Below are 72,089 nucleotides of genomic sequence, written 5' to 3' on the forward strand. Positions count from 1 at the left end.
AACTTTTTTCTTATTTTTCTAAAATATGAAATAATGGCTGTATTAAAAATTTGCAGATTTTATTACAGTTAGAATTTCTAACCATAGTATCAATTGTTGTGGAAACTATTTTAAATGAGAAGGAAGAAATCATAAGACTTCTGATCATTCTGAATCATTTGTTTTCCCCCTTCATGTTTATTTAGCTGTTGAAAGATTTGCTCAAGGTGTATGTGCATCAAGGCTACTTAATACGTTTGTTATGCTGTAAATGAGCAAACCATTTCTTTCCTTAAGGAAGATGAAGCAGAGAATAAACTATGCACCTCCAGAAGACAATGAGAATTTAGACAAAAGTTAATGAAACCTGAGAAAGGAGTGAGGAATCACAGAAGTCTAGGTCATGGGGGAGAACTGTGTAAATCATTGATTTTTTCAGTTTACTGTCAATTCTGAAAAGTGAGGAGAAAAGATAAACAATACCTCAAATGTATTGCCTATCAGGAGATAAAAAAAGAAGAAAAAACATTTTTTGCAGTTAGAAATATGAACACAAAAGCCTTGTATTCATTCTGAACCTAGAGGGTTCATTTTTAATTTGAATATTAGTGTTGTATATCTTTCCATTTTTAAAAAATTGAAAGAAATCTTAGAAATAAACACTTATTTATAATTGAATTTTCATTTTGTATGCCAATGGATATGTATCTGTTTTCCCCAGTCTGTCAGATGTTGTTTAGAGGAAATGACTGAGGCTAAGTTCTGCCATTTTTTGTTTATTTAGAAAGAGACAACAGGACAGTAGCCATAATGACCTATACAGTAGTCCTTTTATAGATATGTAGGCCAGCATTTAACTAGGCAGCATTATACTCCACAATTTTCAGGTGTTTTGTGATGACCATAAAAGCTGACTGCATTTTGCAAAACTGCCTTATCAGTTTATAGTGCTGCTATATGAGAATTTAACCTTGTAAAGAGAAGTTAGACAAAGTGGGCTGTGTTCCCTCTGGAGCAGTCACAGAGCTAAGAAAACAGTCTGTAACTTCCCTTCAAGAGAGTGAGCTAAAATCTGGGCTGTGCTGTCTCACTGTCTTTAAAGCATTATTCCTTCAGCCAGCTGGATCATGACCCAGTCAGTGCTTGCTGTATTAAATGGAAATATTCACACAGACATCAGTGGTCTTGGGACAAGTCTGGGAGAGGCACCATAGGTGTCCATTCAAAGAAATGCTACCTGAGCCCTGCAAACTGAGAGACAGAAAGTCTCTGTCCAGGGGCCTAACAATTTGGGGTCTCCTTACCAGCTTTTTGAGAGAATTTAATTTTTCTAAATATTAGATATAATGTGAAATTAGATATATGTGAAACAAAAGCAAAATATATGCATATTAATTTCATATTACATATAATAATCTGTTAGAAGTCTATGTATTACAGCTAAACCATCATCTGGAGATTTTACAATCGGCAATAGATATTTGCATGTTAGAAGAAATTCTGGAATGAAGACAATCAACCATAAGGAAAAAAAGGAAGAAAAGAAAGTCACTGCCCTTAAAAGTCAAATCAAAATTTTCTTCCTGTCAAAGTAATGAATATAGCGAAAAGGTTGTCATAGTGTTAATATAAAAAGCACTAATAAATTTGAAAAAGTATGCGAATTAAAGAAGTTGGAAAAGCTGACTGCCAGTGCAAGGCATCCCACCCATGCCTTTTCAAGGAGACTGTATGAAGTCTGAGGTTACTTGTTAAAGACAGTAATTAACTGGACTGTCTGGGAGAGACATACTTGAAAATGTGCTCTTTCCTGTTACATTTGTCTCCCTCAAATAACTTAATGACTTGATGCTAAATTGTACTTTCTTATTAACATAGAGCTAGCTAACCACACATCAAATCAGGACACTATTTGAACTCACCCTCTGAGAGATCAAATACTTCACTCATCCAGAAACAGCTTCCAGAAACTGAAGCGGGATCCTGGGGTCCAATGTCTTGCCACGGCGCCTTCCATTAAACAGTATGACAAATTAACACTGTGGCAATCTCTGTAATACAAGGGAAATCTATATCCCAGACCCTATTTGAAAAGACTCCAATGAGATATTGAATGAGGAATTCCCTTGCTGAAAGGCAACTAATTAACTGCCATTAAGAGGTGACCTAACATTTGAGACTGAAATTTTATGTATTACTTATGTTAATGGTATTTTGGCCTTTAGATAAAAGGCTGTGTCACCAAAGACAAACTAGTCCTGTCCTGCAAATTTGTTCTATAATTGTGCACAATAGACACGACAAAAAATGGCTGAACACATTTGCTAGATTCAAGTTACATAATACTGGGTTTTGTTGTAGGCATATCTTTTTTTTGCTAAAAGAAAGGTGGTTTTCCTAGGTCCTGTATATCAGTGTGTAGCTTGCCATCAGTTTGGAGGAGATTCATTAAAATCAACCTCTTCTTGAGCCCATCCTTTATACCTTCCATGTACTTATCTATGCATTTTGGTTCTGGCATGTTTTCCTAGAGTTACGTAGACAGCAAGAGTGGTAGTCGAATTCCTATCTTTTTTATTTCTGAGGGAACACAGAAGAGATACAGCCACTAAGGACTGAGTCACTTGTCCTTTTGAGAAATGTCTTACTATTTCTTCTCAACTGGAACTTGGTATATATGCTGAAGGATAAGGGTAATATGCCTCCTATACTTTTCTAGGCCATATATCAATATAAAGGTCAATTGCCTTTTATAAACACTGCTAAGTTTATTCTGAAAATTATTTTGTGTCAGTGTGCTCTGTGCCTCAGCCATAAACTATGTAAAGCATATTTCTATTGATCAGCTTCAGCTTGTATCTTGTTTTATTGAACTGCTTCTCCTTCTTCTTCTTGAGGTATGAGGGCAGTAGGTGCTGGATATCTGATTTACATTCTCTGTATGTTCACTAGGAACTTTTTCTGGCTTCCTGAAATGCCCACTTTCAGTCATGTCTTCACTAAATGAACAGACCCAATCTTTTAAATCTCTCCTGTGGAAATCACTGTGTTTCCATCATGTATTACACATAATTTTTTGTAAATCCTCTCTCCACCCTTCACCTTGACTGATATCTTTTCTGAGATAGGATGATGAAACTGAATGAAAAATGTCAAGGGATATCTCACAAGCAGTTTACACAGTGATGTTATGAACTCCGCAGTATTCATTTCCTATTCACTCTTTATGCATAGTAACAATGTCTTTTATGTATTTATTTGCCACTTATGCTGTACACTGAGTAACAGTTTCGCTAAGCCATCTAAAGTGGTATTACAGTAGTTTTCTGTTTGTTTGTTTGGTTTTTTTTTTTTTTTTTTTTTTTCCCCAGAACAGTTACAGCTAATTTTAAATCCAAGAATGTGTGATTAGTTCAGATTATTTCAATGCACATTATCAAGCATTTGTAAACAATAAATTTCATAGCCAGAGTATTTCCTGTGAATAAATTATTTGATGAAGTTCTTTCTATGACTTACTCATTGAACTTTTTTTCATTTTGATAAAGAGTTTGCCATTGGTAATTGTTCAGCTAACAGTTTATGTAAACACATTTCAACTTTCAATTGCTCACCTATTGTTTACTTTGACTAGTCGTTATTCATTACTTATTATTTGCACTTCCTGATTGGCTATTTAAGTCAAAAAGTATTGTTGCCATTTTCAGCTACACTAATAACATTTTTAGGCAGGAACACAGTGCATAATGAACATAGTGAATAGTAGAAAACAGGGAAAGATCTTCTTCTTCCATAGAAACATGTATCTACATAACAACAAGGAGGTTCACATAAAGATCAACCATATCCCATACAGTTACGCAAATAAAAACTTATTTTCACAATATTCACTGATAGCAAAGCATGAAGTTATATTTGTGATCAACATGAAAACAAATAGCTGAGAATGTCATAATGTGCCAGGTGCTCAGTTTTCTTCTGGGCAGATTAATTACCTAAATTTTCTCTAAAGAAAGTCTAGCAATGTATTTCTATGAATAGAAGAGGTAGCATGCTTTTTGTGGTTGGAAGCATTTGTTTAATGAGTGAAGACATACAAGTTGTTGAAGAGTGTTGTCAGGTGTGTCAGAAGCTGTTTGTAGGTGTAATGCTAGAGAAGTCTAATACTGGCGAAGGCGAAGGTGGCACCAGTAAAATAACAATGAATCTTAGAATATGCATGGGAATATTTTAGTTTGACAAAACTAGAGAGCTGACCACAAATCAAAGAACTGGGTTCACTGGAAGATTTCCTGATGAATATGTTTTTCACACTAGGATTTAAGCAGAGGACAGAATCTGATAGAAAGATTGCTATTCAGTCAGAACAAGGCAGGGAGAAAGAAATTAAATGAACTGGAAAATTTAGAACTGATTGAACCAGTAGAGAGAGGAATGCTTTGACAAGTTTAAGCTTTAGTCTCTGTTTTAAATCCAATTTTAAAATTAGTTTCCATGTAGTCAAGCAACTTGCAAATGAAATAACTTAGTATAGAGAGGAGGGTAATCGTTATTTAATGAACAAGTAGATAGAGAAACTGATGCCAGCAAATACAGCCAAATTACTTTCTTAGCAATTTATGGCATGATATTCAATGAAAATTCAAGGCAAATTGGCCAATCTCACTTCTGATGGACACCAGGGACAAACAGTTCTTGCAGTCCCTGTCTAACTCCAAAGTACATGCAGTCTGTGCACACCTTATCCTTTGACACTACCATATCCTGGTTGCCTAAAGTTTTGCATTGGGCTTGAGTGCAACCGTGTAAGTCACCAGCTCTTGAAGTCATCACTCGTGAAGTCACCAACTACCTGGGCATTGAAAAGTAAAAAAATAATGCAATTTGTTGTTCTGTAGTGCATTCTTCATTTCGCCTGCTGCTTCAGGAGCAAAAATAAGTCTAATATGGGTAGTCACCACCTAAACATCTTAAGTCAGCTCTCCTGTCTTGATCCATGGTCCCAGGAATGAGTTGACAATATTAAGGACTTAACAGGCACTCTTGAGAAAGTCATGTTGCAGTGGGCTGTGTCTCTTTAGAAGTGCTTTTTTTTCTGTGCCCCTGCCAATTGCTGATTTGGTGCTCCTGAAGCAGCAGCTGCCTTGACAGAACCACACAATAAACACAGTATGTCTGGATTCAAGCTTCAAAATTTTACCTGGAGACAGAAGAAAACGTGGAAAAAAAATGATATGAGTAACTTCTTGAAGATTTCTGCAGAAAGCAGGTCTCATTTCCTAAAGATCCATACCAATCCAGCACTTCCTTATAAAAATTAAATTACTTTTCAAGGGTGCTTTTCTCTATAGCTCTTATTGGCAAAGTTTTCCAGCAGGATAAGGTCATATTATGTTACTTCTCTGACTTCCACTTTGCAGAGAGTTAAGCTAAACTGCCTGACAATAGGATGTTGAAGTTAAGATAAATTTCAGGTCTTCAGAAGAGGGGTGTATCCTACTCAATTTTAGGTAGATATCTCCATAGATGTTTCCAGTTTAGAGAATTACAAATAACACTTCTTAAATTTCAGATGCAATAGTCACAAACACAAATCTATTGGAGAAGAAAGCCCAGCTCTAGAGTAAGTAGAAAACCTCTGAAGTATATTGGGTTCCTTCCTATTATCAGCAACAGTAATATTAAAAGATCTTGTGGGAACATCTGAATTACCCAAACAAAATATTTTCTTTTATACTTCAACACTGGCAAATCTTCCAATTCATGTTTATGGAGTGTCCATTAGCAAATGATCAGTGGGGATTCAAGGGCTTCAGAAGTGATTTTTTCCATTATCAGTGAAGCACAGCGACAGTAGGAAGAGCAATATGAATTGCTATTTGTTTATCGCAGTACTCAGATTTGCACAACAGGAATAATTCCACCTGAACTGCTAAACAGAAGACTGAGAATACACATCCTAACTACCTGATCAAAAACAGGGAGCAAAGCAGGAAGGAAAACAAACTTGATAAATCAGAAAGAGAAAATCAAAGTTGCAACTTACACAGGTAGAAAAAAATAGAAAATATAAGTGACTTAAAAGCAGGAGATGGATTTTGTGATAAAGTTAAGAAGAAGCATGAGATAATTACATAAAATGCTCCTGTAATTTGATAAAAACAACCAGACTTTGAAAAAGGAAGGAGATGTCTGTTTAGCTTTTGGTCAGTGCCCCATTATCTCTCAGTGTCTCCAGAAATCCTTGTGCTAGAGTTAGACTTCCAAAGAGTAGTAGGAGTGAAAAAAATTTTGGTAAATCTGTACTGAATTTGGGGGTGGGGGGAAGGAGAATAACTGCAAAAAAATGTTTTAAATATTTATTCTAAAAGGATTGAATGATTTTTTTTTTTTTAAATGGGGACTTCAGGTGACTATTTTGTAGTGCTAAACATATATTCTTGGAATATTAATTTCTGATAGATATATATATATGAGCACTGCAGATGTTGAGCTGTATGGCAAGTTGGACTGGTATAAAGATACTGACATCCAATGGGAAAGAGTGTGTAGAAGTCCTTAAAAAGTTATGAAAAAGTCTGTGAAAATAGTAATGGCAATATTCAAACATACAAGAAGTATTTACATTTTAATTGCTGAAATACTGGAGCTTATACTTTCACAGGCTTTTAAAACTAATTTCTCCACTTTGGTACATTGGCTCTTGGAGGCTGACAAAATGTTGTAAAGTGGCATTGCAGATGTCCTTTCAGGGAAATGTTTTCTTGCCAAGCAATATGAGCATTGTGAAACTTCCTATAATCTACTTCAATGACCCAGTCTGAAAAATACAAGTGAAATTACATGATAACAAAAATAAAAACGGCTTTTAAGGATGTTATATTTTTTAAGGAGCCATACAATTCTGTGAATATCAGAATATTTTACTCTTGCTCTAGAAACTAACCTTACTTGCTAAATAATAATTTACATGGTGTCACCCACAATTCTTTGCAGTAAGTTACTCCTTGCAGTAACTTTGAGAAACTTTTGATTCTGATTATATCTGAGGTAATACTCAAGCCGGTCATTCCCATATATCTTGAAAAATTCTCAGCAAGAAAAATAAATGATCAGAGGTCCATCTTAGAGTGATGGTCCCTACAATTATTAACTATGATTTAGGATTTGCCAAAATTAGAATGAGTAATATTGGATCAATTTTCCTCTCATCTTTCGAACTGACAGAACCCATACAGGAAATATCCATAGAAATATGTCCTTTTTTTTCCCCCATCTTTGCTGACTTTTAAGGCAGGTCTACTGAAGATCATTTATTTCTCTGGAACTGTATCTTTAAAAGTAAGTTTGGAGAACTAACTCTGTCATTGTGAAATTAAACATCTGAACAAATACAAAGTGGAAACAACATCATGCCAAACTTTTTGTTTACATTTATTGGCTCTTTTGAATTTACAATCTGTTTCTGAATAGACTTTGATTTAAATAAATATGTTAATTCAAAATTACTCAATCGTTCCATGCAGGTAAATTTCTCCCTATCAGCAGCTCATAAAATGTGCTCACTATAGTGTCACAGGTCATATATATTGAAGAACAGTGAATCTGTGTTGGGTGCTGCAAAACTCCTGGTTTATGTACAGCAGGTTGGTGTTAGGCAGTGAGATAAAGCAGGTCTCTTGCAATTACATTGAATGCTGAAATCACATTTCTCCTCCCTGGAGTTAAGATACCCAACTGAGACACCTGAATTAGGAGCCGCAACATAGGAATAGTGTGAGATTGTGTGAAGGGCTGTGCATCTTCATTCTTTAAGAGGGGGAGGTCCACTCTGCAAATGAGAATAATGAGATAACTGGTACCTCACGATCCAACTCTCTCCCTTCAGAATACAGCCTTGAAACATAATCAGTACAAGAGTTGTCAATGTTTATTGATTTAGCAACAAGCTGCTAAGAAACTAAAAAATCAAAAAGTCAATAACCTAATTAACTAATGGACACACTGCTGTTATCAATTTACAGTTATACAATTTTGCACATTATTATACACAGTTATGAAGCTGCTATTTATCACTCTTAAATCTTGTTAATTGCACACAGCTGCTATTAAAATACAATTCTGTCACCCGTTCTTCCCCAGTCCACTCAGAATTAGGATGCAATTCTATCCATCTTTGCTCCACCCTCCCACACCAACTTTCCAGACATAGAACTGATGGAGAGTCCAGGGGGTTGTCCATTGGGTTTCCCTCTGTCATCCTCATGGGCTTGGGTCTGCAGGTCCACAGCACTGTTGGCTGTAGATGTTTGCACCCCTACCATCAGAAAGTTCACCCTCCTTTGTTGTCTGGTTGATTCTACACCTTATTCCCCACTTCCCCCCATATCCACACACACCTTTCCATTGCTCTTCTTCCCTTCTTCTGTCCAGTCTCCTCAGAAATAAACAATATGCTTCTAGTCAGTTTTTCCCCACCAATTCAAATTTTGTTGCATCTGTAACCAAATCTGGCATTTTGGCTACCCTTAGCTGGGCAATCTGCCTTTTATATGACTAAAAGACTCCCTAACTCCCATTCAGCTATCCATTTTGTACTGTCTACACATGGTTTACCTTACACATTTGACTGCAGCCTTAATTCTGCTGCTTAATTCCTAATAAGTTTGAACACTTTCTCATCTTGTATGCAGACAGTCCATGCATCAGGGCAACACGTTTTTCTAACTCTGTGTTTGAGAATACACTACCTCCTGCTCTTGTGTAGCTGCTTAATTACAAATCATTGGCCTTGATATGTTCACCAGATAATCTCCTAGTTTCCTGCAGAGAACTCTGTTGTTTATGGGGTGCAATATTCTAGTGGGATTTCTTGCTCACAGCAATAAAGTAAAGCAAAAAATAACCTGCTCTCAACTTAGTGATTCATGTCTGTCATATATGTTGTTTTGTTTACTTTCAAAGTACATTATGGTTTTACTGCATTTGTTATAGAGCTCCTCTCCTTTTCTTTAGTTGTATTTTTCATTTATTTGATTTTACAAATCTAGGTTTCAGGATCTCCTCACTCAGTCAGTGACATAAATCAGATCTTAAAAGCTGAAACATCTTCCTGATACCTCTGACATACCCACTGAGACTCCTCCACTGTTGACAGCTGCCTGAGAATCAAGCACATGAGAGTGTGCAAGCTTGTTTCATGGATGCAAATGCAGCTCTGGCACCCTTGATTAAATTTAAATGAAAAATAATTCTTAGAAGTGGCAGCAATCCAAGGGAGGAATCTTGGCAGAGTACAGCCATTTTGAGACAGAGAAAGGTAGTGATTCTCTAAAGGATGAGGATCAGTCCTACTCAGCAGACCTTGTACTGCAGCAAATGTAGAGACCTGTCTCTATGCACACTCTGCTAAGGGGAGTAAATAATTTAATATAAAGAAGATGAAAATGTGGGACAATCTGAGCAATATGAGTAGATGGAGCTGGATGTTTGTCACTTGTAGACCCCAGAGGTGCAGTCCCTGCTCCTATTTATCTGAGTTTTTCGCAGCTTTATCTGTTCTTTAACAAGTTCTAGTGCAGGCATGCCACAATCTATGCCTATGAGATCCATGTAATAGCGTGCAGCTCCTACTACCTGTAGCCAACCCTGTACAGTGTCAGGAGAAAGCAGTACAGGTGAAATGGAGTCATGTTTTCCTCTATTACTTCTGAAGCCATGTTTCAGTATTTTATGCCTCTGTGATCATGCAAGGCATTGAACTAGAGAATAGCTTTATCCTCTACTAATGTCCTTTGTTACTGACTTTACATCTTTAAGAGGCTGTAAACTTTAATTGACAGAAAAAAGAAACACCTCATTAAAAGAAACCTTTCTCCAGATAAAAGAGCACACAGTTCCTTTGGTGTGGTTAATAGGGCTATGTATTGCCATATCTGGTTGTTTTACTGCAGCTGACAAGAATGAAGAACAGAAACGATGAAACATTTTTTCTAAAGCAAAGGGGATTCCTTGTGTCATTTAGTATTTAGGATTGTTTTTCTTTAAATTTCCTAACGTATGTAAAACACATGAATATCTTCTGAGTGTAATTACCATCCCATGTAGCTAACCTACTGTGAAAACTCTGTCTTTCCTGGATCCATATTTCTTTTGCTTTTTCATTATTCATCAATGTGTCTCACACTGGAGTATTACTCTGTGTTCTTTTTTAATCAAGTACTGTGTTGCTGTTAGGAGCAGATTTCTTCTTCTTTGTACTGATAAACATAGATGTGCTTCATTTAAAATCTGAATCAAAGCGCTTGAATTCTTTGTCTCTTGAGAGCTGCTGAATGTTACTGAAGGCAAATATTTTTCACGGAAAACTTCAAGGAAGTTCAAAAAAGAGAAAGAACAATGGTTCCTCAGCAATTTTCTTTTTTTCTTTTTTTTCTTTTTCTTTTTCTTTTTCTTTTTCTTTTTCTTTTTCTTTTTCTTTTTCTTTTTCTTTTTCTTTTTCTTTTTCTTTTTCTTTTTCTTTTTCTTTTTCTTTTTCTTTTTCTTTTTCTTTTTCTTTTTCTTTGGATTCCAGAAAAGATAAACTAGCGGATGGTTTGGGAATTTTATTACTACTATGTGATATCAGAAATCTAAACCTCACTCTCTTTCAAAGATATTTGGGCAACTTTTGGGATGCTCAAAGGCTACTCAGGGGGATGCATAGTTGAATTCAAAGAGTTAAACATCATAAATACGTTTCAAAAACATGTGAACATATTGGAGGTCTGTTCCTGAAACCTCACATTGCCTTTTTCTTCATAACAGTATTTCACATAGAGTCTCCAATTCATTGTGTAGGAATAACAGCAATTCCTTATCTTGGGGGGCAGGGGCTGGATATAAATTCCCCTCCTCTGTTTCTGACACATTCTCAACACTGTGGTCATATGTTAAATTTTCAAGACATTGCAAGGGTCTTTCTGTAGTCCACAACAGGCCTTAAATGCATGACTTCTGTGCTAGTTACAACTAGTGACAGATGCAACCTATTCCCAAAGATGCCAACCATTTTTGAAGGCTTTGTGTTTGCTTTGAGGAATATGTGCCTTTTTCACCAGTTTCTTTTGGGAAGCTTCAAACAAAAATTGAATGTTTACAGGATTTCATTTCTAACCAAAAACTACTTTCTCTGTGTTAGTCATAATGCTGGTTTTTGAAAGTTGTAATGATTCCTGAGAAACTGTACTGCAGCTTGGAAATAACAGTAGTGCAGATGATTAAGTCAAATGCAAATATCATAATTATGGGGTCTCAAATGAGCTTACAAGGCTAAGCAGTGACTCCTTGTGTCATAGCACATATGACGCAATGCGTATGCATAACTTGATATACATATACGTTTTCTCACTCAACGCACAGTATCAATGTTGGTAAACTAGCCGATATATTTTATCTTCCTTAATCAATGGTTATTTAATGCATACCATACAGAACTCCAACTCTGCAACAAACACAGGCCTGAGGCTCAAAATTGATAAAGTGTACATGACAGAATCATTATGTAAGGCATGGAAAAAATGCCTGATGATTGATTAAAAATACTCCAGTACAGCAATATTGCCAGTATCCTGCTGACCTGAAAACTGATAAGGAGTCCTTAGTTCTGATACATATTTTCTAACAAAAGATCTATAACATATAAACTGATTATATCACTATTATCAAGTAATACTATGACTTTAAAAGTGAGTAAGTTTTAATACATGAACTAAAGTATTAAATATTTCTTCATGTATATGTGGAAGATGTAATATTAGCAAAATGTGCCTGGGGTACTGGGAAGAATAAACTTTTTATCTGCTTGCACTTGCATTATTTTTTCTAAAGTCTTTCTTTTCTGGAAGACACTGCTTAACAGCCAGCTAGCTGAGTGATAATCAGATCTAGTCAGACTGCTATATGACTCTCATTTGCCCCTTGCAAAGTCTTCTTTTCATTTATCACCTGTGAAGAATTTTGTTGAGAAGTTGCTTTGTGCTGCTGTAGTGTATGGTAGATGCTTAAGTCACCATGACAGAGAAAACACAAACATCTCTAGCAAAGAGTTGGCAACATGCATAAACTGTAATCCAGATCAAACTAACAAACTAATCTGTGTGTGACAGAGCTATAAATAAGATAGCCTGGGCTTTTTTTCCCCCAGGAAGAATTATATTTTGAATGAGGCAGTACAAAATAATAAAGAAAACCCTATATGGAACTTGAAGCATGTCTATTTACTTTCTGATGTCCAGAATAAACTTCTGCTCATATTAAGCTTCATGAAGGAGAACTTTTCTTTCATGTACTTGTGGTATAATCTCATTCTCACAAATGCTGAGCTTTTTTTCCCCTTGGTAGAAATAAAACATGAGAATTATGTGGTAGAATAAATTATTTTCTTTACATGATATCTGGTCTTGAACTGGATTCGAATCAGAACAAAATCCTGGTGAAGAGCATTTTATGACAGAAGTGTCTTTCATTGTGACAGGTTAAATTAAGTAACAAGTTATGGTAGTGACTATAAAAAAATCAAACCCATCTTGAAGGCTGGTTTCTATATATATTCTAGATATATTCTATATTTCTAGATATATTCTAATCCAAAACCAGTTGAAAATGCTAGAGAGCCTCCTTATGCCTTAGTAGGCTTTAACTCAGTCTCTGAGTTAAGCACTAAATTCCTCTTAGGATATAGACTAGACTAGACTAAACTAGACTAGGCTAGACTGAGTATTCCAATTGTAAGGTACCTATAACAATCATCTAGTCCAATTGCTTGACCACTTCAGGGCTGACCAAAAGTTAAAGCATATTATTAAGGGCATTGTCCAAATGCCTCAAACACTGACAGGCATGATGCGCTCTGACACCCCAGGATACGGTTTGCCCTCTTGACTGCCAGGGCATGCTGCTAACTCATATTAAACTTACCATCAACCAACACCCCCAGATCCTTTGCTGCAGGGATGCTCTCCAGCCACTCCTCTACCAATTTATATTTGTGTCTGGTATTAGTCCATCCCAGGTGCAGGATCCGGCATTTGCTTTTGTTAAATTTCATATAGGATGATCAGATTTCATCTGTGGAAATTGGTGAGAAACGCAGAGATGAGAACCATAGGAATTTAAGACTGATACCAAAACATTTAATTTTTCACCTATATCAGGGAAAAGATAAGCACAGCAACAAAAGTAGATTTCAGCTACAAAACAAATTTACATCTCCCAGTCAGTGGGAAATCCTGGTAAATTTCAGGGATTGCTTCTTTTTTCTTTCTCCTGTCAATCAGCTCAGAAGTGAAAATAAGAGCTAGTAGAGCTGTTCAATACACTCCGTTTCTTCAGTTTTGGCTAGCTGATTTGAGTACATCGTGGTGCTAGGTCATCCCCAAAGTAAACACAGGACAATTCCAAATCTGCTCCCTTGTGCAGACTAGCCCAAATAACTCAGCCTGGTTGAATAGACTATATGTTCACCTTACGCTAAGTTCTGAAATGGACACTTCAAAAAAGATCAAAGGGGTCTAAGTCTAGCTATCCTGTTTACAAATTGTTTTGGTTACAAAATGGCTTGTAATTCACATAATAGAAATGAATGTTCTGTTTTAATAACTTGTTCCCCTTACTTGATGTTCAAGATCTAAAATATAACAGCACAATTTAAATTAATATAACATTAATGAGAATATAGAACTAAAATAATTAACAATAACAATAATGATAATAAAGCTGTCCTGGGAGAATTCTAATTTACTCCACTGGAGTATGTCATTCAAGTTCATTGACTTCTAGGTAAGATTTCAGAAAGAAATATCATGAAAGCATAAAAAGTTATATCAAAGTGTTTGGGTTAACATTGCCCATAGAAAATCATATTTAGTGGGAGAAAATAATAGTAACTTCTATATAAATGAGAAGCAGAAGCTAAACTATAAGTCAAGTCTAAATGGGTTTCCTTTTCCATCCATTGAAACAACAGAGAACTCAGTCTAAAACTGGGAAACTTTTGAAATATTACATGATGTAACTGCTGTGGCCAGCAAATCTCAGATGGGAAGCCAAATCTTTTTGCTACTTAATCCCCTCCCACAGCCAGCCTCTGGGCAGCAGGTGGAAGGAGCCAAAAGCTGGTCTGTCATTCTGTGGGGATGCCTATCCCGGTTGTGAACCCAAGGGTGATAGGAACTCCTGCTGCTGGTGACCTGGAGGCTCTATGCATCAAGTGAGAGAGTGCTGTGGTCAGGTAGGCATCAAAAGCAGAGCTGAAGAGAGATGCAGAAAGCTTTCTGCCCAGGAGTGAATTTCATTCTCCACCTGCATGAGCAGGTAAGCTTCGCAGATATATCTGATGTGAATTTGTGTGAGCAAATCTCAATTATTGGGGATGCTGTGGATGGAAACCATAAAATCAACCAACCAACCAAAACAGACTATGATAGGGTGTATATATGATCAAAATAAATCCAAATTAAAATAAAGACAATATACCTATATACATATTTTAAAAGATTATTTGCCTGTTTCTAGTCAGTTTCTCATGTCTACACGTGCAATGAGTAGGCAACAGCCTACAGATTATTTAGACTTTCCTTCCTTGTACCCATTGCACCACTAAAATGACAGCTGAATGGTGCCAATATCAACCTTGTAATGCAGTATATAAATTACCCAAATCAAAAGAAATCCTACAGTGGTTTTGAACAGAAAAGACCGGTTCGCCAAGGAGAATGGTGCCATATGTCTCCTAGTCCCACAGCACAGGCAATGCTTCCTAGTGGTAATGGCTGCAAAGTAGAAAATAAAGTAGACCCAACCAGGATTCCAGCTGCTTCGTAATAATTATGTTGCCTATTTCTTCTCAGTTATTTAATGAAAAACTACACACTCAGTCATATTTCTTTTGCCACACTTCTCATTCCTAATTGTACTCTCTGGAGCTGGTTATTAATTTGAGCAAGATACAAATTATCCGGCAATGCAGGGGTTCTGCAATTTCTTAAAATTCAATTTTATTAGAAAACAATAAAGTTAAACTGATGATCCTGAGTGGAAAAGAAAAAAACAAAACCACCAAAAACCAAGCAGAGATAATTATTGCCAGCAGTGGTATATATGTGTCATTTCAATAGTTTGTATCAGCTAAGAGAGGACATGGAGCGACATAAAAATAATGACAGGATAGACCTGGAGTCAGACTTTAACTGAACAGCAACAGCAATTGGCAAAGTGGTTAAAATGTCTCCTCACGGTAACACAGTAAAGAAGCAGCAACATGGCCTTTCTGTCGAACAGATGGTAGGTTTACATCCAGGAACAAGCAGATAAAATCACCCATCTCAAATACGTGGATTGCACCTTTTCTGTCCTCACTGAGATGTGTGACTGCTTGGAACAAGTTTCCGTATTAGACAACAGAGCTGTCCCCCACAGGGCATGCCTTCTGCAGGATTTTCCTGGCTGTTTACAAAGGCTGCTATAAGCTGTGTCATCTACATATTTGCTTTTAATCCATCAAAAGTCAGTATTTAATTCTGACTCTACGATGCTGTGTTGTTGTAGAAGCAGAGAGCCTGCCTGTAGTAGAGAACAAAACAGAAGCTTAACAAAGGACAGTTGAGGAGGCTCAGTGATGCATAGGAAGCCGCATGGACTTTTTTCAAAGCAAACATTGGTATTGCTAAGTTAGCAGCATCTTCCATGCACGTGGCACACTGCTGGTGTAGTGTTATTCACACAGTTAAAAAGAAAGTCAACAATTCTGAAAACTAATTTCTTCTCTGACTAGTAATTTTCCTTCAGTGACTCATCCATATCAGATCCTTATCTGTGTATCCCAGAGGCTTTTGAGGGTTGAATAATATTACAAGAATAATCAGTCTAGTGCCAGTCTCCTCCTTTAACAACCAGTTATCACTTGGAATATGTCCAGGTTCAACCCTCAGGAAATTCAGACACACGACTGTCTTCAAATTCATAAAACTCTGCAGGTAGGTCAGAATTTAGTCCCCTGACTCCTGTATATTCTTTTGAAACTCTTTTCCCCATCTAAATGTACATACATGTTACACAAAATTCCATATGCTTTCTGAAACCACCCTTTGGTGTCCATCTCTGAGGGCTCTCATCTGATATTTATGAGGCTAGATTGTACACATAGACACAAGCCTGATCCTCTCTCTGGGATGGCTTCACAGGCATCACAGCAGATAACATCCATAATTTCCTTTTGTTCCTCAGAGTGGTAATTAACACTGTTCTGATAGGAGAAGAAAACAACACTCTTCTGGGTTGCCCTGATACTCTTGCTGAGAAAAGGTAAATTTGTTTACTGCCTCAGTCTGCCTGGCCACTGTGGCCAAGGAAGGGACAAAGACATGAGCAGAAACCATCCCTCATTTTCAGATCCCATGTCCAGATAACTCACACAAGGTTTGATGGCTTTTATACTTTTCTGTGGAAAAATAGTCCAAGCCACCAGCTGTTCATTATTGATTTTGACTTATAGTACTATAAAAAAGTGATAAAAAAGTACCAGTGGTATAATTTAAAAATATATTTACTGACACAGCATAGAAACATATCAGGAGCTACATCTCTTCTCATGCCCACAGCCATGGCTAAAGATGAATACAAGCAACAATCTCTGTCTCTCTCTGCTTTAAACACCCACGAGAATGGAAGAGATTTGCTTCTTGCTCTTAAAGTCAACAATTCTGGTTATTTTCAGATCACATTGGCAAGAATTCAAAAACAGGCCCTCACAGAGAATAGGTTTTGCAAAATAAAGTTCAGCAAGGTGCAGGGTGAAATTTAACTTCAGCTTTTTAATTGTCATAATCAAATAATAGTTATGCTCTTGGGCTTTCTCCTTGTAACTGTATGCGCATACAGTACCAGCTAATTTTTTGCAGCTCCTGAATTGTCAAACGTCTACTAATTGCTTGATTTTTACAGAGGATCTGTGTACACTGTTCAGGTAGACTTGTGGGTATTCATCACCTTTGCAAATTCAGCCAGATGTTTCAAAGGATCAGACTAGCCGTGTCTAATGAAGAGTACCCCCAATCAAATTCCTCCCATCAAGTTGTTATACCTCAACCATTCAACTGAAACCTTCTCAAATCAAGGGAATATTTGTGTCTAAAAGTGAACATTACATATTGTACAAGAGAGAACAAATATAGCTGAGGCACTGACATACTCAAACTGAGAGTATGTATTTATTTTTCATAACTATTGGCTTGGGGGACATATCTAGAAAAATAGTGCCATCCAGTTTGAAGGGAAACATACATTTCATTTCTTTATCATTAATAAAAAAAGTAATTTTAAAAATGTTCAAATATTGATTTAAGCAATTCTAGTGCCAAAGCTAGGGGACTTTGTTTTAATTTACAGACAGGTCCATTTTCATCACTCTGGCCCTGTCAGGTGGGTGTGAATTATACTTATGTACTCTTTAAAGCTGACATGACATGCTAGAGCTCTGCACCGTGGATGCATAAGAGGCCTCAGCGGGTCAAAGCAGCTAATCTTTTGGAGAGAAAGTCCCTTTGAATATTCAAGAGAAAGTGGGCTCAGATTTGGATGATTTAGAAGAGCCTGATTGTAACAGCTTAGTTCATCTGCTGTGATGTTAGCCATCTTGACCTTGCCAGTGAAGGGGATTAAGAGTCTGTTTACACATTTTCCAAATGACACAGAAAGAGGTGAGGCTCCAATAAGGCCTCTAATCTTGGGTGGCAACATACTATGAAGGAAAAAAAGAAACTTATTTTTGCAGCGCTTTGAAGTTGATAGGTTTCAAACACTAGAGGGTAAAGATGGGTCAGTGGGCAGGATTGAGAAAAGGTGATCAGTGGTGGAAATTAAAGCACTTCATCATGCAATTCTAAAATTTATTATATTAATATCACCATACTGTAGCTCCCAGCTGCAATGCAACTGAAGCTGGCAAAGGACAGCAGTAAATATCATGTGTGAACCTAGAGTAGTGTGGAGAGGAGGGAATTTTGTCTAAGTTAACAGGCATGGCTTATTGTAGAAATGTTCAGAGATGTTCATCAGACAGAGAAAATGGACCTCAGTTACTGCAGACTTGTCTGAGAGTATCTGTGTATTCAGTTTATCTGATCTAGGAGGGAAAGTGTCTAAGACAAGCCTGACAACATTTCAAACTGTGGTGAAGGAGCCTAGTTTGGCAAACTTGCATTCATACTTCCAGTTTGTGTGTTTTTGTTTATCAGTCTGATTTTTAGTTTTATGAGAGATGTTCTAGAAAGAAGTATTACTTCATAACCTGTGTTAAGCCACAGCTGAGCAACATTGATACTTTTGTCTTCAGCTGATGAATTTTGAGAATGCTTGAGAATGAGCACGCAAAGCTGGTTAGGCTGGTGGTCAAACACTGGGCTGATGCCCCATACAGTCAGTGGAAGTGGAGTAAGTCTTGAGTCTCAAATGCCTGGGAACCTCTCTCTGATACATAGGCATCATTAACCTTGTGAGCTACTAGAGCATTTTTCACTGTGATGTTCCACTTTCACATACATTTTGCTTGTTCTTCCATGAGATTGAATTTGAACATGCTATCATGCTACATCCAAACATTTCAAGTTCCCGAAGAGAATATTACCTCACAATGCACAGACCATAGTAGGAATACCGTCATTTGTGCTATTAAGATAGGTTTTTTCCTGCTATTTTTCATGTTGTGGTAATTGTGGTAGTGTCCAAGATAGTAAGGCAATCCAAAAGTTTTTCTTCCGTTTCATCTTGTCAAGAAATCATGTGATCAGGACACAACAATTTTTAAACTCATATTAAATGTTACTAGACTGTCAAAAGTGCCACTAAAGTACTAGGTTAATTTATATGAAAATTATATCTTCTACACTTAAGTGAGCCTCTGGTCAACAGTGTAATGGTTAAGGAGTGGGTGAGAGCCAGTGAGGGAGATTAAGATTTCCAGAAGGCTGGACTAATTGAGGCAGCACTGAAGTAAATGAAGGACCAGGTCACTTGCAAAGCAGAATACACAGGGAAGGAAAATAATTCTTCGCTGTCATTCCAAGAAGGCTAACAAGTCATGCCAGTCAGAAAGAGAGCTTCTCCTAGTGAGAGAGTCATCATGAGAAGGCCAGCGAGGGGAATTTATTCATAGAACAGTGAGCAGATTCAAAGATGCTATTTAATTGTCTTTTTATGACCCATGGGGTCATGAGGACAGGTAGTTTTGTTGCACTAGAAATTCATACTCATTAGTTATCCACTTAATATGGAAACAAACAGTGATTTTTCTATTTCATTCAGAATGCAAACAAAATATATTTAATATATTAAAAATATTAAATAATTTTCAATATTCAACATTGTTAATGTTTAACTGAGGTTACAGATTCTTTTTTTGTAACTCTGTGCTTTGGAGGATACCTCTAGCAAAATAAGAAAATCCAGATTTAATTTAAAAATAAAGCCTGTATTATTTGAAGATTCAACACTGGTTCTTAAGAATGTTTTCCAGTCTTAACCTGGTGCATATTCACAGTGAGAAACATGCAAAATTAATGGCATGAAAATAAGAAGAAAACATTTCAGCCAATCGGACTAGAAAGTCTCAAAAATTGAAAACATCAATAACATTAATCTGTGCTCTGCATGACACTCACCTTAGGGAAGTTATTAATACATTTAGTGTAGGTGGTGTGTTGAAAATGACTTGCAGAGTTACAGGGTAATATATTATATCCCTTACCATAGTTTCTCTTAAAATAAAGGGAAAATATTTTTAATGTATTCATTTCCATAGCAGTTTGAAATATATACAAGCTTTCTCTCTTTTTTAAAGTATTATTTTGCAAGAATTCACATTAATTAATGACTGTGTTATCATTTCCCAATAAAGAAATAAAACATATCAAAAGTTAAGCTTGTACTGCACAAAGTGATCACATGAAGTAGTTTATTTTTTATCACATCTGCCTCTTAGATGTAAAAAGAAATGGAAAACATAAACATACCCTTTCAGTGGTGATTGGTGTTAGTGAGGTCTTTTCATGGTCATCTCCTGACAAGTTGTTTCTTTGTTGTTGTTGTTGTGTTTATGATTTGCATCATAAGCCTGTCTTTTCTCCCTATTCTTCACCATGTGTCCTGTAACTGTATGCTAAAATGGCAGAAGTCAGAGCTGAAACAAGGTTCTTTGTCCAGAGAACTGATCATTGCTAGAAGTAGTACAATTTTCTCCATCTATGTCCCTGAACACCACCTTGGACAGATTTACTGGAGGAGTGAATGCCAGAGGCAAGGTCTGTTAAGAAAATGAAGTCTTTTCTGCTGGTTGCAGTCGGTTTCCTTAAGCCAGAAGAAAATAAATGCTGCAGGCTCTGAGTGCATTCCTTCCTTGATGCTGTTCAGAAGTCACTCAGTGTTGCGGCTGCCAATGTTAGTGACATAGACACATCTGTCTGCTTTCGGCTTCCATTTTAACAGTTAATAGGAAACACAGGGGCCAAATCTACAACAGAGCCACAGTGACAGTAGTACCCTGCTCTTGTCTGAGAGTGTCTTCCACAACCACTGGGTCTTCTGTACCCTGCAGTCATGGACTGAGAAGCACCAGATAGGTCCTGTAGAAGTCACCCAGGTTGCAACTGCAGAAGCACTTCAGAGATTTGGAGGTTGAGGTTGTGAAGAGTGGTAACAGCTGATTTACATTGAACAATAGTGAATTAGCCTCAGTCTTCTTTTCTCAGAATAAAAAAGGCAAAAAAAATACATTTCTCTTTTTCTCCCATAGGTTAAATATATATGATCCATGAAAACTGAAATATTTTAATGAAACATTTCAAAAGATCAACCATTCTATAACAAGCTTTTAGCATCAGCTGAAAGTGGAGCTTACTCAGGGAGACAATTGGAAATCCCTAGATATATCTTATTAATTAACAAGAGAACATCATTGCCAGTGTCTTCTCTGAATAATTTATCCACTCTATTAACTATTTTGATCCTAAAATTTTTGTAGATATTCATCCTCTGTGAGTGATTGCAGGAAGAATCTTGATGCTTTAATAGTTATATCGATCACTTTTATAGCACTCAACAGTGATTCTTAGTGCCAACTCATAAAACTGGTGGAACAGAGTGATGAATAAGAACTTGCAAATTCAGAGAGCTACACAGATATTAACTAATCACTGCAACATCATGGTGGATCACTGAGCCAATATGTTATTATGCTGATGGGAATATTAACATAGAGTGACTTTTCATATCTTGAAAATCAGAGCTCATGACTTCCCATTTCATTCTCATTCTTTTCTCTACCACACTGCCTCTACTTGACATGCACTAATATTCGGTGATAACAACCTACAACTGCTGAATACATGCAGTAATTTAAGGAATGTCCACCGTCTCTCCCACAGACCTTGCAGAGTGTTTAAGCTCTCAGATGCTAGCAGTCATGCCCAACTGAGAAACTGAAGCAATGGACAGCAGATTGTGTTGAAGCCCCCAGACACACTCACACACATGTGCATCACTTTGTTGCTCTCTCCCATACCCAAATCACCTTACATCTGATACAGAGGGAGGAGATGAGCATTGCAGTGAAGCTGGAAGGATGGGCATCGAGAGAGGAGGCAGCAGCATGTCTCCTTATGGAGGTCTAGGAAAGTTCCTCCTTCTTGTGCCACTGTCCCTAGCATGTGTGAAGGAGTGGTAGGGTGCTGAGGGTTTGACCAACGATCTGCCAAGCACTCTGGGCACTGCAGGGCATGGACCCCCATAGCTGTTGCAGACTGCTTTTATTTAAATGAGTGCTCTGCCAATTTGTCCCTGCAGAGCCAACAACCAAAAATCAGACTAAAAATAGCATTAGGAAAATATTCTCACTCATGAAAGTGACTTCTTAGTCACTGCTTATATTTTTATCTTTTACCTTCATTTTATGTTTTCTTCTCTTTCATGTACCACTAATTTTTTGTGATGAAAGAGATTCTGCCTTCACTGGTCCTCCCCAGCTGGGACTGGATGTAGCAAAACTGAACCTATCATGAATACCACTGCAATCTGAAGTAAACAGAGCTGTCCTGGAAGGAACTGGCCTACGTAGCAGGGCTGGTAGAAAACTTTATTTTCAAACAAAAATTTATTTTGTTTTTCTAACACAGACATTAAAAAAGAATTCACAAGATTAGAGTGTTAGAGATTCAAAGTATCAACATTTGCTGAAAAATATAAGGTCCTTCAATGTCCTATGTCTGGATTCCCTTCACAACAATGCCCAGGACATTGATCACTTTCTTGCTTTACCACAAGAGGTACTGCAGGTTTCCTCCAGTGAGAAATCAGGGCACTAACTGTGTGATAGTTTGTCACTGAAATGCATCTACCTGTAGAAAAGACTTATATTCAAAATAAAGGCCTGAACCATTGCCTCCTTAGGTGACTAGGAACCTTTACTCTGCCTTTAGTAGACATTAAATCAGGTACTGTGGGACCAGGCTATATGGATAAATCTGTATTGCTCTGGGCTGTAGCAGCTCTTGATTCCACAATCTTTCTTTGAAGAAGATTATAACTCAAGGTGTTGTAACTCTAATGTTAAAAGATTGTGTGAGTGGATGATCGAATTAGCCATTAAGTCACTGATGTCTCAAAAGGAAGTGACATTTGTAAAGATGTTATTTATACCCATCTTCTGATGGCAGATACTTCTGTCCTGTGAAAGTTTTCCACTTGAATAAGGGACCAGTTTATCTGTAACCACTAATCATTAGTTATTATGTTGGTGCTTCAGTTTTCCAAAACACGCTTCAGAGCTAATTTAAGCCAGAGGAGGGGAATAGGGCCTCCTATTTTAAAACAGGGGAGCAATGCCCAAAACTGGCAGTGAAATGAAATGCAGTGAGAGGTTTTCTCAATGGCCTGCTGCATTATACCTCATTCTAGCTCAGGAGTTCTCAGCTGAAGTTCTTTTTTAAGAGCCCAGGTCTGATAAAGATGGGAGAAGAGCTACCGCTCTGCAGTGAGCTAGACTGAGCTGTAGAAACCCTACAGGCATAATATTTGCATATAAAACATACAGTCCTGTAGTGCACAATACAGATTTTGATAGCGTGAGGTTTTAAAATAATAGAAGATTGGTTAGGGAGGTCATCTAATCCATCTCTTGCCTCACATTCAAGCTAGCTTATTATTAATAAGTGGAACCGCTATGCACGAATAACTCAGATCACAGAATCTTAATGCAACTCTCATGTATTTTCTTTGTGATTCTCATATTTTTGCAGCCACAGCCACACTTGGGGAACTGCAAAGCCAAAGTCAAGTGCTATACATTCTTTTAAAAAGATAGGAAACATTTCTCTCCAACAATTTAATATTTCCTTTATTGTAACTATAAAATAAGATACAAATTTAAATATGCCCATTGTGCACATTATACCACCCTACATGTACAAATGCAGTATGTAAAAGCACATCAGAAGAGTTTCACTGAAGTGGCAAATTCACTACTCAAAATGTAATGCAGGTTATCTTAACCCAGTCCATTTGTCCCTATGTTTTATGGTAGAACCTTCACTGCCTGATAACATCCAATTTCTTTCTACATGATGCTTGACTCATTGCTACGCAGAACAGCATTTTGTTTCCATTCAGCAGTTAAGTTTTCATTAAAGAAGGGTTATAATAGGAAGTGTTAAGCAACTTTTACAGTAATGATCACTGCCACTCAGCCTATAGGAAGGGGTGGCAGTTTGAACAAGCCTGGAGGTGGTCATTGTAAAAGTCAGTGCTGGGAGGAAAAATCAGGAAGCAGACTGCAGGGGATGTGGGTTAAGCAACATGAAAGGTGCACAGTTACAGCAGGCTTCCTAACTGTCCTGCATCGCTATCATCATTACACATAGCTGTCATTCCCTTAATTGCCATGGCAGTTATACTAAGTATTGGTTACATAAAAAAAGACTGGTTAGAGCATAAACAATACACTCACACTGCTTCACTAACACTTTCTCACATCTTTAAAAATGTATGATTTGTTTTAAAGGCTCAGTGCATCTATTTACGTGTTTTATCAGCGAGTGGAAATGGAGGTTTAATACCTGTCATGCCTCCCAGGATTCTTATACACAACAAAATAAGTCTCTGCTGCTATTCTTATTCACTTCCTTTTGTCTTTCAGATAACTTTGCTCTTTGCAGTAGATATAAAATGAACCTGATAGGTGGACCACAGAAAATGGGATGACATTGTTCAGTGCCCCTCTACATAGTGATACTCATGACCAAGATGTTATCTTGTCAGCTGCCAGCTTGCTAACATATGCTAAGCATACACAAGCTATATTGCAAATCCTCAGGGAGGATCAGGGAAAGAAAACAAAACAGAAAAAAAAAAAAAAGGAAGAAAGAAAAGAAGAGGCATAGAAAAGAGAAAAAAAAAACTAATAAAGTCAAGCATCGTGCAATAGATAGTAATGTCCTTTACTGTGAAATAGTGTGTCAGTTCCTACTCTCATGGTCCACCAAATAATACTATTCTAATAATCTGTCAGATCTAATCAGAAGGAGCCAGTCAGCCTACAAAAATGTTTTGTGCAGCTGGGAGCTTCATGTCAGGACCAATCAGGCACTACTGTCTCTGTCACTTTATCATATATGTTTTAAATAAAGCAAAATAAACTCTGTGCCTAAGGGATTTTTTGAAGATTCTTTTCCGGCTCTTTTTTTTTTTTTTTTTTTTTTCAATAATTTGGATTTGATAGTCAAAAGTTCAGCTTTTCTTCAACAACCTGAGCAGTTTTAGTGAAGTAAAAAAGCAAATGAGAATGAAAGGAATGATGAGACTGCTTCTCAAAAAGTTTTTGTTTGTTTTTGTTTTTTCCCCAGGGTGGTACAACTGATTTGCACAGATCTCTTTCCCTGCACTGTTTAAAAAAACACTACACAGTAAATATAAATCAGATGTAAATTTTTTTAAATGTATGGTCCAAAATTTGTACTTCTTATAAGGCTATGAAAGATACCCTGATTTATGCTAAGGATAAACTCAATATGTTGACCATTTTTGTAAAAAACACATATAAGAGTGAAAACCAAAGTTCTGGGCAGAATGATAGTGTTTTCCTTCAGTGAATAAGCATCTTAGGGCCAGGATGGATGTAGACTTTTTAGGAGGGCATACTGAAGGGCATTTGCTGATGCAATCACTGCATTACCGGTACCCTACACAGGTTCTTGGCTCTGAAAGAAGCTAGCCAAAGTTTAAGATCAATTCAGCTTTCTCTGAACATCCTAGATATTCAAAGGACTTGATGTTAATAACTTTACTGATAACCTGTCAAAAAAGCATAACTTAAAATAATGACTGGATAAAATAGGGCACAAAGCAGGGGCAGGGGAAAGTATAAGTAGCAGAAAATTTAATTTCACTCTGTTCTTGTTTGCAGATTTATCCTACTTATCTTGAAGAACAGTTTCTGTAGTATTACAAGTTACATCGTGTCTGCTCTTTCGTATTCTTTCTTCCATTTTAGAAGGTTGAGGCCTGAAGTTTCTCCAAGAAATATTCTTTTGTCTGGAGCATGCCTTCCTTATAGTCTTGAGACATAGTATGAAGATTTGACTTAAAAACTGTTAATGGAGAACCTGTCCATTGCCAAGAGAAGAAGAAATAATTTATAACACTTAATGAAATTAGTTTCTTCCAACTTTTTCTTCCACCTATAGATTACTAAGTACTCAAACACATAATTGTTTTTATTTTTTCACAGATTTTGACAAACAGTTTCTAGTGAAAAGTTCATTTAGGAATAGTTCACTTTAAATATCTGAACAGAAAAACAAAACCGCACCCACTCCAGATTAGTTATTTAACCACAGAAATGTCATGGCATTATTCACATCCCTGAGCATCAAATTGTCCTTTTTTAAAAACACTCCAGCACAGTAGCTGTCCTCTAAGTACTCTGTGAAGATTGTAAGCAGATTAAACTGATAACAGTCTGATGAATATTTATAGTCAGACATTTTTTCTTTCCTCCAACAACTGTCTCTGGAAGGATCAGGAGAAATGTCCAGTATAAAAGTCAGTCTGGAAAAACATATTAAATAGCCCTGTCTCCTGTTGATAAAACATCACTTACTTTCTGAAGCTGTTTCCTAAAGACTCTAGAAAATATCAAGAGCAGTTCTATATGACTATTTAGGTTCCAGGCCTTTGTCCACAGTCTGAACCCTGTACCACCATCCTTTCTCATCCTTTCATGGGCCATGATCCAGGCTGGGATTTTTTTTTTTTTTTTTATTTGTTTAGGCACACTAGGAAGCTCTTGTTCCCTGGTGGGCCAAAGGTCTCCTTGGTTAGATAGTGAATTCTCTTTCTATAAAAGCTGTCTGAATGGACTGGTACTGGGTTTCAATGGAGACTGAGGCAGAAAATCAGATGTTCCCCTACAAAATACCTGCAGGAGTTTAAGTGGGTACCTCAGCTATTCTGTTGCTATTTCGCTAAACCAACCTTACAGAAACCCAGTGTCTTTTTCCTTGGAGTAGTGCTGAGGCATTAATTATTATCCCCTCACGAGACAGAAAGGCATTTCTCCATGCCATCACCTTCCCCTCAGCCCCTTGATAATCCTACTTCAGGTGACAGTGAGCAGATATTATAGACAAGAAGTGTGTTGCAGGAACTCTGATCTGCAAAGACTTCTGTACCTGTCACGTGAGTGAACTGAGCCATACGTGAACTCAGGAAAATAACTCTTTTGGAGCAGTTGTGTCACCAAGGGTTCCTCAGACCTATCCCACTTCAGAGAACCTTTGTTCAGCTACATTATGAAAATGGAAGTATTTTATCCTCAATAAATGTGGAAAATTTCCCCATTTTTGTAGGATGCTGACCTTCAAATCTTGCATAAGATAAGCCTACTTCCTGCTTGAAAATTGTGCCTTCTATCTGGCTCTGACTACACAAGAAATCTCTCCTAATATTTTATCTAAGGGACCCTTAACCTCTCCTCTTTAAATGTTACAGGTGTTTCTGTTTATCAGCTTTCTGTCTTTGTGCAAGGCAAAGATCCTTTGAGTGCTTTCTCTGATCACTTGGGGGAGATCAGATTTTATCTTTCTACTCTTACACAGATCCTTTTATATTATGTTTCCCATATATCTCCAGTATCTTTCTCTAAATCAACACAAAAAACCTTGTCAACCCAAAGCCTACAGAGGCTACAATTCACCATCTCTCCCCGTAGCTCATCTGAATTCTGGGTTGCAGGATTCCCTCTAATAGAACAGCAGAAAGCAACGGTTAGCTGCCTTCAGAATCATAGATGCTCTGTTTCCATGACAGTCTAGTAAACAGAAAACATCAATCACAAAGGGAAAAAACCTAAATTACCATTTAACACTGCATAGCATTTCCATTCAGAAAGTACTGATATGCTTGAAAAACATCAACTTAACACTATCCGATAAATTTTCAGAATTCCTATGCAGCCTCGGAGCTTAACCCTTGATAGCCTTATTTTCTTTGCAGTTTAGATGCCTTTGGAAATTTTTCTGGCTCTTGGATGAATATAAGAATTATTTCTCCTTTTTTGTCTATGAATAAATTCAGACAAAGCAAGGTGAAAGACGGTTTTCTCCTTAAATTCAGGCAGAACATGAAAGATTGCAAATTTCAGAGGATTTTCAAAGATGATTCTTAGTCTCGCACCATTTCAAATGATACTGATCTTTTGGAGGTTTGTGATCTATCTTGAAACAGTTGATGTTAGTATCGTGAGGTGTGAGCAGTCTGACAGTAGAGAACACATAGATCTTCTCTTCTGCCTGAGTCCCTTCCTCACAAACATATGTTAATTACATTGAGGAGGCTCAGAAAAAGTAATTATGAAGTCTCATTAAGGATTCTTGGTGGGTCATGAGACTGAACACTGATATGCCCATGAGCTACAAGCTAGAGTATTGACATGGGGAAAATGTTTAAAAATCTTTCCTTGCCAGATTGACCCAGGCAAATGCTCAAAAATGAGTTATTCCAGGACAGGATAATGGAGAGAGTCAGAGTGGGTGCTTCCATCCCAGCCTCATGCTGAGTCCTCTATAGCTGAGCTTCCTTAAGACAAAGTTACATATGCTGTTGGAGGATTGCAGCTTATGGTGATCCTGCCTGTCAGGCTCATGTAGTTAACTTGTCATCTTTAATAGTCCCAGTGTGGGGATTCCTGAAATAATTACACCAATCTAATTATCTGAAGTCTGAATCACTGCAGATGACGCTTGACTGGTTGGAGTGCAGCACAAACTCTTCTCTCCAGCAGCCCATTTATCTGAGATGAGTCAGGAAAGCAGTGATCTCATTACTCTTAGAAGCACTATTCTGGGATATGGTTTAGTCACAGAGATTATATATTTATTTTTTTTTCAGAAGGGTTAACAAGAACAACAAAGTCATCATAGCAATAAATGTGATTTAATTCAGGTCCATGCCATCTGAAGAAAAGTCTTAGGGTAAACTTGTCAAAAAGAGGTGGATAAAACTAAACTTCTGAGTCATGCCCACGGTTTTGGATTCAGGAGCTTATCTTCACATACATTCTTCACGATATTAGGCATGGGTAACGTTCTACACCTGATTAGAAACATGTGAATTATTGATTTTTCAGTTCAGTGAATGAACCACACACACATATAAAGGCCAAAAAAAATCAAAACCACTGAAAGACTACCCAGTTTCAAAAAATAAGTATATCCACCAGGAAGCATTCATGTGGAAAACTGTGAAGTATTGTGACACTTGGCTGACATCTGAATCCTGCATCACATAGAAGAGACTTCAGTGGACCAGGCAATAGGACAGAAAAAAACCACTTTCCTGCCTGTTCACATATCCATGGCTTACATGCAGATGGTGAACTGTATATCCAACTTCTACAAGTCCCTGTTAGAAAGGAGATGTGAGAGCCAAAGGCTGAGTGAATAGTAGAGATAGGCATAGTAATAGGCTGCTCTGTTTTCTTCCTTTGGCAGCAGGAAAAATATTAATGGTGATAGCTGGGACAGAGACCATTCCTTGGCATGGATAAAGCTGCTGTTTCTGGATATGCTGGCAGTACTGTGCGTCTTCTTATCCCAGTGCTTGGCTTTCTGGAGGTTTTCATACAGGCTAGCAAGGGGTCCAAAGAAGAATGTCAACTCTGTGTGTGTGTGTATAGGTGTGCATGTGTGTGGAAGGGGGAAATATGATTTGTCACCACCCTGTTAATGGAATGACCTCAAAGTTTTACGAAAACTATTCATGTCTTTAAAGCATTGCTACCATGCAAGGAAGCATCACAGCTGATACTGTCAGATTTACTGAACTCAAAGAAGCAGTGGAGGAATTACTTTCTCCTTCCTCAATACTTATCCATATCATGCAGTATTCTGGTATTTGTGCATCCCTTTGGAGTGATCCAGAGTTGCCTTGTTCTCTCCCACACTCCCTTTGGATCCCACTTCAGATTAGCAAACATAAGGAAACAAGCAATAAAACAATAAAAACGTGAGAAGAGGAATCAGATGATAAATTGCACTTGGCTACCAGATGAATATCTATAGCTACCGAATGGGCTTCTGATGAATACTCTAGTCACATTGTCAGCTGTGGCAAAACTGGAAGCTGTGCAGTATTTTAAAAACACTGTATTTTCCACTGACAGGAACAGCACCCTGGGTAAACTTGGAGTAATATAATCCACCTAATGGATGATCTATGTCATGATAGGTTCTATAATACAACTGTACATCATTGTCACTCCCTAACTGCCTTCTCTCCCTTTTGAAATTTTCAGTTCAGTACAGCTCACTTTTGAAAGGTCTCAGTCTAATTTAGGAGAAATTCCTACAGTTTTCTGGTCTTCAGCAATAGTAAGAATTCCCCCTATGAGATTCCACTGAAGGAAGCCAAGGTGAACATCAGGCACTCCTGGTCTCAGGCAGCACAGCTGACCAAAAACCAAAGGGACAGATTCCATAAAGCCATTGGATCCCTATTCAAATCTAGAGAGAAGACAAATCACCATTTTAAAGATTTTTTTTTTTTTTTCTTTCAACTACTTCTGATATATACTTAATGGCAGGGCAGGCCCAAAACAAGAGACAAAGAAATATGATTTGAAGACTCTAGTGGGCAATAGCTGGAAGAGGCTAAGATCTGACTGCTACAAAACATCATTTCCTTTGAATGGATAACTGCATAACCCTGACACTTAATTTAGAGGCAGCAGAATAAAATAAGGTGTTGAATTCCCAAACTTAAGTTTCAAACCAACTGCTGTTTCCAGCTTTAATTTTCTGGTGTTCATTCTTGCAGATACCAATATTATCTTCTGTGCTTGTATCTTTATCTTTTTCTTTCATTTTCTTGCAAGGTACTTCTACATTTCAGAGCTACATTAATTCAATTTCTTATCAGTTATGTAACTGGAGTCTTGCATGGCATCAGGACTCACCACTTCTACTTGTCCCTGAAGTCCTAATCTCCACAATTTTTCAAAAAGCTGGCATTTTAATTTGGAACCTGCCAGTTCTAACTAAATTTTTTCCCAGAAAATTTCACTGGCTCAACTGCTGGATTGTGGACTGAAGAAAAGAGAATTTATGAAAGGCAGATATATCAGGCATTCACACTGGATATAATGGACTGTGATCCCCGTCTCTGTCCTGCATTGTACTTCTACCCCATGCAACAGGCCTTTCAAGCCATTGTCTGCACTCAGTATCTCTCCACAGAGTGGTTTCAGTGTGTTACAAAGTGTTTCATTCATACACAGCATTCAGTTGGCAACGGAGACTATATCTGTAGCCTCTTGTTTTGCCATTCAGCTGTGATGCAGGAGCACAAAGGCCGCATCTCTCCACCAGGGAATGTTATTGGGCAAGGAGAGTACCTGGAAGAGAGACATAGGAGTAAGTCCAGGGAGATGGGTATGGGGGTGGTATTTAGTCACTCGATGGCATTGTTCCATTTGAGTCAAAGGGAACCAATGGCATGTAAGGGCTCCGTCAGCCCACAGCGGGAAAGGAAATACCTTTGTCAAATCTCCTCAAATGAAGAATGAACCTACATCTAAAACATTATCATGGGACCAGGCCAAAACAAACATTTCACCAGCTGGTTTCATCCATTCTGCAGCGGCTAACCAGGTTACTAAAATAATGTAATTACAAATGTCTGTGGTAATTCTTGCCAGATAATTTCCCATGGCAGGAGTTTAAGCACAAGCAGTTGTTCAATGACAGCTCTTCATCACACACCAGCTTTATCTCACATTTCAGTAGCTGCATGGTACACATAGACTAATTTGTTTTCACCCACCTGGCCTTCAAGCAGCTCAGAGCTACAACTAGAAGTTATCATGTTTTACCCTTTTTGCACATATCTTATTCTATGTTGGCTTTGAAACTGGAGGCTGCAGTTCCTATGCCAGCTTCTATTTTTGGCCATAAGTTCTCTTTGATGGAGTAACGCTTTGCTGTGTGACCGTTCAGTGTTTTCTGAATTTCTAGTAGGTTTCCCTTTCATAGGAAAGGGGTTTCAAGACAAATATTAATTTACAGCATCACATTATGTGATTCAAGAGCTTGTTAAATATTTAAAGAGAGTTGTCCCTTCTCCAAGAATGTCACAACCTACAAACATAAGAAGGATGATACATATTTTTTATCTTGTTAGAAAGATGTCAATTTAAATTATGTTTGCCTTATTCAGAATGGCAGGTTCTTAATACTGTACAGAAGAGTGTGGAAATCCACTATATATTGAGGAGCTCATATTTTTTATTTGCTGTATGAAAACCACCATTGAGACTATTCTGAAACTTACTGAATTCAATAAAAAGGAGACTCAGGAACCTCGTGGACTTTGAATCATAACTTTTTTGGGGTGGTAATGGAGAGTATTTCCAGAAAACAAGATCTTACTGCTCTGGCTGCTGCAGCTCTATTCCTTCACATGACCATTTCCATCTCTCTCCTGAGTATCTGTGATAGACCCATGACAGTATTTGTCTGCATTGCACCTGTGAAAGATAATCTGTTGAAATGGTTACCCCACCTAACCTCTGCTGCATCAAAAGTAGATGTTGTTCAGCAATCAAGTTGTCTAAATCTTCTTTACAGTCAGTGGATAGACACAGCTTCAGAGAGTGATTTATCCTGTTTATCTAAACACCTACCAAACTCAGGCTGGGAATCTCCCACACATTAGAGATTCCTGTCTCTCCAGGTGCCCCCAACTTTTATTTACACAAGATATTCAGCTGAAAGCTCATTCTTAAGAATTTTAAAACAAATTGATATTTTACCTTTTTTCCATCTAAAGATCTACTTTAACCTACAACACAGAGAAATGACACTGGTGTGCAACATAGATCTGGTAGTCCTCAGGGCTACAATAACTCACTCCCTTGTTCTATAAATTAGACCAGAGGCAAGGTAAGGTAATTTGTCTTTGCATTTGACAAGCACTGGTATTTTATAACTGGCAGAAGCTAAGGAAAACACTATTTGATTTGCATGATGAGCGACAGTGTTACTGGTGCTAACAAATTCATTTCAATAGAAGTACTCTGAGCTGAACAATACATTCATTAAAAGAGCAGTTTCCTGATTAGACAGTGAGGCAAATAGCGCTTTTTTTTCCCATTTTGCCATCAGAGCCACTTTACATAAGCAATAGCAGAGAACAGGGTGTATGTTTATTTGGCTGCCACTTGCTCTGTGGGTGTACAATGACAGTGTTACAGCTTTTCAATGCCACAGCAGAATGGAAGGGGTGATGACACTATATCTTTGCGCCCACAAGTGTACAGTAAACAAGGCTGTGATTTTACAGGCAAAGATAATGATTCAGGTTGGCTGGATTTTTCACCCTTCCAAATTACTTGACAGGGCAATTTTAGCAGCAAAAACATTACTAGTATCAAAGCGAATATGAGCAGGATCTGGAAAAAAGGAACATTTCACTAGGTTGTACCCAATATTTGCTGTTGCCCTTGTAGCCATGACCTCAGTATTAGATTATTTGCTCACAGTATCTCTTGTGGGGATTTATCTGCAAAAAGACCTATGTGACTCGCAGATTCCTTACCCAAGACTATAAGAATCCTCACTTGAGCTGGAGATTACTTACTCAAGATTACTTGTGGTCACAGAGCACATGAATCTTGCTTCAGTTTGATGGGATGAAGATGGTCTGTCCACCATTTAATATATTTTATTATAGGGAGTGAGCAAGCAAATACAGACTTAATCCAGCCTATTACTGAGCTAATTTCTGCATTTCACAAAACTAATTAAAGATGAAGCAATATAATAACCACCTCTATATCACAAATAAATTTAAATCATTAAATAAATAGATTCAAATTATTAAATTTCCAAATTAATGCAAGAGCTAATGAAACTGAATGATGATGTTGACAATTCAAAGAGAATGCTTTACATTTGACATGTTTTGCAAAATTTCAGAGAGTGAGTTTCTTGTTAACTGAAAAACAAACAAGTGTTCTTGCATACACAGTGTGTTGACTTAATTGGTGGAGGATAAAGATATTAATACAATCTATTCTTTGCAGGATAGAGACATTCATTATAGCTTGGGGGGAAAAAAAGTGATCCAATGCAAGTATTCAAGACCCACTCTTTCTTTCAAAATTGCCACAGATCACCAACATCAGGAGGTCAAACACAAACTCAGTTGTTAAAATCTGTTGGCTTTCTGTCTACACTAGTATCTCTTTATTTCAAACCAGTCTCTCAAAGCAAGATACTGTTTAAAAAAGTTATTGAAAATGGGCAAAAAACCCATGAAAACGTACTGCTCAGAATCAACATGATCAGGAACGGAAAGTATCAGATAACAAGTGAATTAGTTTTCCTTGCACAGAAATCTCAGAATAAGCTGTTTATTTGGAAGGACAAAGAAAAACTGCAAGAGGAAACAAAGCATGGAATGGGGAAGAAGAAGATAAAGAGATAGAGACTTTAGAGAGATAGAGATATTCTGTGTGAAACCACCAAAGAAGGGAACAAAAGAGAAGGAACAGAGAAATGGTAGAAGCAAATTGAAAGGAAAAGAATCCAAGGTAATTAGGGCCCACAAAAGATTTTTTTTCTTAATTAAAAAATGGAAAGTAAAAAAGGATGAAAGGTGATTGGAAAAAGAAAATTATAGCGTTGCCTCACCAAAAGAAAGAAAAAAGAGACAAAAGGGCAATGAGGAGAAAACATTAGACAGTGGTAGAAAAAGAGTAAAAGAGTAGTAAAGAGGTGTCTGCACTTTACTGTGTCTCCCATTTCCTCTTGGATGTCCATTGGTTCTGTTGTTCCCAGTGTTGACCCAAGAACCATCATCACCATTACCACAGGTTTTCAGCCAGCCTTACAGCACAGAGGCAGTTTCAGAGGTCTGACAGTGGGATAACATCGTGCAATTATTTAAAAAGAAATGGCATGACCTGAGAAATTATAGATCTGCTTTGACTGACACGAATTGTTGATGAAATAGTGGAATGACTAGTAAGGGATCCTGATTGATAAAGAAATTAGAGTTTACAGAAGATTCATCAAACTGACTGGATATGTTTTGACAGATCTATAAAGTTAGACAGCAAAAGCAAAAATGTTGATGTAACATATTAAGGCAGAAGGAAAACATTTAACTTGATATCTGATGACTTCTTGATTAATCAATTGGAATAGTATAAAATCAACAGACTAGATTGTAAATGAATCAAAAACTGCTTAAATAAGAGTTCTAAAATATTCTTAGAAACAGGAAATCTTGCTGAGTTTCTGTCTCTATTGTCATCCGGGCTTGGCTCTTAGCTGAGAGCATTTAACACTTTTTATCTATTTAAATAAAATAATCTTCTGTCATAATCTTGAAAGATACCTGCAAATCATGTTAATAAAATTTTCAGGTGATATAAGATGAAGAAAAGTAAATTAATGCCCAACAGCAGTCAATAATAGAAAATACTGAGATGTAAATTTCACCATGAGGAAGCAAAAAGAGCAAAGAAACAACATTTCTTAGAATATGTCCAAGTATAAAATCATACCTCTCATAAAAGAAGGATACAAGACATAATTGTAGAACAGAAGAACTTATCCTAGGAAACACTGATAAAGATTTGAGGTTTATGATGGAGAATTACAGTTCCCAACTTAACAAGAGTGGTCAAGATGGTTACCATCATCTTTAAATGTGCAACTTGGGGAGTTCTGAATAGTAGAAATTACATTCTCTTTTGCAATTAGCACTGAATTAACTGCTATTGGAGTACCCCATCTTGTTATGGACCATCCTTTAAAACGGGAATTTAAGAGGCTGGAGACGGTTCAGAGAATATTGAGAAAAATTAATGAGCTGTGGCATGTCTTGAAAGTTTAGTCTATTTAGACCACCAAAAAATAGTCATGAGTGAGTTGTTTGCAGTCTATATACTTGGGGAACACATCAACATTAGTAGCAGTTTGGGGTTCTTATTTTTTTTTTTTCTTCTGTTTCATCCAAAAGCATGGAATGTTTTCTTTTTCTTTAGTGTATCAGAGAAGATTCAGGCAAGAACAAAATTGGTATTTTTAACAAGAGGCATTCAGTCACTGTAGCAATGTATCCAGGCAAGTAATACATTCTGCATCACTGAAAATGTATATAAGAATATTTGATTTTTTCCTCAAAGAGATATTCTAGCTCAAGGACAGCTAGTGGTTGTGAAGTGGGAATTAATAAAGGGCAATCCAATGGCCTGTGTTAGGAGGAGGTCAGACTTGCAGATTGTGATGTGCTTTCCTGGCCCTGACATCTATTAAACCCACATGAGCACATACTCTGGAAAAACTTGACATTGCCATTAATGCCTCTCAGCTATAAGAAGTCAGATGATACAGGATTGTAACTGTGTAATACATATATAGTGCTATAGATTAAGGAAGTGCAGTAAAAATCTGATAGAAAAGTAAATAATAAAAAAGGAGGTGCAGTCTCCTTGTCCTTGAAGCTATCAAGTGATTTTAAAACATTTTAAAAAGTTTCAAGGCAAAGACATTTATCAGACCTGGAGTAGTAAAAAACTGCTGACATTCAGGACCAGTTCTGGGGACACAGCATGGACCTCATGCCCAGACAGGCTCTAATGGTCCGTATACCTGTCAGAAGATCCTAAAGGTTGGATTCCACTTTGTTAGAGTTTCCACATCCACTCAAAACTGAGGGTAAGGCCAACATACATTTAAAATTTGAATCAGTAAATACTTCTTAAAACAAAGGTTCAACATCAACACTTATGCTGCAGGGGCAAAAATAAGGATCGTATTTATATGATATGAATAATGATACTCTGCCTCACTGGTTCCGAAGCTTTGCTTTGAGACAGGGGAAACCTTCAAACTTGTGATGACTTTGCAACTAGGGCAAGAGTTTGCATGTGCCTGACACTGAGAGGTAGTACTGCTCTGCAGGGCTTCCTGGCTTCTGTCAGTGAGGAACAAGGATAAAGTATTCTCTGTGCTTGTATCCCTCGATGTCAGTTGTCCTGAGCTCTCTCTGGATATACTTTTGATATACTGAAATGAATAACAGCTTTTGTACTTTGATTAATTTTCTCCTTGTAGCATGCACATGTGTGGCATGTCTCCCTTCCTGTTCTCCAGACAATTCCAGTGTTACTGAGTAACTATTGGCTTTTATTTTCAATCAGGATCTGGTGTCATTACAATGAACTTGGACTTTTCACTGAATACTGTGGGCCCAAATGATAGGCCCTCCTGCCTTCCCTGCCTCCTCTCTCCAGGGAAGAAGGCAACAACCATCTCTTTGTCATGCACAGCTTAGGCACAAACTAATTATATTTAAGAAGGGCAAGGGTTGTACTGGATTCATACCCTAGTAGGGAAGAGGGGTTTGGCTTCAACTGTTAAAAGACCTATGCTTGTGGCTTCTTCTGTTCTCTCCCTTCACCCTAAAGATGTGACTCCACCTGCATCACATCAAGCAGACTGACAAGGCAGTCAGATAGCAAGCAGATATTGTGCTAATGCATCCTTCAGAGACACAGTTTTCTGTCTTTGACTGGTGTCACATCATTTACTGAAGATACCAAAAAAACCCACAACACCTCTCTGTCTTTTGCAGTGATGTTTTATCCTGCTTTCTGTTAGAAGGGTATAGCAAGATGTCTTTTAAAAGGTTGCAGGAGGAAGAGAGAATGCTATGCAAGCTTTTCCCAGAGGATGTAAAGCCATTTGTATCATTATTTAGGCACTGCCATTAGAGGTTGTTCACTTGCAAAATTATGAACTTCAAAGAAGCGCCTTAACATGGCATAAAAGTTCCTGTACTCAGCAAAAGTAATATCCATATATACTCCACCTTTTGATCTCATAACTGACAGCTGCTGCTAAGATTTTGTGGCATGTGATACTTGGAGCGGGGAAAATTGACTGAGGAAGGTATATGCACTGATGTGCTTTAGCTCCTAGAAGTCCAGATGTGGTCTTGCAAAATCAACTCTGTTCAGGAGATAAATTCAACTCTGCTGCTGTGGAAGGGCAAATTTCTCTCTGGCTCACTTTTGTTATGTGAGGGACACTCGACTAATGCTACATAAAATTAATTATATAATTGCTAGTGCTTCATTAATAGTTCCCACTCCTAGTAGATGCCATTCCTCATTTATGTCCAGTCACTGGTGTCTCCACAGGCATAAGGGTGTCAAGGCATTTCAGTATGAAAAGATCAGAAAAAGATGCAATTCAGAAACAAGTCACCTCTTCTCCTGGCTGGTGCATCAGTGGAGCTGCACCCCACTTCAGCATTTGGCTCCCCTTGTTAGTGCTGGCATGCAAACACATACAAAGGATGAAGGGACCATCTAACTTCTAGCATCAGGAAGAATATATTTTTTTTTCTGCATTGAATAAATTTTGAAAAAAAAAAAAGAAAACTTCTGGTTCACTGTTATGAATCAGACAGACCAGGAAGTTCAGGAAACCAGACCCCCAGTAGCCCAGCTGAGTTCCCTATTCACTCAGATATAAAATCAGTCTCTCTCCAAACCAATGAATGTTAAATCAGTGATTAAAATGTAACTGCTTCAGCAAGAAAGACTGAAAGGGGCACTCTGTAGTCTTGTAGTTTTGTCAGTCACTTGGAGGTGGGAGAATTGCAGGTCTTGAAATTGAGTCCTCAACTCAGGAGAACAGTCTAAAGAGTAGACTGCTGGCATTTATATCTTGAGTCTCTGACTCTGATTTTCTATTAGAAACATTATCTTCAACTATAGCAATCCTTTCCTGAGGACACTTTCATTGAAATTGTCACATTTTTACACAGGATTTTAATTGAATCAAATCAGCATTTTCCGACAAAAAGCACTCTGTCAGGAAATGCTGACCCATTTTTGCTAAGAATATTTATTTTAGGGTTGAGATTAAAGCCTTTTCTGTCAAGAGGAACCTGCTAGAAAATAAACTTCTAGTGGAAATCAGGTGAATCCAGAATCTTGCTAGCTTTAAAGTAACCTATAAAACCTATTTTCAAAAAGGACCCCATATCTCCATTATACTGCACTGAAACTATTTTCTAACAAAGAAACAACTACTAAGCAAACCAAATAAATACAAAGTAATATTAAAAGTTTACTAGATTTGGCTGGAAAATTGCTAATGCCACTTTTTCTTTGTAAGTGTACTCATTTTTATATCTTTCTTTAGGACTCTGCTAGTTCCTCCCCTTATATCTGAGGAACCTGGAGCCACAGAGCTCCTATGTTTACGCTCTTCAGAAATGTTTCTAGGGAGCTACTCTGAAGTCACTGGCTTTCCAGAGATGAGTCCAGTCCTGACAGGATAAATGGCTAGCCTCCTCAGCTGAGCATGACGTTTCTGTCCTATGTAAAATTCACATTTCAGAATTTACTGCAGAACAGAAATGACAGTTCTCATAAAACCTTTAAAAAACCATCAAGGTCTTCACAGTGCTGGTGATTTTGTGTAAATCATCAGTAAAGATGTTGTTTAGTGTATCTTTGCTCTCAAGCCTACAGCAGTATTACTTGAAATGAACATCAGAAAAGGAGAAATTTCTGCTCACCATTTGTCCCATCTATGCAGATATTTGGGCATACCTGAGGCTTACAGTAGATACTGTGCAATGGGCATTTCCTTCATGCATCCACTGATCGCTGCCTGCATTGTGGTTCAGGGACTGCCAGAGATAATTCTTCTTAACCATCACAGCAGAACTGGAGTTCAGCCCAGATGCTGGAGAAAGCTGTGGGTTTATCATATAATCTATAAATAATTTGTTCAAACGCTGCCACATCATCTGTGCACAATAGGATGTGGGAGAGCTTCTCTTTGCCACCTATGTAGCAATGATTTCTCACACAATGCACCAATTGCACAGTGTTTGGGGAGTGCTCCCGGGAAATGTCATTTGCTTTGCTTAAATCCAAAAGATGAAGTGCTGGAGTTGCACATGATCTTTCCACGGCACACTCTTCAATCCTATGTCCTGCTTTTCCAGGCAGATGGGCTTTATACTTCTCAGTAATCCCAGTATAAGTAGTGTAAAGACTTTCTATTGCAAAATACTGTACTGAATACTGAGCCTAAATGCTATCACTTAGGGCTAAACATGCTGTCTCACTTTGAAGCTCTGCTGCCTGGTGAATTAATCAAAGGGTAAAGGACCATGAATGAAATCTTCGTATGTAACCTTGATTCTTCCACTATTTCACTGCGTAGGTTTTGGCAAGCAAATTATTTCATGTTTTTACTGTGCTGTCTATTAAATAGAGCTGACACTACTTGCCTGTCTTAAAGACATGTGGCGAGGTTAATTAGCTGATGTTTGTGCAGTGTTTTGACAAATTAAAAGTGCTATTTACAGTCTAAGCGTTATTATTAGAGTGTGTTGAAACTTTTGCACAAGAGCCATTTTCACTGGAAAATACAATTTTGTTGAAACATTTTCCCTGGGAAGCTATTCTCTTTCTTCTAGAGGATGTAACAAAACCGAAGAACAGGGCTTCTTCCCTCTGTGAGGTAAAAAGGGAGAAATTCAGTGGTGTGAACTAAAAAACAAGTTTCCTCCCTACAGATCCTGCCTGTCTTCTCCCCGGCCGACACAGGGATCCGAACTTGCATCACACCCGTAACAATCCTCATCTGAAGCAGCTACACAGACAAACATCAGAGCCATCCAGTGTGGGGAAGGTGCCAGAGCAAAGCCTCAATTACTTGTGTAGATGGGATGGAAGATTAAAGTTTGCCTTCCCCAAATCTGTGTGTGACTTGAGATATTTGAAGAATAGGCTGGAGAAATTGTTTTCTATTTATTACATAACTGTATTTGAAAGTCTGAAAAGCCCAAGTGAGAAAACCAGCATATGTTCAAATATGTGGCGATTTGTCACAGGTATTCCCACAAATTTTTTATTGTTGATGTAGCTATAGCTTATCATTTTCTTGTCCTAGTGTGGAAATGGAACAGAAATCAAAGTTGTAAATGGATTTTCCACTGATACAAAGTTCACTAAAACTTTGTCTTTGGGTGCCTTGAGTGGCTAATAATAGAATAAACTACTTCTCTCGTTTATTTTTCAAAACCTAGAGGTAAAAGTTGAATTCCCTTATGCTCCTCCTACCCTCACACTTTCTATTTTTATTTGTTTCAGTGAGACTGGTGGGGAATCAGAATTTTTAGTCTGACAGAAAAACACTGACTTTTGACTGATGAAAAGTTGGATTTCTGGTTATTCTTTTTAGTTCTGGGTACATTAAAAGGATCCCTGATTTTATTCTGACTTCACATATCTCTAATAGAAATAGAAAGGGTTTGAGGGATTAATTTCTTTTATTTTATGTTTTGATTTTTAGTGAAAATCCTCACTGGAGTAGAAGTAGGAATAAGAAAGTAAATTAAAAACTTTAAGAATGTTTCTCTGCTTCACAAACAGCTCTAACTCAGCTTTTCTGACATATAAACATTCAAACAAAAGAAGAATCTGTTTTCAGAAAGGGTTTGCTACCAGGTTTTCTTCTCCATAACAAATACATTTTCAAGCGGATACAGGGAACAAATCAATCATAGACATCTTTACAGCAACTTTTATGGATTTAAAGAAACTTTTCTTTCCCTCCAGCCTCAGAATTCTGTTTCCTAAGTCAAACACACCTGATCCTTTCTGTTTTTTCTCACAGGCTATGGCTGCTGAACTGCTTATAAGATTTGTCGATCTCCTCAAGAATCCCTCCAGCTTGTCTACAGCTTTCGTAATAATGATGCCCCAAAGAGGACATCATATTTTAGCTGAGGCCTCTGCAGTACTGACAGGAGTCCATTAATTATTTTTTATTTATGCATCTCAGAATGATGGTTCCTTTCTCTACCACAGCATCATTTTGTTGACTCCTGTTCAGTTTGGGATTCATTATAAGCCCTGCATTTTTGGGTTTTTTTTCTGTCCAAACAGGTTTTCTCCATTTCTGCTGTGCATTAGTACTTCTTGAATATTGAGCACTTGTTTTTGTTGAATTCCTGTGCTAAGTTTAAACTAATATTTCAAGATAATTTTGAATTTAAATTCCATGCTCTTAGTTGTTGACAACCTCTTGCAGTCTGTCATTCACCCCCAATTTTGTAAGTATGCTCTCTGTTCAGTTATGCAACTTAATAAAAATATGGAATTCAGACTTAAACACATCCTTTCAAATCCCAGATAAAAAGTCCTCCCTGTTGGTTGGAAAGAATTTATGATAACTATGATACTGATAACCGTTTTCCAACTGCTCTGTATCCATCTGATGCAACATGTTATAGCCATGTAATTTGGAATGTATTCTCTAGAATATTGCCAAAGACAGCATTTTGAGCTTTTTTCTTTTTTTAAAGAAACATGACTTTTACACTTTCTTATATAAAACATTCTTCTGTTAAGTATTTTTCATTATTTAACACATCTATTTGAATTTTTCTTGAGGTTTAATTTCTAGGGAAAGTCTATAATTCAACTTCAGGATAAAGGAAACATTTTTTACAACTTCTATTATCAATAATACACCTATCACTCTGGGATCAAGGGGTTACAAAAATAGGCATTTGGAAGACACTTTGAGTTAAATCTTTTTATTGGTCAGAGTCTCAAAGGCTTTGCTTCCCCTAGTTTTAATTTTTTTTTTTTTATAGCTGTATTTAAGACCAGTAAAAATATGTCTACAGATAAATTATTTTGCACTCTGTTTAACCTGTCAGGATGGACAGAGATAAGCCATATTAAAGCAGGATTTTCAAACATCCCTTAGACTAAGGGTTTATTCTTCACTGCTCCTCACCTTGTGCAGTCATCTGCATCTTGGCAAAGACACTCTATGTGCCCATTCTAATCCAGCAACATTTCATTTTCAGCTTGCACCCACTGAGACAAATCCTTAGCTGGGGAATATTGGTAATGTTTTATTACCTTCAACAGAAAAAACCCTCGGTTTTTAACTGGCTGAGGATGCTCTGGCCCACTTCCTTTAAGTTTTGAAAATGGTGCCTACATCCCTCCTTGCTGGGACCAGCACCCACCTACCCTAGTAGGTAATTTTATTGTGCAATCTGTTTAGCAGTGACAGCAAAGGACTGAGTCATTTCAGATCATTCCTTTAAATAAAAGGGAGCAAAAGAGAACACTCCCTTTTTCAGTCCTAATTGCAGTGTAGATCACCTGGTTTACTGCCTCTAACTGAATCTCCTAATTACCAAAAATGTTTTAATCATTATGTACTTTTGATGTGAACATAATATTATGACAGCTGTTTCCAATACAATGAACAGCAGTTGAACTGCATAACCACTGTATGGAGCAAATCCCTTCAATGACTTTGTTCCTTTCATCATTCAGCTCCATCCTTTATATCATGACTAGCTCAGGAGATTTTTCCCCTCTGCCAGCTGCTGTTCTTCAGTTCCAGGAGGTTATTGCTGGTGGGATTTGCAGACAGCTACGGTCACCTTCATACAGTTGACTGTCTCATTAATGCTGCCTGCTTGGGCTGCTGGTGGGGAATGCAGGGAGGTGAAGAAGGCTGAGATTTGCAATGCTGGAGGGAAAGGTGCTGCTGCTCTTGCCCAGAATGGATCTTGGTTTTCTTGGAGAGCTGTGTTAAAACGTGCAGGCAAATAAGGGAAAGATGTCTCTCTTTAGAGAGACAGAACTCATGACTGCACTTGTCAACACTGATTTAAACATTGTTAGTGTTCAGAGCAACAGTTGTGGACACACTAGGTGGTTTATAACTATTCAAAACATTTACAAAGGAGTGATGCATGCCCCCTTGTGCCAATATCTACTACATGATACATCTATTTTTGCAACTCCACTCCTGCGATTTCTGACCCTGTCAATACCTATGTGTTTTCTTATAAGCATTACTAAGTGCAACTGGGGCATCCCTCATGACCAGAAAGGTACAAAAGTGTGGGATCTGTTATGGCAGAGCCATTTATGGTGTGCAGGCTATGTGGATGAGGTAAAGAACTTTTGATTCTTCCCTTAAACAGAAGTTAAAGAATTTGTTTAATTGACAAAATTATGTTTCTGGTAGAAATCTAGTCACTTAATTGTGTGGTGAGAAAGGTACAACTTGATACAGCAAAGGGACTGAACAGGTTGTGTACTGGGGATGCTTAACTTTACGCCCGTAAATAGAACTACTGAAATCAGTCCTGACATTGACCTATCTGTGTAGACGTTCAGGGACTTGTTTCATTTTTTAGAAATGGTTATATGAAGTATTAGTGGAAACTGCTTAGTCAATTGCTTTATACCTAGGAGTTAAGTCTGCATGTGCAGGACCTTTTCAAGTCTCCTTATTCTGATTGCCTGATGTGGAATTCTCTTTTTGTTTCTTCGTAACCTGAGAACAGTGAGTACAGTGCACAGAATAGCACTCTAACTACTGCTGACATTCTCTGAAACACATTTTATGCTTGTACTTGAACTAGAAGCCCAGAGTCAAAACAGGTAATCTAGAAGATTGTTCCCCAATAGATTTACCAGGCTGTGTTTTACAAAGATGTCACTGAAAGGTCAAATACCACATAATTCTGCTCTGGACCCATCATTGAGTCATTTTTACTTTTGCTTAGTGCTTGCTTTGATCTAAGGGCTGCAAAGTCATTGTGCTTTGGCTGTCAGTAAATTAAAAAACATGTTAAACATCATCTTTGTTTTTTGGGGGAAGTACAGTGTGTTCAAGCAGATGGAAGGGAAAAGGGCACACTGACTGTCTGGCTTCACCCCTTTAACATCTGGGACAGGAAAATACCCTTGGCATTTCCACAGCAAAGGGAAGATGGTTTTCCCAAACTCCTGTGCAGCAAAAAGCTCTTCTTGTGCCTGTGTCTTTTACATGATAAAAAAACCCCTCATGATTTGAGATCAATCTTCCCAGAAAACTAGAGTAAGCAATGAAGAAAAGTAGCAAATTTTGAAGAAGAAGGAGATAGCTTTACCCTTAATAAAAGAGAGTAAGTTGACTTACTTTGTATTTGCCACAAGCTAAGACTGTGTGGGCAGTCAGGTCCTGTGCTTCAGCTGATACATGGTACCTTGTTAACCTGCTGTAATTCAGCAGCATAGGGGGTGAAAGGTAAGGGAACAAGCAGCATCAGGAGCATGTAAAGGTCCCAGAAACTTGGGCTGAGCTGAAATTTGGTGCTATTGAGATTAATAATAAAAATCCCAGTGACCTATCTGCAGCCAGGATTTCTTTCTGGGTATTCTAAATCAATAACCAGTTAGTCAAGGAGATGGACTTAATGGACTTAATGTTCATGTTCACACTTTTACAATGTTTATCTTTTGAAATGATGGCACTGACTGGATGTGTTGGCATGCTGGCTTCCTCCTGACACTGGGCCAGTGCCCAGGCCCCACTTTCAAGTGCATCACCTACAAACTGCAAGATCTTTCTTCACACTACTTTAGTATATCTAAATTTTACTGACATTCACTAGGCCCCACAAAGTATCTCTGAGAGCATTAGGGCTTTGGATTTTCCTTTTAGAAGCTGAACAAGGTGAGAAACAGAAGTGTCCTGAGACAGACAGAAAATAAGTTATCTGCAGAGCCTAGGAAAGCAGTCAAGTCTGGGAAATCTTGCTGCCCACCTTCCTCGATCTTACTACATTTTCACATGCTGGAAAAAGTGCCCCTTGAAGCTGTATGTGGAAATTGTTTCATTTGCACTGTATTTGTCAGCTGACAATGTAAACAAAAAAGCTCTTGTGGAGAAGGATATTAGACTATTAGAGAACAGCCCAGAGAGGAAATTTGTCAGGGAATATGTGTAGAGACTTTTTTTTTAATTATTTCTGCAGCAGATTCTTGAAATTCACAGACACTCTATTTTCCTCCCTCTACCAGATACTCAGCAGCTCATGACCCAGACGCAGCATTGCAGACCCCCAAGGGTAGACAAGCAAAACTGTTTCTGAACTGGTTCATTTTGTAACTGCTTGAAAAATGTGTAATAACTATCCAGGCAAATCAGTGCTTGCTATCTACTGCTTGCTGAATGAAACACAACTACAGACTTAAGCCCCTTCAAATGTCAACACAGAATCTCACCAAGGTGTAATGGTTTTCCAACTGATCCATCTATGTATTTTCTCATAACTGCTTTGATGTACCCCTTTTTGGGGAAAATTACTCTCTCAAAACCAGTCCTAAGGAGGGCAATGTTGCCTGGCATTTTTGAAATAACATTTAGTCTTGAAGCTCTGGAAGAAATGTGTGTGCATTTGTTAAATTCTCACTTTTCTTTACAATACAATGGTTACATTTTTTGAAGTGATACCCTACTACAGTGAAATCTACTCTTACTTTTTAATCAATTTACAACTATTATTGTTCTTGTACAAAATCATACCAATACATCCTCTTCACATTTTGTTTTCTGTTGTTTTATTAGAATAAGCCATTAGATTTAAATGAATGACATGCAAAATACCCAAACAGACAACCTGTGAACCCCAGAAGGCAAAGAATGGTGGGGATAGCATTTACAGGCAGCAGCAAATTGTGAGGAACTGAAGACCTGATTTTCCCACAGGCGCTCATGCTCTTCGACTCCTCTTGACTTCAGCTAGAGTCGTGGGTGTTCAGTGTTTCTGAAATCCATCCTCACACATGTATCGGCTGGGGACTGCGGTACCAGCTCAGCTCAGAATAGATCTCAGGAGGTCTGACTCATGGGCAGTTGCTCTAATTGCTAGATGTTGCAGAGTTTCAGGGAAACTACTATTGTCATTCAGGAAGGGTGTATTTAACTGTGTATATAGATCCACATGCTCAACTTGTGTAAATCGCAGTAATTCCATTGGCTTTCACTAGCTGAGAATCTTGTCTTTACATTTTAGTAACTATTCACAGAAACTTCTGACTATTTTAACAGAAACTATGCTTGCTTTATTGGTTTATAATTCCTTCTCCAATCATTGCTAACTGTCCAGCCACAGTAACCATGTGTACATAGACACACCATTATTCCTTCTAATTACTAGCTGTCTTCTGAAATGAATTCACAGGTATGATCACAATCCTATCTTGATAACACAGCTAATAATTATCACCAGCAAGAAATGAGTGTGTGAGCAAGAGTGATTAGCTCCCAGACAGTGGCTATGAAGTTCTTCTGAGCTACCACTACCAACAATTTGAGAACAAATGTTTTAATCTGAAATTCTTTTTGAACTGAAAGTCTGCAAAGAGCAAGAACTTCTGTTAGCCTACAAATCATAACCAGTGTTTGTATTTCCCCTTGCACTAAAAAAATACAGTTATTAATAGTTTATAATTAATAGTTTATAATAAAATATGGCTGTTTTTCCTTTTTCTTGGATGGTTTCTGGCATGAATCCCATTTCAAAGTAAAAGCCCAAATGCATATTTTCTCTAAGACAATAACTAGGTTATTTTGTGCAATGAGAAAGGAAATGCTTGTTAATGACATAATGCGGATCACTGTTGCATGCAATACTTTGTTTCTATTCATGTTAGTCCAGGCAACTCGAAATAAAAGACACAATTTTAACAGCTCTCTGAAGCAAATACAAGCATAAGAAACTGCTCTGCGAGCAGATTCTGATTAAAAAATTACTGCCACTTCTTCCTTCTTCCTTACATGTACATCTTCGGTACAAATTACATGGAGAGCAGAAAAAGCAGTTGCAGAAGGAATGTCACGCTCACTCCAAAGACACCAAATATTGAAGTGAAGCCACTTTCATGCTAGGTGAAAATATGGCCCAACTAAAAAGAAACCAGCATTGTTTCCACAGGGTGTGGTTTACTGCTGTTGACTTTCCCTTTTTCATGTCATTCTCAGTGTACAAGTATATCTTTTCTTTTATTTTTCCTTTCTCTATTTTATAACAAAAAGTCAAGATGCAGTCTGTACTGGCAGTTGCTCTAAGAACTGTGCTTACAGTTTGTTGTAGTTACAGCAAAGTCAAAGCTGGAGTACAAAGATCTGCTTCTTTATTGCAGATGGAAGAACTGGCTTGGAAAAAATAAAGAACAGGCTGACTTCTATGTTATAACTGAAACCAAATCCAAATTCTGATGTTGAGGTAAGCTAAAATATATAAGATTTAAATCTTCCTAGACATGACCAAAAAAATTATTTTTTTCACTAGCCAAAAGCATTTGTGTGTGTGTTAAAGCTAGTCTTCTTTGAACTTTTGTTACTGGTTGTTTGTCTTCATGTTTGTGATTCCTGATGAAGGAATGCAAAGATTTTTAAATCTATCTGTAAAGGCAATAAATTAAAAAGTTAGTTTAAGCAAAGTTTCATAACCACTCTTTTTTCTTCAAACCTTTTACTGAGTTTTGCTTATCCACAAGATTTGGGTAAGCAGCCTCACTTTTTTCAGCATTAATCAGAACCAAGCATCCGTGTCTCCTTGCAATTCAGGCTACAATCACTTCTGAAGCAATAAATGGAATCTAGGTGCCTGGGTAAGGCCTTTGGACTTCAGCTACCACTCTAGAAAGGACAGTCTCACATAGGTTTTGTGTCATGCCTGTCAGCCTTGTGAAGATGTCTCAGGCATCATGTAATGTCCAAGATGGCATGAGAGGCCTGAGCCTCGGCACCAGAATTGTTCTCAGGGTGTCTGGACATCAACTATCACTACTACTCCCTCCAGGGAAGGGGCTGTGATGCTTCATTTTTTTCTCCCTGCCTTTAATATTCTCCTCAGTTTTTTGATCGATATGTCCTGATGCTTTTATGACATTTTTTCTTGACCTATACAATTTTCATTTCAAACCTGGCCTCAAACAGTTTCCTGTAAAAGGTCTCTCTGGATTTGTTTAACTTGTAAAAGCCTTTGCTGGTCACTTCTCCACTTTGATCCTGCAAGACAAAACCTTTCTTCCAGTTGTAATTAGTTATTGTTTTGATTCATCTTGGATATTAAAAAAATAAAAGTAAAATTTTGAGTTCAATCCTTCAGCATCAGGCTGAATGTTCAAGCTCAGTAAATTTGCTCTTTTCTCTTTGCTCATTATGTGCTCAGTGTTCAGCCTAGCACTACCTAACAAGCAGTTTTCAATCCCTTATATAACCCCTGAAAACTTTCACTTTAATCAGGGCATTGAGAGATCTGTGGTCTGAGAGCAAGATTAACATCTGGGCTTTCCTAAATTTAACCCCAGTGGTGACACTGACTACCTCTGTGACCTTGGAGAAGTCATTTGGATCAATGTGCCCTTGGATTCATAAGCATTTAAGTTGTAAGAGACAAGGCTAATGGACCACATGTATCTGTCAAGAGCAAGTGGTGCAGAGAAAATGAGCCATAACTTACTATGACAAGGTACAGATTTTTGTTTAAAGGAGAAGCAAAAGATACTTTTGAGTCTGGTAGGAATTTCAAGCAGGCAGTCTAGACTGCAAGTAAGTTTGAAAGTTCATGAACAGCTATACTTCCAGAGCAATTACCAAGCAGATTTCTGCAGAAATCTATCCTGAACCTGATACTGATTCCTATTTTTATTCACATGCAGAGTGATGGCATAGAGCATATGAATTGGAGGAGGATGGCAAATTAGAGAGAGCTGTGAGCACATCTGAGGACAGGGGCAAAATTCAGAAAGTTTTTGACTAATTAGAGAAAAATTATGCGATTCATTATGGACAAATACAATCACCTGCACTTAGGAGTAATTGTCTGCCAAAATGCAGAGTGGGGAATGAGTGTCTGGAAAATAGTGTGTTGTTAACCTGGAATATGGGGAGGGATACAACGTTAACACCAGTTAACAATGTTGCAAAAAGGGCAAGAACTGTAAAAAAAAAATATGTAAAAAAAGAGTATCTGCTACAAGTTATCTGAGATGTTCCTCATTCTTTTGATGCTCATAAGGCATAACTTGGATCACAGTATTCAGCTTCAGGCACAGGACATTAAAAAAAGGCTGTATGGGAATGATCAGAGTCTAAATATCATTGCTTTTCTAATTGGTTGAAGTGAAAGTGTAATGAATAAATATCTTAAAGAATTTAAATTTCACCTCCTGGTGGCTAACTCAGAAGTTTTCAACAATTAACAGTTCTTGGAAGGAGGCCTGGGAATTCTCCTCTGAATCTGCCCACACTGCATAATAGGCCCTTTAGACTTTATCAAAATATACAGCTGATGAAGTTGGGGAAAAGGGAAAATTACACTTAAGGAACTTTCATGAGCCTTTTTCAGTGGAGGCACAGTTGTTCCCCAAAAACAAAAGGGGGAGAAATAATTTCATTTTTTCAACATTTTCTTTTGATACGTGTATTACTTTTTACATCTAGTGTTAATTGGTTTAAAGTGTGATTTTGGTCTCTGGCACCACAGGGGCTTTTGTGTTCTATTGTCTCTCTTTAGTTCTAAGAGCAAGTTCAAAAGGGAATGAACAAATTAAACGAAAAAAAAAAAAAATCTAGTTGTCAGTCACACAAATTAATCTTCAGTCAAGATTGGCTCTTTTATTTCTTTCTGATAAATTACTACTGTTATCACTACAACTGTCATTCTTCATCATGCCTCTTATTTACTTCTTAATTGCCCTGAAAGATATTCAGTGTTTTGCAAGAAATCCTTTTCTTTGGTCATATCTCATCATGTACAGCTATCTTGACATCTGGGTGATGCATAGCAAATGAAGTTAAGATGTAACCTTAGGAAAACCTTATGCTAATGTCACAGTATCACAGAATCACAGAATCATCTAGGTTAGAAAGGAACTTGAAGATCATCTAGTCCAACCATTAACCTAGCACTGACAGTTCACAACTACACCATATCCCTTAGCGCTAAGTTGACTCTACTCTTAAACACCTCCAGGGATGGGGACTCCACCACCTCCCTGGGCAGCCCATTCCAACGCCTAACAACCCGTTCTGGAAAGAAATGCTTCCTAATATCCAGTCTAAACCTTCCCTGGTGCAACTTGAGGCCATTCCCTCTTGTCCTATCTCTTGTTACTTGGTTAAAGAGACTCATCCCCATCTCTCTGCAACCTCCTTTCAGGTAGTTGTAGAGGGTGATGAGGTCTCCCCTCAGCCTCCTCTTCTCCAGACTAAACAACCCCAGTTCCCTCAGCCACTCCTCGTACGACCTGTGCTCCAGACCCTGCACCAGCTTCGTTGCCCTTCTTTGGACACGCTCGAGTAATTTAATGTCCTTTTCGTAGTGAGGGGCCCAAAACTGAACACAGTAATCATCAGAACCATGAAGTACTAGCAGATATCTAACAGAAATAGAAGAGTCACCTTCTGTGACCAAAAAAATAGGCAAAACAGCTTTAGAAAGAAGGTGTAGAGAAACCTTGGAGAAAGGTAACATTAGTACTTTTATTGCCTTTTCTGTTAGCATGAGGCATATAATTTCATTGAAGACCAAACTCTGTAATAACCACAGGGTCCTTGTGTGACTTGTGTACAAAGAGCAACAACTGAATAAGGCAGAGAAAGGCTGACCTCAGGCATATGTTTCTTATGTCATTCCCCATGGCACTTCACTGGTGAGATCCCTGAGGTGGAACAATAGGAAAACACTGACAAATCTGAGTCTTGCCAAGTGCTGGAGACTTTCTGTGTGTCACTGGCCAACTCTATGTTTTGTGAGATTGCAGAGCTAAACAATAGTGCAAAAGGGAAAAAATGTTTGCAGGAGTATGAGACAAATTTTAAGGGTAATTAGATGCTTCCTTTCTAGGTGTTGCTTAATTACCTCTGAAAAACTGTTCCAAATCCCTATTGTGCTTCTTCTGAGCAAAATCCCCTGAAACTGAGAAACTTTTCAATTTCTCATGGATCCCCTGAACCATGTGTTTAAGAAGTTTACTCTAGATCTGATTCAAAGTAGTATATGACAAAATATCTTGATTCTCTGAGCAGGTATGCAGGGATATAGTACAAATGCATTTTCAGCTCTCCTGGTCAAATCAGAACCACTTTCTTTCCCATTACTGGGATTATAAATTTCCTCTTTTATGCAGTAAATTAAAATAACTGCTGAATACATATAACCAAAAGTATTAGTGGGTCTTGGATAAAGTGGATCTAGGAATTTCTAGGTGAAAGATGAATCAAAGTTTGTTGAACATTGTGGAAGAGCTTAAGACCCTTAGGTCCCAGACGGTGGCTATGAAGCTCTTCTGAGCTGTCACTATCAACAATTTGAGAACAAATGTTTTAATCTGAAATTCTTTTTGAACTGAAAGTTTGCAAAGAGCAAGAACTTCTGTTAGTGCTAACATAGTGGAGATGAAACCAGAAGAGCACAATGTTAGTACACCTTACAATTTTTAGTGTTACCATTGCTTAGTCACTTTTACTCCTGGCTGATACCATACTGGATTCAGATGAAAGTGCCTATGCCTGGTACTGATAGTGCAGTGCAGTGCAGTGCTGGGGGTGGTAGGGGTAGCTGCTGCACTGTAAGAATACAAATTGTTCAGAGGACATATTAAACTAAGGATTTGTTTGGTTGCCCATGTGGAAATTAAAGATCCCATGGCAAGTTTTAAAAAGAGTAGAAGATAAACCAAGCAATGGTTTACCTTCAGAGCCACTGGACTATTCAAGCATCAAACTCATTACTTTATAAAGCTCGTGGGAATACTTGCACAGTATATGAAACACTAATCTAGCCATTTTTAATATTTTTATTACCTGGAACTGTGTAGGTTACACAATCGCTCAGCTCAGTCACTTTGTTTAGCTTAACTTCTTTCTGAGCAGACAGGAGCTCTGACAACATAAGCAATTCAAAGTTTCTCTGGAGCATGGACAAGTTTTCAGGTTGAACCAAGTATTGTAGACATACTAGTCTCATTTGTCTTTCTGTGTTTGTGATTTGAGAGCAGTGATATCCTCCATAATCACAGCTGTGCTCTCAAGACTGTCTTGTTCCACACACTCTCCCGCAGCTGAAGTGGTGGTAGATATTCTAGAGCCACTTTGACTGGTTTCAATTGCAGGTGCTGAACTTGGCGGCTACTGCTCAGCTTAATTTTCTATTGATTTTCATTCAGGGCACCTACCTAAGAGAGGTTAAAGTCTCATAACTGAAATAAGATAATCTTGAACCTCACCTTTAAGAAAATAAATCCTTTATTTTCTTATTCAACTCCCATTTTCTGGGGCAGGAAAGCTAGTCACTCCATGATTTTTGTCCACCACTTTTACATTCTTTTTTTTTTCTGTTAACCTGACATTGTTATCAGAGTACTATTTCCAGGTTATCAATATATTTCACTTTCACAGTTTAAGATTTTGTGCTGGATGTATATGGTGTACATAAAAGGTACGTGAAAGAGCAACTCACAAACTGATAAAATCTGTGGTTGTAGCAGAAATGAGGGTAGCACTGGGTTACAGCTGGGAAATGGAGGCAGGTTGTATCCTGTGGACCCTTGAAGATTCTAGTAAGACTAAATAACCCTTGAGGGCCAGAGACAAAATATGGCAGCACACTTTCGCTCTCTGGTGTATGCATTAAAGGATAAAGGCACGATGTTAACTGCCTCAGGACACAGGTTGAAAGACAGGCTTGTTTGGGGAAGTAAATGGCAGAGCAGATTGTGAAGGATCCTCAACTCTGATCCTCATAAAGTCCACTCTGATTATTTTTGTGGTTTACTTTTAAGTAGGAATCTACTGTGTATTTGAAATGTCAATGATTTTATTTTCTGTCTCCTAAATTATGGAGATAGCTTTTGAGCAACTCTGGGACAAGTTTTAGTTTTACCATGCACTCATTCAATTTTAACTTACAGAGGAACATGTAGCCATTCTAAGTTACACAAAAGCACTTGACAATTTTCATAACAGAAAAGCATAGAAGTTGAATGAAAATATCCATAAAAGTTAATTAAATCAAGAAAAATATTAAAATGAGAAGACAATGAATAAAATCATCAGGATCAGGGGAAGCAGGTTACTCACTATGTGGAGATAAAACTCTAGAAGATATAAAAAATTAATTCATGAGATATTGGAAAAGAGTTTCCTTCTCAGACAGGATGGAGAGAGAATTCCTGTACTCTTCTCTGGGTCAGATCTTTTTGAACATAAATCAGAAAAACTTCTTTGGCTGTAGCTGAACTATAATTATTTACTACAACTGACAATCTGTTCCTAATACTTTTTGAAGTGAGCTAACTATAACTTACAAAACAAAATGAAATAATAGGTTGTATCTATGTACAGTTTTATGAGTTTGACATTTTGTGAAACTTTCTTGTCTGAAAGATGCATCCGAAGGATCCCTAGCAATAACTGTGTGTCCTTGGGATTGTCTAAGTAGTTTCCATCACATAAGAAATGACATGAAACTGTTTACTTATTGGATTGACCCAGAAAGACACATTTGGATATTTTAGGATTGAAAACATCAGTCCTAACCATTGATTTCTGTGGAAATAGATGGGATTTACGCTGCTGAATGGAAAGCTGGGGTCACTAACAGCATCTAAGGAAATAAAGAGCAGAAGAAAGCAGTGCTCTTTACACAAAACCCAAAATGTATTGCAGAGAAATAAAGGCATTGTTAATGTTGTAGCTCCATGTAAACACTTATTGGAATGGCTGAAGGGAAGTGGCAGAAGTGACCTGTATTGCTGTAAGCTGAGAGAAGAAATTTCAGGGGACTCTAGCCCTTAAATATCTTCTGGGCCCAAAGAAGTTTGACAAAGCTTGGATCCCACTGTACTCTGTATGAGAAGAATGCCTGCAGAGTAAATGTAGGGAGGCAGTTGTTGTTATGCTCATTAAAATTACTCATGTTGTAGCGTAGTCAAAGAAATAATAAGATTTCTTGATGTGTGTTTATTTCCCACTGGTACAGTATGTTGTATTATGATAGCTTTGCAGTTGCAGTGTGCTTGTTCTGGTTGAAGAAGCACATTCATTATAAACCCTTCTTTTCAGATGCTTATAAATTTCTGGAAAAGACTAATCCTTTGGTCTGACATTTCCTTTGTTCCTACCAAACAAAAGGTGCTGATAGTTTTCAATTTTTTTCTTCTGTATTTGTTAAAACAGATTTGTTGCTTTGGGGTTAACAAGCCAATAAAAAACATCCAGTTTGCTGTCACATATTCACATAACTTTTTTACCTATAGATAACCCCAAATTTACTGGTTTTTAATGTATTATGTTTCAAGTGGACATAATCATCAGGACAAGCTGCCTGGGGAAATCTGAAGAAAATTGAAACAAAGCCTGTAGTGATCAGAAAATTCTCATGTAAAATGTCATATAAACTTGATCCAGGATTCCACCAGTTTCAGTCTTTCTTTCAAGTCATAAGCGTGACATTTCCATTTTTACAAAGGACAAATTTTGTTGACTTAAATGAAATAAGCATTTAGCTTATAATCCCTACTAGATGGTTTTTCTGAATAACTGAAGCAAGATTTTTGAAACTGAGGATGGCTTTCAAGATTTGACTCTGTTGACTATTATTCATCAACCTTCACTTTCTACAGTGCTAAATTCCTGATATCCAATATATGCTTTGTGTGCCTGCCACTGCTGATGCATCTGGAGCATCGCTCTCTGAAACACAACAGCAGTTGTTTAAGAGGTGTCATTTAGTCTGTCCTAATATTAGCCACTCTTGACCTTCTGCACACAGTCACCCTTCCTGTGAAGCCCCGCTAGGATGTTTAGATGAAAGCGTGATTATCATAGCTTTCATTCCAATCAACTTTTTCATGCTTCAGGGCTCTGCATCGCGCAGCACACCACAGCATACACTGTACGTGCGTGCCTGCTTCAGACTTGAGATGGGCATTCAGCAACAAAAGGGAGGGAGAAAAAAGCCTGGCAGATCTATTTGGGCCACCATATCAATTCAAGGCTAATCTGCCAATTTCCCGATGCTGCTGCTATGAGCTAAGAAATGTTTATTAAAGCTGGTGGAACTAAGTAGATTGAAGACCAGCAGAGAGACCAAAGACCAGGCCAAACAAAATCTGGAGCCTAGTTTTAAAATTTTTTGTGTTTTCCCCCCAGAAAAGCAGGGGTATATACAGTTCAGATTACCCTGTCCTTGAAATTTTGAATAGCAAATTTAAACTGCCTTGTACACTGTACTTGCTCATGAGATCCTAGGGGAAAGATTTATATTCAAATACCTACAGCCATGTCTGTTTAAAGACATTAGACATTTATCTGTTAACACGGGTTTCTGAATTGCACTTCTATCTAAATGTGCTAGCTCTCTTGTTTCTTGAAATGTGCTGAAGAATAAGTATTATATTTTCTTCATAAATTCAGGGGTACTTCTAGAGCTGGGATGAACTGTCACAGCTTTTCTGATGTGAAAGGCACTATGATAATTTACAGCAGCTATTCTATAAATGTCAGTAGTACCTTTCAAAACTATGTTCCCTGGCCCAGATTTACAGTTACCTTGGGAACAATTATTCTGTATTGTATATTTAGATTCTCATTGTCACATCTTTTCTGGTACTGAATCCCACTGTAAAATCCCCAGTATGTAACATGATGGCAGATATGTCCCACAGCACAATTCATGAGAAATAGAATAAGAGGAAATTTCACAATCATTTAGAAAAGGCAGTAAGAGTGGTCAGGTGTATAGAGAACCTGTGCAATTAAAGCAAGCAGGTATTCCACTACTGGCTTTAATGGGAGCAGGAATGTACTCCTTGTTGTGAAAGATCTAAGGGCTTAATGTGATCAATATAACAGTACAAAAGGAAACAGAGACAAGTCAGAATAAAACCAAGAATGATGTGTTGTAGGGAAACAATCTCATGGATGCAATAAACTCCTCAAGGAAGGAATACGGGGATGCTACCTCTTATTCATTCCTGCCTTCTGACATCAGAGCTCTGATCCACAAACCTGGTCTGACCACAATATTGGAAATTATAACAAGGTAGGTTATTAATTTCAAAGAGTAACTTTGAGAAAGTTTCCCACATTTATGAAGTCCAGAAATCTGAAAAAAGTGTTTGTACGTTTGCAAGGTACATGGAGATTCACCTGCAGGACTGTGTCTAACAAAGAGAGAGATTGGCCATACAACAAATGCAACATAAAACATTCTTCTGGTGCAGTGCAATAATGAAATGCCCACTGTCCCAGGCTGTGTGAATGGGAGCTATGACTTTCAAGCCTATTAAGCTCTTCAACTGACTAAACCTACTACAGCCACGTAACAGCATTCTGAATTTAATCGAGCCACTTCCTCCGCATCATAATGTTCCACCATGAGACAGATAAGAATTAAATAGTTGAGAGACACTAATCTTTAATCTTCTAGAACTGGAAAGTATTCCCATAAAATTTCACCCATGTTTCCTGTGTGGAGCTTTGATGTTTTGTTAATGTCAGCTGCATCCTCATGGCCTTGTTACCTGAGTTATCTGGATCAAGGATACCTCAAGTGTCCTTCATATACTGCAGATATATTTCATTATTCCACTACAGAAAGAATCTAAAAGCTCAAAGGAAGAAATCAAACTGCCACAGGTATAACACATTTTTAACATGATTAACTTTTACAATGTAGTTGTAGCATTACCCAGAGAAGTAGGGGACAAAGATGCTGAAGCTGGCATATTCAAATCCTGTCCTAGAAATCAGTTTTAAGTATCCCTGGGATATAATCTGTGACTGCCACAGTTTTTTTTCCCAGTATTATTATATATGATTTCTGTTGTTTATTGTTCCTTTTTTCAAATGTGTTGGAGTAGCTTCTCTTCTTTGACCAAACCATGCCTGGTGTACACCTATTCAACTTTCAGAGGAAGGCAGCTTGGCGATAGGGCCTTCTAGACATGGGAAAATGTGTTTGGAACCTGAAGTTTGAGATTTCCTATCCCTGTTTTAAATGCAGTGGAAGTTAGAGGTAACTGATCTGTCACAAGATTGGTGCAGCTTTAGATGCATATCAGGTGTCTAGTCCTTGTCTCAGTTTTAACTAAGATTTTCAGAGCAGACCCAGATATCATCAGTTGTCACATCATCACAGCATCAGTTTTCTTTGTGGGTAGTGTAGTAGTGATTATAGTTCCTTGCCAACTTCTGATTAGGGTGAGTTATGCTTGTAAAGCTCTTTATAGATCAAATGAGCTACATGAGCTTCACAAGGGATAAGGTAATGTTCCTTGGCTGTGGATCGCCTCAGGAACTGGAGGAGTATGATAAAAACATCTCCTCTTTGCCACAGTGGTAATTTTTGGTGCTGAAGCAGACAGATAAGGAATGGACTCTGCCCTCTCTCCAGATCCCATTTCACTCTAGAGGGTTGGGATTAAAAATCTAGTCTAGAACTGGTATTTACAAAAAGTGTCTCATGGACTCTGTGATTCTGGTTTTGATATGTCATCGTCAAACACCACTCAGCCCCGCCCCCCCCCCCCGCCCCAGGACAGTGATAGGTATGTTTCTGCACTTGGAAGGACAATGGTGTGGGTTTTGCCATCAAGGAAAACAGCCCATAAACTTTCCAACTATCCTATTTTTTGAAATGGTACTGTATAGATCTTCCACATCTGTGATGATCATGGCAAGCAAAGGAGGACCTGGCAACACCAGGCAGTGATTTTCTGTAATATGAGAAAGTTGGATGCTTACGGTTCCAAATTATTATTATACATCCTTTCTACACAAACCTCATTTACATAACTGAATCATGAAGCATCTTTGTGCTAAAGAAAGTTACTGTAAAAGACTACCAGAACTTAGTTTTTGACTAGCTAGCTTGCTTTCTCTTTCTCTCTCCATTTTTGAATCTCTGAAATTAGCTGTGGACAAGAGTCCCACTTCCCAAACCACCATTTGGAGGTGCAGTATCAGGAATACCACTCCTGGCTCCCTCACTTTCCCTTTTTTGCCTGCCTGTGATTTTTCCTCTTCATAAGCTCTTTTTCCATCCTTGCTTTCTCAACACACCCCTTGAACAAAAAAAGCCTTAGTATTCTCTTTGCTACACAAGCAAATATCTTGCTTGGTTAATCATTTATCTGCAGACTTCCTGTCACAACACCTTTTTGGTTATTTATCTTCTCATAGCACTTTTATGAGATTTTATGTATCTTTCCAAGCATGAAATAAGTACATGCATTTCCAGGAAATATATTTTACAGACCAGTGGGATAGATATTCTCGCTGGGGCTAACAGCTCTGTTCCATTTTTGACTCGCTATTTGCATGGTACCAGAGACAGCTGGTTTTCATTGTCACATATTGCTCTTCTTTTGTTGTTATTATTTTTTAATGGCAGTAACATATGAATTTTTAAATTCACTGAAAATAGTCTGAGAATAGTAATTTTAATTTAAAATCCTAATCCCCTTGAATATAACGTTCCACACCCTTGTTTTAATAGAACACTACCTGAAGAATTTAGTGAGGCTAAGCACTTTTTAGAAGTGTTTCTGTGATAAATGTGTCAAATACTTCTCTCCCTCCCATGTAAGAAGATACATCTGGGAATTTTTCTTCAAAATACATTCAAAACTTTTTAGGATGTTTTAAATAAACTACATATAAGGATTTTCAAATCACTTGCCTAAAAAAAAAAAAAATTAAATATGACAGAATGCATCATGGATGTCTTCTCCATTACAAGAAAAGCAATGATGGAGTTTTTAATTTAATATACTAACTGGAGTTTTGTCTGCTGTAAATTTCAAATTATGCTTCTGGAAAATAAGAATCTGCTCTTCAAATAGTGAAAACTGTAGAAAAGAGACTTCCCATCAGAGAAGAATTTGAAATTTAGTCTGAGACAAATTTTTACCTCCCAGAAAAAACTCTATATTTGTGCTCCTAACAGAGTGGCAAAAGAAATGACCAGGTTACTGAAGAACAGCTGTATTAACTAATCGATATCAAGTGCATGTACTCAAAAGTAAGGGTAATCTGTATTAGTTTTGCCTGTGTTGTTTGTACCCTCTAAGAGACTGACAGTCAAATGCTGTTTGAAGAAGTGGTAACTTACTTGCGTCCCTCACAAGCAGGAAGATGTAGCTTGAAATCTTTTTTTTTTCTTGTCTGTTCTACTCATCAACTGCATGAATTCTGGTGATGTTCCTATGTGCAGTTAAATTTCTGTAGCATATGGAGAAGAATGTAAGACTTTTCTGTCACATAACTGGGCCAAGAAAGCTGCCTGTTGACCTTATGCTACTTAAAAAAGTAGCCGTTCAGTCATCAAAGTCCATAATCTTGGAAAGCACCTTTTTTTCAATGTTTAAGCATATACTTAACTTCCAATAGATGCTTAAGCCCTACTGCTGTTAATAGGGTAAGAGCATCTCCCCAGATGCTTTCCTGAACGAGAGTTTTATCTCAGCTAACTTTGTCACCATAAACGCTTTTCCTAAGATAGGACAAATTTCCTATTGGAGGCTTTCATGGTCTTTACTGAGCCCAAACTACTAAGCTACACAAAGCAACTAACTTGTATATATCGCTAAATGCATCTGACTCTTAGAGGCTTTAATAAATTTTCAACACTAGACTGTAACAAAAAAAAAAAAGGAAAAAAAAAGAATGCTTACAACCAACTTGAAACAGTAGTGGATACATCAGTATGCATCAGTGCATTTTCCAATGTTTGCCATATTACATTCAGGTATGCACAGCACCCTATTAAATCAGGGATTATATCCCACTAGAGGCTCAGCTAATGATCCTTCAACTTTCAGTGACCCTTAGAGATGTTTAGCCAGACCTTCAAATGGTATAAACAGAAATCAAGAGAGTTGTGCCAGTTCACACCTCTTGGTTATCCAGCCCATGGTAGCAATGCTGTAATTCTTCAAATGCATGCTTTTAAGTATACAACTTCTTTATTTGCTCATTCAGAAGTCTTTGGTCACTGCCAGACACCTCAGTGTGACCTCATTTGATTTCTACTGCATCACACCAATTTGCTTGGAGCACCACACAGTTCAGAAGGTAAAAGGTGCTGCTCTGCACAAAGCAAAGTCACAAGTGTCACATGGTTTGTTCTCTCTATTGACTTGAATTTCTCCCAGGCCTTGCTGTGATGGCCAGAGCACGTGCTGAACTGCAGCTGGCTGGGCTGTGCTAGCAAGGCTAGTGTTAATTATTGTGCAAGTGTTTCTAGATTCCCTATACTCCTGGCTCCTGTCGACACTGTGAGGCATGTCCAAATATAGATAAATTGATTTCAGCCTTAAACCACAAGATAGAGATTTCCGTGAACTTTGCATAAAAGGCACCAAATTGTTATTTCTTTTACTTATCTGCTCTTTTTTCTTTAATCCTGCTCTTTTTCTTTAATCTTCCCCTCATTTCAGTGTTCTTAACACCTTGTTCCTTTTAATTCATTTCTGGGGCCTTCTGGTTATTAATTTTGAGTTAATTTAATACCACAGTTTGGATTTGAATATCTGAGGGGTTATTACCTATGAATATCTCCATGGTAAAGAGCAGAAAAGTTCAAGTTTAAAATGGGTTTGAATGAAGCGCTAATGAATTGCTTTGGATAAACTTGGACTCCTTCCTAAAACTTTTACTCACTGCTAGTACCATATGTAACTGAGTTTTTTAAAAAAGATCCACATTTTATGTATGGATATGTACATTCATTTGTGTTTGCATACTCACAAACTTGTAGGCTTCTCACAATAACAAAATCTATTCTCTTGGTATTTCCAGCTGGGATCAGAAACAGAACTGCCAGGCAGCTTTAAGTAGGTTGGTGAGATTTCAGGTCAGGCTTTACAGACCAGAGATTTATACCTTTGGGATGTTTATTTAATTACATTAAAAACACTAGCTGTCAGCAAAGTTATAGAGGGTCACAAACGTTTTCAAATCTATTGCAGTTCAAGACTTCACAACAGGCTAGGAAGGTACATGTGAAGTGTAATTTTTGTTTCAGAGACACCATGTTTTATCCTCTGCAGATGATTCAGTCCTGGTTATATCTAATGCCTGGAGGGACCTGAGTAGGGGTGTACTTCAGAACCAGAAAAGAGTGATGTAGTTGATGCCTTTTTGGAAAGACAGAAAAATTGAGTGAGCAAGAGTTCCACTCTGCATATTTCTGCAAGGGGCGGGGGGGGGGGAGGAACAAGGGAAAAACAAACTTTCTCAAAGGTCAGAAATACAGACACCTACATAAAGTCTGAGTCTAAAAGCTTTACCACCTAGTGAGTGTTGATTAAGTCCTCACCTGCATGATATTCACTTAGGGTAAAATTAAATATTGCATTAATTACTTTTCCAAGTTCACTACCAGGTGGCGCTGCCAAGGCAACTCAGTCCTGCCTGGCAATGTGCTCCAGCCTCCTGTTTTGGATCTTCCCCAGTGAACATTATCAGTTGTGCTGTACTCAGGTAGTAGATCAGTGAAAAAGAAATGTTTTGGACCTCGGTGGCCCAGGCTGTGGGCTGAACCCAGTCTGCAGTGATTTCTGATGTAGCCCTGTGATGCTCACAGGACTGGGGTGAACAGTGACATACGCACAAGCCCAGGCACTGCCATCTCTTTCTGTGCACCCCCCTGGGCAGCTGCCGGGACTGCCCAAGCCCCCACACTACCAGCTGCTGGCACCAGAGTTTGGCCCAGCCAGGACAGGGCATCAAGCAGACTTGCACTCACACTGCAAGCCAGGGTTCACAGTAACCTTGTTGGATTTACAGCCTTTTCAATGCAACTGCTCTTTGTCCCTCCTTGCCCTGCTACCATCCAGCACACAGAAATCACCATTAATGTTGTGGGAAACTACCCCTTCCCAGCTCCTGCTGAATGAACAAGCTCTTTGCAACTGTTTGTCTCAGTCAATTTCTGTCTCCTCAGACTGTATCTACTGTATCAGCTTTCTTTCTGACACACCTAAACTTTGTAGCATTTTGTCCCTGTTTCTATTATTTATGTAATTGTTTTTATACTTTTAAAAATAAAACTTCTACTAAATGCCAATCTACAGCTACTTTTTTGATACCTGTGCACAACAGTTATGTGCTGCTGTCTTCCCATGAGATGCCTTTCACTTTTATTAATATTTGATTGTATTTTTGATACAGTTACTCATCTCACAGATGCTCAGATGTTCTGTTTGATTTCAATGGGGCTTTACCTGGACTAAGTGGGGATAGTGCCACTTAGTACTCTTGAAAATTACTTTAATCTGAGACTGGAAAAGTCTTTTCCAAAGCTCATCGTATTTTTTTAACTACCATGAATGAAACTTTACATGGCTGGGCCCTCCTTTGTGACAATGTCAACAATAAAATGGTTCTGTTAAATAAAAACCCATTAAAAGTTATTTCAAAATGTGAGGTTATGTAAAGCATCGCAGAGAGCCTACAAAGCATAAACAAAGCTTGTCTACACATAGACAACCCCACAAGATTAAAATAACTCTGTCTGGCTTTTGTTCTCTCCTATATTTGACCCGGGACTGTCTAAATTACATAGATGGTTAGCAAAGCAACTGGAGTGCCTATCCTCCACCAGAGATAATCAATCACAACTGGAATTAGAAGTAAACTTTATAAAAACCATGGCATTCCCTTTCCTAATAAAAGAAAGCATGTTTTTTTGGTTTGGTTTGGTTTTTAATCTTTGGTACTACCCCACAAAGCACTGAGCTAATGTACAATTCAGTGGTTGATTTGTTTTTCCTGTTTATGAATTTTTTTTGGCTGCAATTTTTGCTCTCTGGAACTATTTCTGCTTCCTATTTATTCAACGGATGTAAGTGGCAAAAACTGTGCATGACAAGAACCACTAAAATTGAGTGCCCAAAGTCAGTGTAATTCCTCTAATAACTTTCCTCCCAAAAGGTATGAGACAGTCATACAGCATGTGCGCAATGGTGGATTTGTAGTCATTATCTCCCAAATGTGTTTGTTAACAATTAGATTCTGGGCAGGAAACCCAATGCTCTTGTGTACCAGTTTATACTCTGGCTCAAGAGCTACCAATGAATGTCATAAAAATATTATCCTAATTCATCTGAGAGAGCATTTTTTTTGCAGTTTCATTTTTCATAATACCTTAAAGCCACCATTTTCACTTACGTGCTTATTTGAGAGCTTGCAAGATTTGGAAGCAGAATGCTGAGTATGGGTAAGATCAATATGTAGTTTTTCTAGCATAACACTGTTGTATTTCTGTAACTGATGGTATCGCTGTGTTTGAGCCTTTGGTAGATGAAAATCACACTGTAGCCTAGTAAACAATTTAAGATTATACCCCACTGCCAGGGAATTAATTCCACAAGCAGTTCACTGATGCCTGAAGAAAGCAGGTAAGATCATATAAATATATATACAAAGGCTTACTGCAACTAAACTGGATTAATTCTATGCAGGCCGTGAGATTAGTTCCCAAGATAAAAGCTTTTTTTGATAGACAGGAGGGTGGCCGCTTTGGGGTTTTTAGCAATAACTACATAAAAGCTGAAGATATTACCCTAGGTTTAAGCACATGAGAACAGGTTCAGAATCAGTGAATTTCATACCATCCTTATCTAAGATCCAGATAATAAGATACTTTTAAGGTAATTCAGATTAGTTTTGTCCTAACATGAAAGAGTTTCATACCTATAAATAAGAATATGGCATGCATATTTGACTCTCTTTCATAGTCATTAATGAGACTTGAAGAAATAACTCAAGTAGTAAGAATTAGCAGTCATGGATTTTTTCAAACCACCTGGGTTTTTTTGATAACATTGCCTAAGACTACAAGACTATTTTGTATTTAGTATTTAGAGATAGCTCTCCCACCGTAATGAGATGTGAAACATCTTTCAAGGCATCCTTAATTATTCTTTTATAATAATTGTAACCACCCAGAAACTGTAATTGCATGCATACACCTCTGATACATGTATTTACATATGCATGCAAGCACGTGTACGTATACACACACTCATGAACTCATGCACTCACTAGGAATAACCTATGCAAGTGCTTTATGACAGATAAACACTTCAGTAATACTCACATTTCTACAGGAAAATTTGAAATTATTTCTGTTTCTTTGTGTTAACATGTATCTCATAAAAGACAGAGAGAATTATTAACAATAATGGCATGAATTGCTAGGCATGTGCCTAAAGATGTTTTATTATTATTTCCTGGTAAAATAGCACTGAGAATTCCAGTTTTGCAGCAAAAGCGAGAGCAGAATATTAGGTCACTGTTTAATAACTGACAGCCTGCCTGCCTGTCTAAGGAAGACTACAGAATAATAATAACCTTCAGACTGACTCTATTCCTAGTAAATTATTCTTATTATTTTTTAATTTACAGTAAACCACAGAACTGAAACTCCTTGGAATTCATTGCTCTGGGGCTGAAAATGTCGAATTTTTGACAAAACAAACAAGCAGATAGATTTGGGATAGAAAAACAGTGCTGAATTTCAAGTCAGATTGTAAAAAAGCCATATTTTAATATTCTATAAATATTGTTTTGATTCATTTCTCCTATTTCTGCAGCAACTTTCTTCAACTGAACTTAACAAAATGTCTAATACAAGGTGTGTGTGGGTGTCCTCTGTGTGGCAGGCACTGTGCAAACACATGATGAGAAAGAATACCTTCGCTAAGATGCTTTCAGTCCCAGCTGGAGTTTCTGAAGAGAGTTGGCTTCCATATCCACAGCCATCCAGTAATTTCTGTCATCTTTTTATCTAAACCCCTTGGGAAATTTCAGCCCAGATTTCTATCAAACAGAGATAAAGAAAGGAAGTACAACAGGTTAGGAACTGAGGCATAAGAGTACCTTATTAGAAGATTTTCTCTAACTGAGGAAGTACATTTAACTGCATGCCAGAGTGATTTCCTTGTAGCTTAGGGAGATTTAAGATGTTGTTTCCAAAAGCAGTTCTCTCTCTTCACTTTTAGATAATCCATCACAGCTTCATCTATTAGTGTTCTCTGGAGTAGTAGGGCAGTTCTGAACCAAACTGCCTGGTCTGAATGTTCACCAAATGCAGCTCTCTCCCACAGGGACAGCAGGGTCCAAAACAGGTGCTTTGGACCTGTTTCTTGGACAATTCCTTCAGCGGTGACTTTCAGTCCAGGGGATCAGGTTAAATAGAGTCTGAAGTAAAGGTCTCAAACTGCAAACTGTGGACATGTAGGGAGCTTGTCAGGGACTACATCAACCTACTGCTCTGCTCCTGTTGCACCAAATTACTTGGTAACATAGATGCCATCGAATGGGCACATGTCTGACCATAGTCTTTGGTAAAGTCCCACTGGTGCTCTGACTGAATTCTGGCCTGATTAGCCAAGTCCTTCCCAAACCAGCATCTGTGAAGATTATGCTTCAATGTGGCATTTAGGAGATGTCCAGCACTAAGTAAACAAGTAGAATCATTGATCAAATGATTTAAAAGTATTTAAGTGTTTTGCTGACCTGAGGTCAAGTGAAACTATGGCCTCTTGAAAATCTGGCTGTTTCCTTTGGTTGAGGAGCCGAACTTTTTGGAAAATCTGACTGCTGTTAGCTTGATTTTTCTCATCATGTTAGTGTCCTTCAAGTCCAGAGTTTGTTGCTTAACCACAAAACCATTTCTTTTGTCACTGCACAGGTTCTTCTTCATCCCCTTTTCTATTACAAGTAACTATGGCAAAGGCATTCCCTAAGCAGAGTATTTCCTTGAAGGGACTTCTCATGTGAATTGTTTAAAATTACATAGAAAATGGAACAAATCAAATTTCTCCTCTACAGGATAAAATGCAAGGGAATATAAAGGGAACAAAGACAATATATCTTACCTATCATATATTGGGGTTAAATTTCCTTAAAAGGTACATTGTATTAAGCTAATAGGCTTAACAGTGAGAAAAATTGTTTATGAAACAGACATTTTCTTTTTTCTATTTCTTTTTAAAGACTCACCCTATGGATGCCAGAGGACTAATCTAAACCCTCCAGTGACACTGATGGAAAACTTCAAATGGCATTCCAAGGGCTTTAAATTAGGCCTTAAATCTCTTCAGTGTGGGCATGGAAAGTCTCCTATGGTATTTATATCCTGTGGTATTTATATCATTAAGTGAGGATGGAATTTCTTGAAATGAAATAAACATTCTGACTTTTATTAGATAATTTTGTGCTACTCTATTATGTTCTTTTGTGTCAGCCATTGTCACCTAAAATGACTAGAAGTGGCTTTGGGTAGTAAGAGGACAACTAAATAAATTACATCAGTGGCTATTTCATCTTCTGGATCCCAGGTGAAGATGAACCACTTCATCTGAAATGATACCACTGGAATGGATTGAGCCAGTTGCAGAGCACTGGGGAGCCAGAGACAGGGGCGAGGGATACTGAGTAGCTCTCACGCACCTGCCAGAGAGGTCCAAATTAGGAGACTTCAAAATGTCTTGTCCACAACCCCTTGGACTCTGTCCTGTATTTCAAATATTTGTAAAAACACATGCATACATAGTGTTTTTTACTACATCCAGGGAATCAGAAAATTCTGCCTGTATTTAATGTAAAGTGTTCTTTGTGAATAGGTTTTCAGCTATGTAACTTGGTAGCTAAATCTCTGCCTTTTATTGCAAAGGTAGGGAGTTCAAAGCTCCAGGGGTTTTAGTTTATTAGGAATGCCTCATATCTACTATTCTTGCAATTTCAAATAGATAGCTCAATTTTCAACACATAATTAATTCTGACATCCAAAGGTACTCTCTACATTTAACAAAAACATTTAATCTTTCTTTTATTTAAGCACATACTCATTGTAGTGATAAGTTCATGAAATTTGAAGGAAAAAGATTGCTGTATTGTATCAGGCACATCTGTATGAACAGTAGTCACAGAGGTCAATCAAAGGAGCTGGTCGGGCACACAAATAGGAGTACATGACAGATACTTTGCATTGCCAAGAACGAAAGAGTAACTTTCTCAATTTGAGGGAAAAAAACAACCCTCTTCCTGTAAAACCCTATAGATGTCAGAGGACTAATCCAAACCCTCCAGTGACACTGATGGAAAACTTCAAATGGCATTCCAAGGGCTTTAAATTAGGCCTTAAATCTCTTCAGTGTGGGCCATGGAAAGTCTCCTATCAATCAGTTTGTGACTGTGAGCTTGTTTATCCGTTCCTGTTATATTGTGGACTTCTAGCTTTAAAACTGCAGAGGAAACTAATTAGAGAACCGTTCTTTCCCCAGCCCGCAGGACTGGAAACTGAGAGTGAATGGCTCTGTGGCCAGAAGAGTCAGACAGAGTTTCCTTGATCTTGATGCCTCCTGCTTTGTTTCTCCTGCAAAAGAGTAAAGTGCGCTTTTTATCCTCACTCTTTGCTACAATCCATCTGTTGCAAGAGAGAGGGGCAAGCAGAAAAAAGTGTCACAGTTCAGGAGTGTGAGTCTTGAGCAAATGAACTCTACATCAGTCTGGATGATGAGGAAAGTGCACACATTCCTGGTCTGAAGTCAGCCCAGGCCCACAGTCCATGTTGCCTGCCATGGCCAAGAAAGTATTTCACAGTTTTTTCTCTGTTTTATCATACTTGCCATTCTCCTGAAGGAGTGACAGAAGGCATCTTTGTCCCACGTTGCTCTCAGCAGACTGTAGGTCACTTTGGACTGTGGAGCAGGTGCCCAGCATCCTTAGGAACCCATCAGGAATTTTAGAATACTTAGAGCTGTTCTCACTTATGCCACTCAATTTCCAAATTCCCAGAGTAACAAGAAGTCACTGTGTACAGTCCTAAGAGAGGTGGCTTTATCTGACACAGGTCAAAGAGACAGGAAGAGATGCAGAGTGTCAGTATATCTATATCTAATACTGCTATGTATGCCATAACCACTTAGCAAGCTGTTGCGTTTTTCAAAACATATTGATTCCATCCCTCCTCCAAAAGCACAGCAGAGAGATTATAAACCTCACAGGTTCCACAGGGTTTCAAATCTCCTACAGGTGAAACCCATAGAGGAACGCTCCAAGAAGAGAGAGCCTCACATCACAGAGCATTCTATCTCCAACATGGGGAGCTGAAAGTGTTTGTTCTTGGATAGAGGCATGGCAGAGAGAATAGATAAGATAGGATATGTGCTTTACCAATGTGGTATCATTTCCATTGTCTTTAATTCTGCTGCAATAGAGGAGCCCCTCCAAATACATCTTTTGAAAGATACATTCACAGGTTCTAGCAAGTTCATAAGCACAGTGAAGGACTCGTTTTTACAGAATAGCGAAAGGCAGCTCACCTCACTGCTCTGTGTCTTGGCTTTCCCTTTCCCCACGCATGGTAAGATGAGGAGAGCAAATCTTCCTACTCTTCATGTTGTTTTAAGATTTCCTGGTGACAAATGCTTTAGAATAACTAGGATTTGCCAAGGATCTTAGTGGTCACCGCCTCCATCTCAGTGCTTACAGCCAGAGTTGCAAAAGAACAAAATAAGCTGAGAGAGATAATTAATAAAAAGTTACTATTAATCTATTTTTATGCCTAAATGGGAGCTGTTCTCTTAACATTAGCCTTTAGTTACAGTGTTGTCCTCTGGTACTGCTTGGACCAGTGATGTGTCTTGTAACTTCTGTCCCTTAGGTGTTTTAACTTCTATAAGAGCAAGTATCTTTAACCCACAAGTAATTCCTGTAATGGCACAGGCTGTCCTGAAAGCAGGGAGAGAGATAGGGATTGCAAGCATTTGTTTAAAATATCAGTTTGCTGTTTAAGCTTAGTGCTTGAAAGTCTACTTGGGAAAAAAATCTTTTGTTTTTCCTGGAATGTAAGCTTTGTACAGTCCATTACAGTCTTCAGCTGATATGCACAAAAGCAGAAGAGACATAGGAAACCAAGCTTGTTGGCTGCATTATGAGTGTTTGCTCCTTCCTATTAATGTTTGAGTACATTGACCAATTTCAAAGTAAATTTAACAAGAGGGTAAAGGCCTCACAGATGTTCAGTTTCTGTAGGTTTCTGGAAATAAAAAAGGATGCAAGTGGAGGAAAAAACCCAAATAAATATCCCTAGCTGAGAGGAAGGTTGAAGAATGATCTCAGCACAAATTAGGCATCAATGAGTCTACATCACAATATGGATGCACCAATCTTAAGAAAAAGAGCAGAGAAACATAGCACAAACACGAGACAAATGTCTGAGGAAATCAGGTTTCATTTGTTCTATTGCTTACAAAATTGTTTTTACCCGTGTGTAGCTAACAACAGGTGCATTGCAAAGACACAGCATCTCCAGTGCAGTTGAAAATCAGAAGGAAGCAGCAATATCACTTTATCCTCCCTAGATCACCCCAAACTTTCTTTCTGCTTGGAGACTATCTCAAATGTCTGTCAGCTGACAGCCCTCTTAAACCTGATAGAGGTGACCTTAGGTGAGTCACTTAACTTCTTTTTTTCCATTTTAAAAACTGATATAATAATAATAACCTAACATGTACTTCACAGGGGTGGGAGGCTTAATTAATGTTTATGAAGTGCTTCGAGATGAGATCTGAGGATGAAAGCACTATGCAAGTACAAAGTATTATTATTTTTTTATTATAGCTTACAGCTATATAATTGATGAAATATTCCAAACCTAACCCCACACAGACTCACTTCTGTATTGTAAACCCTGATTATCTTCATGCACAGATGGCTGATACTTACCTTGGCCTGATGACATTAACTGCATTATTGGTCTCTTTTTGTTACTATCTCTATGGGCTGACCTACTCCTCCATTACTTTATTTGGCTTTAAATTCAAGTTATTTGCTTCAGTCACCACTGAATGCCAGCAAAGACTGTTTTTTGCATTAAATAACATTTTTAGGTGACAGCTAACAATGTGCCCTTGTTTAATCATTAGAATTACTTGGGACCATATAAAACATTTAAGCTTTCCTGAAATCCATGGGGCTGTGACAACACAAACTAGTGGAGGGTCTAGGTACTTTCGCTTTTACCATGGTGTCTGCATGGGAGAGAGAGGCCATGGCCCCAGTTTTGCTGGGGAAGAGAGGATAAATGCAGTGGACAAGGCAAATAAATCCCTGCAAATTTCCTGAGACCTAAGCAATGAAGAAGAGTGAGTTAAGGAGCAGGACCATTAACTGCAGAAAAAAATGGAGAACAGTGCAGCAACCCCTGGACTTAAACCAGTTAAATTAAGTCCAGAACTGAGCCTTGTCCTCTGTAAGAAAGCACCAGCCTGCTCAGAAATAGTGAGGGGATCTCTAATACGAGATCATAGATCAGCCGTGCAAACTACTTGAGTGGGGATACTTAAGAAGGGCTTTTTCAAGGGAAATAAAGATATGCAGAAAGATAGACAAGGACAGGCTAATCAAGGTTGTGAGGGAAGGCAAACTTGAAGGCAGAGGGTGGTAGAATAAAAGCCCTTCTTGACCTTTTATCCAGTTTGCTTTGACACTGAAGAGCTTTCACAGAGATTTATCTTAAGACAGTAGCAAACAGAAACCTGTGAGGAAACTCCCCAGTGGCAAGTTGAGTTCCTGACCTGTGCCTGGTGGCTTTGCTGGCTTATGGGTTCCAGTTGCTCTGTGTAAGCCTAGTGCCGTACAAGAACATCACATCAATTACAGAGCAGAGCATTTTGAGGGGAGACACTTCCAAGCATACTGACATTGGCTGAGTAATTCCTCCAGCAGAAAGGAAGAGGAGAGTGCTATTAAAATGCCAAACCCCTTCTTTGCCAGTGCACCTGTAAGAGAAGTCAGATTTTGCAGTGAAAATGAGACATACTCTGTTCTTGTCAAGTGTGACCATGAGGTCTCATAATGGGTACTGGTTCTCCTGGATTGGCCTTATATCAATGTGTCTACAGTAGGACTGCACTAGAGGTGAGGGTAGACAAGCCCAGGCTAGAAAAGCCCAGGCTTCATGGAACTGTCGCCAGATTGCTGGCACATCTGGATTAGCTCTCCTAAAGCTGTCACAACATCTCTATGCTACCACCCACCAGTGGGGCAGCACACAACACTGCAGTCATCTGACTTTTAAGTGCAAATGGAGCAGCAAATTAAAGACAGCGTGACAAGAGCCCCTGAGAGTCCTGTTTATTCAGAGATCCTGAAACAGTGTCCAAGTGCTGACAGCACCCCTATGAGTTTCTTTAAGGGTCACAATAATTTATATATCATCTTTCCTCTACCACTTTTGTGTGTGAGGAAAAGGTTATCTCCTTGCTGAAAATATACAAATCATACAAGTTTTGCAATATTTGGAATTACAACATTACAGATTTTTACAGCCAAATATAGGTAATCACAAGGTCTGGGTTTGTTTTGGGTTTTTTTGGGTTTTTTTTTGTTTTTTTTTTTTTTTTTTTAAAGCCTTTGTGTCTATTTAATTAGTCTTAAATTTTACCTGGGGTCTTCTCACACCAATTTACAATTTTCCTGGTGCCCTTTGTTCTCAGAATTCTGGAGGCTCCTGGGCACTTTATTTCAGCTGCCCAAATGTTGGCTGAAAGGGAGTGAGGAAGGAAAAGGTGGTTCTTTGTAATCTCCAAG

This window comes from Strix uralensis, chromosome 5, assembly GCF_047716275.1.
Source record: "Strix uralensis isolate ZFMK-TIS-50842 chromosome 5, bStrUra1, whole genome shotgun sequence".
NCBI lineage: Eukaryota > Metazoa > Chordata > Aves > Strigiformes > Strigidae > Strix > Strix uralensis.